The following is a 72,089-nucleotide window of genomic DNA, read 5'->3' as shown; positions in this document are numbered from 1 at the left end:
CGCATTTAATACAAAAGGCACAATGCCGACTTAAGTACAAGAGGACTGACACTCTCCCTTTCTACGATTTGAACATTTCCTGTGAGTCCTGTTTTAGATTCCAATGCTTCACTTCAGGTTTACTGTATCCCTTGGACCTTCTTATTGACGATGAAACACAGAAATTGCATAGGAATTAAGTTCAAAAGGCACAATGCCGACTTGAGTACAAGAGGACTGACACTCAACTTTCTAAGATTTGAACCTCTCCTGTGAGTCCAGTTACAGATTCCGATGCTTCACTTCAGGTTTACTGTCTCCCTTGGACCTTCTTATTGACGATGAAACACAGAGTTTGCATCCGAACTTAATACAAAAGGCACAATGACGACTTAAATACAAGAGGACTGACACTCTATTTTTCTATGATTTGAACCTCCCCTGTGAGTCCAGTTTTAGTTTCCGATGCTTCACTTCAAGTTTTCTGTATCCCTTGGACCATCTTATTGACGACGAAACACAGAAATTGCATAGGAATTTAATACAAAAGGCACAATGACGACTTAAGTAGAAGAGGACTGACACTATCTCTTTCTATGATTTGAACCTCTCCTGTGAGTCCAGTTTTTTATTCGGATGCTTCACTTCAGGTTTACTGTTATCCTTGCACCTTCTTATTGACGATGAAACACAGAAATTGCATCGGATTTAAATTCAAAATTCACAATGCCGACTTAAGTACAAGTGGACTGACACTCAAACTCTCCATGAGTAGAAACTCTCCTGTGAGTCCAGTTTTGGATTCCGATGCTTCACTTCAGGTTTACTGTATACCTTGCACCTTCTTATTGACGATGAAACACAGAAATTGCATCCGAATTAAATTCAAAAGACACAATGACGACTTAAGTACAAGAGGACTGACACTCAACTTTCTATGATTTGAACCTTTCCTGTGAGTCCAGTTTTGGATTCCGATGCTTCACTTCAGGTTTACTGTATACCTTGTACCTTTTTATTGACAATGCAACACAGAAGTTGCATCGGAAATTAATACAAAAGGCACAATGCTGGCTTAAGTACAAGAGGATTGTCACTCTCCCTTTCTATGATTTCAACCCCTCCTGTGAGTCCAGTTTTAAATTCCGATGCTTCACTACAGGTTTACTGTATCCCTCGACCTTCTTATTGACGATGAAACACAGAAATTGCATTCGAATTTAATACAAAAGGCACAATGCCGACTTAAGTAAAAGAGGACTGTCACTCTCTCTTTCTATGATATGAACCTCTCCTGTGAGTCCAGTTTTAGATTCCGATGCTTCACTTCAGGTTTACTGTATACCTTGCACCTTCTTATTGACGATAAAACACAGAAGTTGCATCGGAATTTAATACAAAAGGCACAATGCCGACTTAAGTACAAGAGGACTGACACTCTCACTTTCAATGATTTGAACCTCTCCTGTGAGTCCAGTTTTTGATTCCGATGGTTCACTTCAGGTTTACTGTATACCTTGCACCTTCTTATTGACGATGAAACACAGAAATTGCATCCGCATTTAATACAAAAGGCACATTGCCGACTTAAGTACAAGAGGACTGACACTCTCCCTTTCTACGATTTGAACATTTCCTGTGAGTCCTGTTTTAGATTCCGATGCTTCACTTCCGGTTTACTGTATACCTTGGACCTTCTTAATGACGATGAAAGACAGATATTGCATCCGAATTTTATACAAAAGGCACAATGCCGACTTAAGTAAAAGAATACGGACCCTCTCTCATTCTATGATTTGAACCTCTCCTGTGAGTCCAGTTTTAGATTCCGTTGCTTCACTTCAGGTTTACTGTATACCTTGCACCATCTTATTGACGATGAAATACAGAAATTGCATCCGAATTTAATACAAAAGGCACAATGCCGACTTAAGTACAAGAGGACTGACACTATCACTTTCTACGATTTGAACCTCTCCTGTGAGTCCAGTTTTAGATTCCAATTCTTCACTTCAGGTTTACCGTATCCCTTGGTCCTTCTTATTGACGATGAAATACAGAAATTGCATCCGAATTTAATACAAAAGGCACAATGCCGACTTAAGTACAAGAGGACTGACACTCCAACTTTCTAAGATTCGTACCTCTCCTGTGAGTCCAGTTTTACATTCCGATACTTCACTTCAGGTTTACTGTATACCTCGCACGTCCTTAATGACGATGAAACACAGAAATTGCATCGGAATTAAAATCAAAAGGCACAATGACGACTTATGTACAAGAGGACTGACACTCTAACTCTCTATGATTTGAACCTCTCCTGTGAGTCCAGTTTTGGATTCCGATGGTTCACTTCAGGTTTACTGTATACCTTGCACCTTCCTATTGACGATGAAACACAGAAATTGCATCGGAATAAAATTCAAAAGGCACAATGCCGACTTAAGTACAAGAGGACTGACACTCTAACTATCTATGATTTGAACCTCTCCTGTGAGTCCAGTTCTAGATTCCGATGCTTCACTTCTGGTTTACTGTATCCCTTGGACCATCTTATTGACGATGAAAATCAGAAATTGCATCCGAATTTAATACAAAAGGCACAATGCCGACTTAAGTACAAGAGGACTGACACTTTCTCTTTCTATGATTTGAACCACTCCTGTGAGTCCAGTTTTAGATTCCGATGCTTCACTTCAAGTTTACTGTATACCTTGCACCGTCTTATTGACGATGAAACACAGAAACTGCATCGAAATTAAATTCAAAAAGCACAATGCCGACTTAAGTACAAGAGGACTGACACTCAACTTTCTATGATTTGAACCTCTCCTGTGAGTCCAGTTTTGGATTCCAATGCTTCACTTCAGGTTTACTGTATCCCTAGGACCTTCTTATTGACGATGAAACACAGAGTTTGCATCGGAATTTAATACAAAAGGCACAATGCCGACTTAAGTAAACGAGGACTGACACATTCTCTTTCTATGATTTGAACCTCTCCTGTGAGTCCAGTTCTGGATTCCGATGCTTCATCTCATGTTTACTGTATACCTTGTACCTTCTTATTGACGATGAAACACAGAAATTGCATCGGAATTTAATACAAAAGGGAAAATACCGACTTAAGTACAAGAGGACTGACACTCTCACTTTCTACGATTTAAACCTCTCCTGTGAGTCCAGTTTCAGATTCCGATGCTTCACTTCAGGTTTACTGTATACCTTGCACCTTCTTATTGACGATGAAACACAGAAATGGCATCCGAATGTAATACAAAATGCACAATGCCTACTTAAGTGAAAGAGGACTGACACTCTCACTTTCTGTGATTTGAACCTCTCCTGTGAGTCCAGTTTTAGATTCCAAAGCTTCACTTCAGGTTTACTGTATACCTTGCACCTTCTTATTGACGATGAAACACAGAAATTGCATCGGAATTAAATTCAAAAGGCACAATGCAGACTTAAGTACAAGAATACTGACACTCCAACTTTCTAAGATTCGAACCTCTCCTGTGAGTCCAGTTTCAGATTCCGATGCTTCACTTCAGGTTTACTGTAAACCTCGCACCTTCTTAATGACGATGAAACACAGAAATTGCATCGGAATTAAAATCAAAAGGCACAATGCCGACTTATGCACAAGAGGACTGACATTCTAACTATCGATGATTTGAACCTCTCCTGTGAGTCCAGTTCTAGATTCCGATGCTTCACTCCTGGTTTACGGGATCCCTTGGACCTTCTTATTGACGATGAAATACAGAAATTGCAACCGAATTTAATACAAAAGGCACAATGACGACATAAGTACAAGATGACTGACACTCAAACTCTCTACGATTTGAAACTCTCCTCTGAGTCCAGTTTTAGATTCCGATGCTTCACTTGAAGTTTACTGTATACTTTGCACCATCTTATTGACGATGAAACACAGAAATTGCATCGGAATTAAATTCAAACAACACAATGCTGACTTAAGTATAAGAGTACTGTCACCCTAACTATCTATGATTTGAACCCCTCCTGTTTGTCCAGCTTTAGATTCCAATGCTTTACTTCAGGTTTACTGTATCCCTTGGACCTTCTTATTGACGATGAAACACAGAAATTGCATAGGAATTAAATTCAAAAGGCACAATGCCGACTTGAGTACAAGAGGACTGACACTCAACTTTCTAAGATTTGAACCTCTCCTGTGAGTCCAGTTATAGATTCCGATGCTTCACTTCAGGTTTACTGTCTCCCTTGGACCTTCTTATTGACGATGAAACACAGAGTTTGCATCCGAATTTAATACAAAAGGCACAATGACGACTTAAGTACAAGAGGACTGACACTCTATTTTTCTATGATTTGAACCTCCCCTGTGAGTCCAGTTTTAGTTTCCGATGCTTCACTTCAAGTTTTCTGTATCCCTTGGACCATCTTATTGACGATGAAACACAGAAATTGCATAGGAATTTAATACAAAAGGCACATTGACGACTTAAGTAAAAGAGGACTGACACTATCTCTTTCTATGACTTGAACCTCTCCTGTGAGTCCAGTTTTTTATTCGGATGCTTCACTTCAGGTTTACTGTTATCCTTGCACCTTCTTATTGACGATGAAACACAGAAATTGCATCGGATTTAAATTCAAAAGTCACAATGCCGACTTAAGTACAAGTGGACTGACACTCAAACTCTCTATGAGTAGAAACTCTCCTGTGAGTCCAGTTTTGGATTCCGATGCTTCACTTCAGGTTTACTGTATACCTTGCACCTTCTTATTGACGATGAAACACAGAAATTGCATCCGAATTAAATTCAAAAGACACAATGACGACTTAAGTACAAGAGGACTGACACTCAACTTTCTATGATTTGAACCTTTCCTGTGAGTCCAGTTTTGGATTCCGATGCTTCACTTCAGGTTTACTGTATACCTTGCACCTTCTTATTGACAATGAAACACAGAAATTGCATCCGAATTAAATTCAATAGACACAATGACGACTTATGCACAAGAGGACTGACACTCTCACTATCTATGATTTGAACCTCTCCTGTGAGTCCAGTTCTAGATTCCGATGCTTCACTCCTGGTTTACTGTATCCCTTGGATTTTCTTATTGACGATGAAATACAGAAATTGCATCCGAATTTAATACAAAAGGAACAATGACGACTTAAGTAAAAGAGGACTGACACTATCTCTTGCAATGATTTGAACCTCTCCTGTGAGTCCAGTTTTTTATTCGGATGCTTCACTTCAGGTTTACTGTTATGCTTGCACCTTCTTATTGACGATGGAACACAGAAATTGCATCGGATTTAAATTCAAAAGGCACAATGCCGACTTAAGTACAAGAGGACTGACACTCTATTTTTCTATGATTTGAACCTGCCCTGTGAGTCCAGTTTTAGTTTCCGATGCTTCACTTCAGGTTTACTGTATCCCTTGGACCATCTTATTGACGATGTTACACAGAAATTGCATAGGAATTAAATTCAAAAGGCACAAGGCCGACTTAAGTACAAGAGGACTGATACTCAACTTTCTATGATTTGAACCTTTCCTGTGAGTCCAGTTTTGGATTCCGATGCTTCACTTTAGGTTTACTGTATCCCTAGGACCTTCTTATTGACGATGAAACACAGAGTTTGCATCGGAATTTAATACAAAAGGCACAATGCCGACTTAAGTAAACGAGGACTGACACATTCTCTTTCTATGATTTGAACCTCTCCTGTGAGTCCAGTTCTGGATTCCGATGCTTCATCTCATGTTTACTGTATACCTTGTACCTTCTTATTGACGATGAACCACAGAAATTGCATCGGAATTTAATACAAAAGGGAAAATACCGACTTAAGTACAAGAGGACTGACACTCTCACTTTCTACGATTTAAACCTCTCCTGTTAGTCCAGTTTCAGATTCCGATGCTTCACTTCAGGTTTACTGTATACCTTGCACCTTCTTATTGACGATGAAACACAGAAATGGCATCCGAATGTAATACAAAATGCACAATGCCTACTTAAGTGAAAGAGGACTGACACTCTCACTTTCTGTGATTTGAACCTCTCCTGTGAGTCCAGTTTTAGATTCCAAAGCTTCACTTCAGGTTTACTGTATACCTTGCACCATCTTATTGACGATGAAACACAGAAATTGCATCGGAATTAAATTCAAACAACACAATGCTGACTTAAGTATAAGAGTACTGTCACCCTAACTATCTATGATTTGAACCCCTCCTGTTTGTCCAGCTTTAGATTCCAATGCTTTACTTCAGGTTTACTGTATCCCTTGGACCTTCTTATTGACGATGAAACACAGAAATTGCATAGGAATTAAATTCAAAAGGCACAATGCCGACTTGAGTACAAGAGGACTGACACTCAACTTTCTAAGATTTGAACCTCTCCTGTGAGTCCAGTTATAGATTCCGATGCTTCACTTCAGGTTTACTGTCTCCCTTGGACCTTCTTATTGACGATAAAACACAGAGTTTGCATCCGAATTTAATACAAAAGGCACAATGACGACTTAAGTACAAGAGGACTGACACTCTATTTTTCTATGATTTGAACCTCCCCTGTGAGTCCAGTTTTAGTTTCCGATGCTTCACTTCAAGTTTTCTGTATCCCTTGGACCATCTTATTGACGATGAAACACAGAAATTGCATAGGAATTTAGTACAAAAGGCACATTGACGACTTAAGTAAAAGAGGACTGACACTATCTCTTTCTATGATTTGAACCTCTCCTGTGAGTCCAGTTTTTTATTCGGATGCTTCACTTCAGGTTTACTGTTATCCTTGCACCTTCTTATTGACGATGAAACACAGAAATTGCATCGGATTTAAATTCAAAAGGCACAATGCCGACTTAAGTACAAGTGGACTGACACTCAAACTCTCTATGAGTAGAAACTCTCCTGTGAGTCCAGTTTTGGATTCCGATGCTTCACTTCAGGTTTACTGTATACCTTGCACCTTCTTATTGACGAAGAAACACAGAAATTGCATCCGAATTAAATTCAATAGACACAATGACGACTTATGCACAAGAGGACTGACACTCTAACTATCTATGATTTGAACCTCTCCTGTGAGTCCACTTCTAGATTCCGATGCTTCACTCCTGGTTTACTGTATCCCTTGGACCTTCTTAATGACGATGACATACAGAAATAGCATCCGAATTTAATACAAAAGGCACAATGACGACTTAAGTAAATGAGGACTGACACTATCTCTTTCTATGATTTGAAACTCTCCTGTGAGTCCAGTTTTTTATTCGGATGCTTCACTTCTGGTTTACTGTTATCCTTGCACCTTCTTATTGACGATGAAACACAGAAATTGCATCGGATTTAAATTCAAAAGGCACAATGCCGACTTAAGTACAAGAGGACTGACACTCAAAGTCTCTATGATTTGAAACTCTCCTGTGAGTCCAGTTTTAGATTCCGATGCTCCACTTCAAGTTTACTGTATATCTTGCACCATCTTATTGACGATGAAACACAGATATTGCATCGGAATTAAATCCAAACGACACAATGCTGACTTAAGTATAAGAGGAATGACACGCTACTATCTATGATTTGAACCCCTCCTGTTAGTCCAGATTTAGATTCCAATGCTTCACTTCATGTTTACTGTATCCCTTGGACCTTCTTATTGACGATGACACACAGATATTGCATCCGAATTTAATACAAAAGGCACAATGCCGACTTAAATAAAAGATGACTGTCACTCTCACTTTCTATGATATGAACCCCTCCTGTGAGTCCAGTTTTAGATTCCGATGCTTCACTTCAGGTTTACTGTATACCTTGTACCTTTTTATTGACAATGAAACACAGAAGTTGCATCGGAAATTAATACAAAAGGCACAATGCTGGCTTAAGTACAAGAGGATTGACACTCTCCCTTTCTATGATTTGAACCCCTCCTGTGAGTCCAGTTTTAAATTCCGATGATTAACTACGGGTTTACTGTATCCCTCGACCTTCTTATTGACGATGAAACACAGAAATTGCATTCGAATTTAATACAAAAGGCACAATGCCGACTTAAGTAAAAGAGGACTGTCACTCTCTCTTTCTATGATATGAACCTCTCCTGTGAGTCCAGTTTTAGATTCCGATGCTTCACTTCAGGTTTACTGTATACCTTGCACCTTCTTATTGACGATAAAACACAGAAGTTGCATCGGAATTTAATACAAAAGGCACAATGCCGACTTAAGTACAAGAGGACTGACACTCTCACTTTCAATGATTTGAACCTCTCCTGTGAGTCCAGTTTTTGATTCCGATGGTTCACTTCAGGTTTACTGTATACCTTGCACCTTCATATTGATGATGAAACACAGATATTGCATCCGAATTTAATACAAAAGGCAGAATGCCGACTTAAGTACAAGAGGACTGACACTCTCCCTTTCTACGATTTGAACATTTCCTGTGAGTCCTGTTTTAGATTCCGTTGCTTCACTTCCGGTTTACTGTATACCTTGGACCTTCTTAATGACGATGAAAGACAGATATTGCATCCGAATTTTATACAAAAGGCACAATGCCGACTTAAGTAAAAGAGGACGGACCCTCTCTCATTCTATGATTTGAACCTCTCCTGTGAGTCCAGTTTTAGATTCCGTTGCTTCACTTCAGGTTTACTGTATACCTTGCACCATCTTATTGACGATGAAATACAGAAATTGCATCCGAATTTAATACAAAAGGCACAATGCCGACTTAAGTACAAGAGGACTGACACTCTCACTTTCAATGATTTGAACCTCTCCTGTGAGTCCAGTTTTTGATTCCGATGGTTCACTTCAGGTTTACTGTATACCTTGCACCTTCTTATTGACGATGAAACACAGAAATTGCATCCGAATTTAATACAAAAGGCACAATGCCGACTTAAGTACAAGAGGACTGACACTCTCCCTTTCTACGATTTGAACATTTCCTGTGAGTCCTGTTTTAGATTCCGATGCTTCACTTCCGGTTTACTGTATACCTTGGACCTTCTTAATGACGATGAAAGACAGATATTGCATCCGAATTTTATACAAAAGGCACAATGCCGACTTAAGTAAAAGAGGACGGACCCTCTCTCATTCTATGATTTGAACCTCTCCTGTGAGTCCAGTTTTAGATTCCGTTGCTTCACTTCAGGTTTACTGTTTACCTTGCACCTTCTTATTGACGATGAAACACAGAAATTTCATCCGAATTAAATTCAAAAGACACAATGACGACTTATGTACAAGAGGACTGACACTCTAACTCTCTATGATTTGAACCTCTCCTGTGAGTCCAGTTTTGGATTCCGATGGTTCACTTCAGGTTTACTGTATACCTTGCACCTTCCTATTGACGATGAAACACAGAAATTGCATCGGAATAAAATTCAAAAGGCACAATGCCGACTTAAGTACAAGAGGACTGACACTCTAACTATCTATGATTTGAACCTCTCCTGTGAGTCCAGTTCTAGATTCCGATGCTTCACTTCTGGTTTACTGTATCCCTTGGACCATCTTATTGACGATGAAAAACAGAAATTGCATCCGAATTTAATACAAAAGGCACAATGCCGACTTAAGTACAAGAGGACTGACACTTTCTCTTTCTATGATTTGAACCTCTCCTGTGAGTCAAGTTTTGGATTCCAATGCTTCACTTCAGGTTTACTGTATCCCTTGGACCTTCTTATTGACGATGAAACACAGAGTTTGCATCGGAATTTAATACAAAAGGCACAATGACGACTTAAGTAAAAGAGGACTGACACTCTCACTTTCTGTGATATGAACCTCTCCTGTGAGTCCAGTTTTAGATTCCAAAGCTTCACTTCAGGTTTACTGTATACCTTGCACCTTCCTATTGACGATGAAACACAGAAATTGCATCGGAATTAAATTCAAAAGGCACAATGCAGACTTAAGTACAAGAGGACTGACACTCCAACTTTCTAAGATTCGAACCTCTCCTGTGAGTCCAGTTTTACATTCCGATACTTCACTTCAGGTTTACTGTATACCTCGCACGTCCTTAATGACGATGAAACACAGAAATTGCATCGGAATTAAAATCGAAAGGCACAATGCCGACTTAAGTACAAGAGGAATGACACTCTATTTTTCTATGATTTGAACCTGCCCTGTGAGTCCAGTTTTAGTTTCCGATGCTTTACTTCAGGTTTACTGTATCCCTTGGACCTTCTTATTGACGATGTTACACAGAAATTGCATAGGAATTAAATTCAAAAGGCACAAAGCCGACTTAAGTACAAGAGGACTGACACTCTAACTCTCTATGATTTGAACCTCTCCTGTGAGTCCAGTTTTGGATTCCGATGCTTCACTTCAGGTTTACTGTATACATTGCACCTTCTTATTGACGATGAAACACAGAAATTGCATCCGAATTAAATTCAATAGACACAATGACGACTTATGCATAAGAGGACTGACACTCTAACTATCTATGATTTGAACCTCTCCTGTGAGTCCAGTTCTAGATTCCGATGCTTCACTCCTGGTTTACTGTATCCCTTGGACCTTCTTATTGACGATGAAATACAGAAATTGCATTCGAATTTAATACAAAAGGCACAATGCCGACTTAAGTAAAAGAGGACTGACACTATCTCTTTCTATGATTTGAACCTCTCCTGTGAGTCCAGTTTTTTATTCGGATGCTTCACTTCAGGTTTACTGTTATCCTTGCACCTTCTTATTGACGATGAAACACAGAAATTGCATCGGATTTAAATTCAAAAGGCACAATGCCGACTTAAGTACAAGAGGACTGACACTCAAAGTCTCTATGATTTGAAACTCTCCTGTGAGTCCAGTTTTAGATTCCGATGCTCCACTTCAAGTTTACTGTATATCTTGCACCATCTTATTGACGATGAAACACAGAAATTGCATCGGAAATAAATTCAAACGACACAATGCTGACTTAAGTATAAGAGGACCGACACCCTAACTATCTATGATTTGAACCCCTCCTGTTAGACCAGTTTTAGATTCCAATGCTTCACTTCAGGTTTACTGTATACCTTGCACCTTTTTATTTATAATGAAACACAGAAGTTGCATCGGAAATTAATACAAAAGGCACAATGCCGGCTTAAGTACAAGAGGACTGGCACTTTCCCTTTCTATGATTTGGACCCCTCCTGTGAGTCCAGCTTTAGATTCCGACGCTTCACTACAGGTTTACTGTATCCCTCGACCTTCTTATTGACGATAAAACACAGAAATTGCATTCGAATTTAATACAAAAGGCACAATGCCGACTTAAGTAAAAGAGGACTGTCATTCTCTCTTTCTATGATATGAACCTCTCCTGTGAGTCCAATTTTAGATTCCGATGCTTCACTTCAGGTTTACTGTATACCTTGCACCTTCTTATTGACGATGAAACACAGAAGTTGCATCGGAATTTAATACAAAAGGCACAATGCCGACTTAAGTACAAGAGGACTGACACACGCAATTTCTATGATTTGAACCTCTCCTGTGAGTCCAGATTTAGATTCCGATGGTTCACTTCAGGTTTACTGTATACCTTGCACCTTCTTATTGATGATGAAACACAGAAATTGCATCCGAATTTAACACAAAAGGCACAATGCCGACTTAAGTACAAGAGGACTGACACTCTCCCTTTCTACGATTTGAACCTTTCCTGTGGGTCCTGTTTTAGATTCCGATGCTTCACTTCCGGTTTACTGTATCCCTTGGACCTTCTTAATGACGATGAAACAGAGAAATTGGATCCGAATTTTATGCAAAAGGCACAATGCCGACTTAAGTAAAAGAGGACGGACCCTCTCTCATTCTATGATTTGAACCTCTCCAGTGAGTCCAGTTTTAGATTCCGTTGCTTCACTTCAGGTTTACTGTATACCTTGCACCTTCTTATTGACGATTAAATACAGAAATTGCACCCGAATTTAATACAAAAGGCACAATGCCGTCTTAAGTACAAGAGGACTGACACTATCACTTTCTACGATTTGAACCTCTCCTGTGAGTCCAGTTATAGATTCCAATTCTACATATCAGGTTTACTGTATCCCTTGGTCCTTCTTATTGACGATGAAATACAGAAACTGCATCCGAATTTAATACAAAAGGCACAATGCCGACTTAAGTACAAGAGGACTGACACTCCCTCTTTCTATGATTTGAACCTCTCCTGTTAGTCCAGTTTAGATTCCGATGCTTCACGTCAGGTTTTTCTGTATCCCTTTTACCTTCTTATTGACGATGAAACACAGAAATTGCATCCGAATTTAATACAAAAGGCACAATGCCGACTTAAGTACAAGAGGACTGACACTCTAACTCTCTATGATTTGAACCTCTCCTGTGAGTCCGGTTTTGGATTCCGATGCTTCTCTTAAGGTTCACTGTTTACCTTGCACCTTCTTATTGACGATGAAACACAGAAATTTCATCCGAATTAAATTCAAAAGGCACAATGACGACTTATGTACAAGAGGACTGACACTCTAACTCTCTATGATTTGAACCTCTCCTGTGAGTCCAGTTCTAGATTCCGATGCTTCACTTCTGGTTTACTGTATCCCTTGGACCGTCATATTGACGATGAAATACAGAAATTGCATCCGAATTTAATACAAAAGGCACAATGCCGACTTAAGTACAAGAGGACTAACACTTTCTCTTTCTATGATTTGAACCTCTCCTGTGAGTCCAGTTTTGGATTCCGATGCTTCACTTCATGTTTACTGTATACCTTGTACCTTCTTATTGACGATGACACACACAAATTGCATCGGAATTTAATACAAAAGGCACAATGCCGACTTAAGTACAAGAGGACTGACACTCTAACTATCTAAGATTTGACCCTCTCCTGTGAGTCCAGTTCTAGATTCCGATGCTTCCCTCCTGGTTTACTGTATCCCTTGGACCTTCTTATTGCTGATGAAATACAGAAATTGCATCCGAATTTAATACAAAAGGCACACTGACGACTTAAGTACAAGAGGTCTGACACTCAAATTTCTATGACTTGAACCTCTCCTGTGAGTCCAGTTTTAGATTCCGATGCTTCACTTCAGGTTTACTGTATCCCTTGGACCTTCTTATTGACGATGAAACACAGAGTTTGCATCCGAATTTAATACAAAGGGCACAATGACGACTTAAGTACAAGAGGAATGACACTCTATTTTTCTATGATTTGAACCTCCCCTGTGAGTCCAGTTTTAGTTTCCGATGCTTCACTTCACCTTTACTGTATCCCTTGGACCATCTTATTGACGATGAAACACAGAAATTGCATAGGAATTTAATACAAAAGGCACAATGACGACTTAAGCAAAAGAGGACTGACACTATCTCTTGCTATGATTTGAACCTCTCCTGTGAGTCCAGTTTTTTATTCGGATGCTTCACTTCAGGTTTACTGTTATCCTTGCACCTTCTTATTGACGATGAAACACAGAAATTACATCGGATTTAAATTCAAAAGAAACAATGCCGACTTAAGTACAAGAGGACTGACACTCAAACTCTCTATGATTGGAAACTCTCCTGTGAGTCCAGTTTTGGATTCCGATGCGTCACTTCAGGTTTACTGTATACCTTGCACCATCTTATTGACGATGAAACACAGATATTGCATCCGAATTAAATTCAAGAGACACAATGACGACTTATGCACAAGAGGACTGACACTCTATTTTTCTATGATTTCAACCTCCCCTGTGAGTCCAGTTTTAGTTTCCGAAGCTTCACTTCAGGTTTACTGTATACCTTGGACCATCTTATTGACGACGAAACACAGAAATTGCATAGGAATTAAATTCAAAAGGCACAATGCCGACTTAAGTACAAAAGGACTTACACCCAACTTTCTATGATTTGAACCTCTCCTGTGAGTCCAGTTTTAGATTCCGATGCTTCACTTCAGGTTTACTGTATCCCTAGGACCTTCTTATTGACGATGAAACACAGAGTTTGCATCCGATTTCAATACAAAAAGCACAATGACGACTTAAGTACAAGAGGACTGACACTCTAACCTTCTATGATTTGATCCTCTCCTGTGAGCCCAGATTTAGATTCTGATGCTTCACTTCAGGTTTACCGTATCCCTTGGACCTTCTTATTCACGATGAAACACAGAAATTGCATCCGAATTTAATACAAAAGGCACAATGCCGACTTAAGTACAAGAGGACTGACACTTTCTCTTTCTATGATTTGAACCTCTCCTGCGAGTCCAGTTTTGGATTCCGATGCTTCACTTCATGTTTACTGTATACCTTGTACCTTCTTATTGACGATGAAACACAGAAATTGCATCGGAATTTAATACAAAAGACACAATGCCGACTTAAGTAAAAGAGGAGTGACACTCTCACTTTCTATGATTTGAACCTCTCCTGTGAGTCCAGTTTTGGATTCCAATGCTTCACTTCAGGTTTACTGTATCCCTTGGACCTTCTTATTGACGATGAAACCCAGTGTTTGCATCGGAATTTAATACAAAAGGCACAATGCCGACTTAAGTAAAAGAGGACTGACACTCTCACTTTCTGTGATTTGAACCTCTCCTGTGAGTCCAGTTTTAGAATCCAAAGCTTCGCTTCAGGTTTACTGTATACCTTGCACCTTCTTCTTGACGATGAAACACAGAAATTACATCGGAATTAGATTCAAAAGGCACAATGCAGACTTAAGTACAAGACGACTGACACTCCAACTCTCTAAGATTCGAACCTCTCCTGTGAGTACAGTTTCAGATTCCGATGCTTCACTTCAGGCTTACTGTATACCTCGCACCCTCTTAATGACGATGAAACACAGAAATTGCATCCAAATTAAATTCAAAAGACACAATGACGACTTATGCACAAGAGGACTGACACTCTAACTACCTATGATTTGAACCTCTCCTGTGAGTCCAGTTCTAGATTCCGATGCTTCACTCTTGGTTTACTGTATAAATTGTCCTTCTTATTGACGATGAAATACAGAAATTGCATCCGAATTTAATACAAAAGGCACAATGACGACTTAAGTAAAAGAGGACTGACACTATCTCTTTCTATGATTTGAACCCCTCCTGTGAGTCCAGTTTTTTATCCCGATGCTTCACTTCAGGTTTACTGTTATCCTTGCACCTTCTTATTGACGATTAAACACAGAAATTGCATCGGATTTAAATTTAAAAGGCACAATGCCGACTTAAGTACAAGAAGACTGACACTCAAACTCTCTATGATTTGAAACTCTCCTGTGAGTCCAGTTTTAGATTCCGATGCTTCACTTCAGGTTTACTGTATACCTCGCGCCTTCTTATTGACGATGATACACAGAAATTGCATCGGAATTAAATTCAAAAGGCACAATGCCGACTTAAGTACAAGAGGACTGACACTACAACTATCTATGATTTGAAACTCTCCTGTGAGTCCAGTTTTAGATTACGATGCTTCACTTCAAGTTTACTATATACCTTGCACCATCTTGTTGACGATGAAACACAGAAATTGCATCCGAATTAAATACAAAAGGCACAATGCCGACGTAAGTGCAAGAGGACTGACACTCTCGTTTTCTATGATTTGTAACTCTCCTGTAAGTGCAATATTAGATTCCGATGCTTCACTTCAGGTTTACTGTATACCTTGCACCTTCTTGTTGACGATGAAACACAGAAATTGCATCCGAATTTAATACAAAAGGCACAATGCCGACTCAAGTACAAGAGGACTGACTCTCTCCCTCTCTATGATTTGAACCTCTCCTGTGAGTCCAGTTTTAGATTCCGATGCTTCACTTCAGGTTTACTGTATCCCTTGACCTTCTTATTGACGATGAAACACAGAAATTGCATTCGAATTTAATACAAAAGGCACAATGCCGACTTAAGTAAAAGAGGACTGTCACTCTCATTTTCTATGATATGAACCTCTCCTGTGAGTCGAATTTTAGATTCCGATGCTTCACTTCAGGTTTACTGTATCCCTTGGACCCTCTTATTGACGATGAAACACAGAAATTGCATAGGAATTAAATTCAAAAGGCACAATGCTGACTTAAGTACAAGAGGAATGACACTCAACTTTCTATGATTTAAACCTCTCCTGTGAGTCCAGATTTAGATTCCGATGCTTCACTTCAGGTTTACTGTATCCCTTGGACCTTCTTATTGATGATGAAACACAGAATATGCATCCGAATTTAATACAAAAGGGCACAATGACGACTTAAGTACAAGAGGACTGACACTCTATTTTTCTATGATTTGAACCTCCCCTGTGAGTCCAGTTTTAGTTTCCGATGCTTCACTTCAGGTTTACTGTATCCCTTGGACCATCTTATTGACGATGAAACACAGATATTGCATAGGAATATAATACAAAACGCACAATGACGACTTAAGTAAAAGAGGACTGACACTATCTCTTGCTATGATTTGAACCTCTCCTGTGAGTCCAGTTTTTTATTCGGATGCTTCACTTCAGGTTTACTGCTATCCTTGCACCTTCTTATTGACGATGAAACACAGAAATAGCATCGGATTTAGATTCAATAGGCACAATGCCGACTTAAGTACAAGAGGACTGACACTCAAACTCTCTATGATTCGAAACTCTCCTGTGAGTCCAGTTTTGGATTCCGATGCTTCACTTCAGGTTTACTATATACCTTGCACCTTCATATTGACGATGAAAAACGGAAATAGCATCCGAATTAAATTAAAAAGGCACAATGACGACTTATGCACAAGAGGACTGACACACTATTTTTCTATGATTTGAGCCTCCCCTGTGAGTCCAGTTTTAGTTTCCGATGCTTCACTTCAGGTTTACTGTATCCCTTGGACCATCTTATTGACGATGAAACACAGAAATTGCATAGGAATTAAATTCAAAAGGCACAATGCCGACTTAAGTACAAGAGGACTGACACTCAACTTTCTATGATTTGAACCTCTCCTGTGAGTCCAGTTTTAGATTCCGATGCTTCACTTCAGGTTTACTGTATTCCTTGCACCTTCTTATTGACGATGAAACAGAGAAATGGCATCGGAATTAAATTCAAAAGGCACAATGCAGACTTAAGTACTATAGGACTGACACTCCTACTTTCTATGATTCGAACCTCTCCTGTGAGTCCAGTTTTAGATTCTGATGCTTCACTTCAGGTTTACTGTATACCTTGCACCTTCTTATTGACGATGAAACACAGAAATTGCATCGGAATTAAATTCAAAAGGCACAATGCCGACTTAGGTACAAGAGAACTGACACTGTAACTCTCTATGATTTGAAACTCTCCTGTGAGTCTAGTTTTGGATTCCGATGCTTCACTTAAGGTTTACTTTTTACCTTGCACCTTCATATTGACGATGAAACACAGAAATTGCATCCGCATTAAACTCAAAAGACACAATGACGACTTATGTACAAGAGGACTGACACTCAAACTATCTATGATTTGAACCTCTCCTGTGAGTCCAGTTCTAGATTCCAATGCTTCACTTCTGGTTTACTGTATCCCTTGGACCTTCTTATTGACGATGAAACACAGTGTTTGCATCGGAATTTAATACAAAAGGCACAATGCCGACGTAAGTGCAAGAGGACTGACACTCTCGTTTTCTATGATTTGAAACTCTCCTGTAAGTGCAATATTAGATTCCGATGCTTCACTTCAGGTTTACTGTATACCTTGCACCTTCTTGTTGACGATGAAACACAGAAATTGCATCCGAATTTAATACAAAAGGCACAATGCCGACGTAAGTGCAAGAGGACTGACACTCTCGTTTTCTATGATTTGAAACTCTCCTGTAAGTGCAATATTAGATTCCGATGCTTCACTTCAGGTTTACTGTATACCTTGCACCTTCTTGTTGACGATGAAACACAGAAATTGCATCCGAATTTAATACAAAAGGCACAATGCCGCCTCAAGTACAAGAGGACTGACACTCTCCCTCTCTATGATTTGAACCACTCCTGTGAGGCCAGTTTTAGATTCCGATGCTTCACTTCAGGTTTACTGTATCCCTTGACCTTCTTATTGACGATGAAACACAGAAAGTGCATTCGAATTTAATACAAAAGGCACAATGCCGACTTAAGTAAAAGAGGACTGTCACTCTCATTTTCTATGATATGAACCTCTCCTGTGAGTCCAGTTTTAGATTCCGATGCTTCACTTCAGGTTTACTGTATCCCTTGGACCCTCTTATTGACGATGAAACACAGAAATTGCATCCGAATTTAATACAAAAGGCACAATGCCGCCTCAAGTACAAGAGGACTGACACTCTCCCTCTCTATGATTTGAACCACTCCTGTGAGGCCAGTTTTAGATTCCGATGCTTCACTTCAGGTTTACTGTATCCCTTGACCTTCTTATTGACGATGAAACACAGAAATTGCATCCGAATTTAATACAAAAGGCACAATGCCGACTTAAGTACAAGAGGACTGACACTTTCTCTTTCTATGATTTGAACCTCTCCTGCGAGTCCAGTTTTGGATTCCGATGCTTCACTTCATGTTTACTGTATACCTTGTACCTTCTTATTGACGATGAAACACAGAAATTGCATCGGAATTTAATACAAAAGACACAATGCCGACTTAAGTAAAAGAGGAGTGACACTCTCACTTTCTATGATTTGAACCTCTCCTGTGAGTCCAGTTTTGGATTCCAATGCTTCACTTCAGGTTTACTGTATCCCTTGGACCTTCTTATTGACGATGAAACACAGTGTTTGCATCGGAATTTAATACAAAAGGCACAATGCCGACTTAAGTAAAAGAGGACTGACACTCTCACTTTCTGTGATTTGAACCTCTCCTGTGAGTCCAGTTTTAGAATCCAAAGCTTCGCTTCAGGTTTACTGTATACCTTGCACCTTCTTATTGACGATGAAACACAGAAATTACATCGGAATTAGATTCAAAAGGCACAATGCAGACTTAAGTACAAGACGACTGACACTCCAACTCTCTAAGATTCGAACCTCTCCTGTGAGTACAGTTTCAGATTCCGATGCTTCACTTCAGGCTTACTGTATACCTCGCACCCTCTTAATGACGATGAAACACAGAAATTGCATCCGAATTAAATTCAAAAGACACAATGACGACTTATGCACAAGAGGACTGACACTCTAACTACCTATGATTTGAACCTCTCCTGTGAGTCCAGTTCTAGATTCCGATGCTTCACTCTTGGTTTACTGTATAAATTGTCCTTCTTATTGACGATGAAATACAGAAATTGCATCCGAATTTAATACAAAAGGCACAATGACGACTTAAGTAAAAGAGGACTGACACTATCTCTTTCTATGATTTGAACCCCTCCTGTGAGTCCAGTTTTTTATCCCGATGCTTCACTTCAGGTTTACTGTTATCCTTGCACCTTCTTATTGACGATTAAACACAGAAATTGCATCGGATTTAAATTTAAAAGGCACAATGCCGACTTAAGTACAAGAAGACTGACACTCAAACTCTCTATGATTTGAAACTCTCCTGTGAGTCCAGTTTTAGATTCCGATGCTTCACTTCAGGTTTACTGTATACCTCGCGCCTTCTTATTGACGATGATACACAGAAATTGCATCGGAATTAAATTCAAAAGGCACAATGCCGACTTAAGTACAAGAGGACTGACACTACAACTATCTATGATTTGAAACTCTCCTGTGAGTCCAGTTTTAGATTACGATGCTTCACTTCAAGTTTACTATATACCTTGCACCATCTTGTTGACGATGAAACACAGAAATTGCATCCGAATTAAATACAAAAGGCACAATGCCGACGTAAGTGCAAGAGGACTGACACTCTCGTTTTCTATGATTTGTAACTCTCCTGTAAGTGCAATATTAGATTCCGATGCTTCACTTCAGGTTTACTGTATACCTTGCACCTTCTTGTTGACGATGAAACACAGAAATTGCATCCGAATTTAATACAAAAGGCACAATGCCGACTCAAGTACAAGAGGACTGACTCTCTCCCTCTCTATGATTTGAACCTCTCCTGTGAGTCCAGTTTTAGATTCCGATGCTTCACTTCAGGTTTACTGTATCCCTTGACCTTCTTATTGACGATGAAACACAGAAATTGCATTCGAATTTAATACAAAAGGCACAATGCCGACTTAAGTAAAAGAGGACTGTCACTCTCATTTTCTATGATATGAACCTCTCCTGTGAGTCGAGTTTTAGATTCCGATGCTTCACTTCAGGTTTACTGTATCCCTTGGACCCTCTTATTGACAATGAAACACAGAAATTGCATAGGAATTAAATTCAAAAGGCACAATGCTGACTTAAGTACAAGAGGAATGACACTCAACTTTCTATGATTTAAACCTCTCCTGTGAGTCCAGATTTAGATTCCGATGCTTCACTTCAGGTTTACTGTATCCCTTGGACCTTCTTATTGATGATGAAACACAGAATATGCATCCGAATTTAATACAAAAGGGCACAATGACGACTTAAGTACAAGAGGACTGACACTCTATTTTTCTATGATTTGAACCTCCCCTGTGAGTCCAGTTTTAGTTTCCGATGCTTCACTTCAGGTTTACTGTATCCCTTGGACCATCTTATTGACGATGAAACACAGATATTGCATAGGAATATAATACAAAACGCACAATGACGACTTAAGTAAAAGAGGACTGACACTATCTCTTGCTATGATTTGAACCTCTCCTGTGAGTCCAGTTTTTTATTCGGATGCTTCACTTCAGGTTTACTGCTATCCTTGCACCTTCTTATTGACGATGAAACACAGAAATAGCATCGGATTTAGATTCAATAGGCACAATGCCGACTTAAGTACAAGAGGACTGACACTCAAACTCTCTATGATTCGAAACTCTCCTGTGAGTCCAGTTTTGGATTCCGATGCTTCACTTCAGGTTTACTATATACCTTGCACCTTCATATTGACGATGAAAAACGGAAATAGCATCCGAATTAAATTAAAAAGGCACAATGACGACTTATGCACAAGAGGACTGACACACTATTTTTCTATGATTTGAACCTCCCCTGTGAGTCCAGTTTTAGTTTCCGATGCTTCACTTCAGGTTTACTGTATCCCTTGGACCATCTTATTGACGATGAAACACAGAAATTGCATAGGAATTAAATTCAAAAGGCACAATGCCGACTTAAGTACAAGAGGACTGACACTCAACTTTCTATGATTTGAACCTCTCCTGTGAGTCCAGTTTTAGATTCCGATGCTTCACTTCAGGTTTACTGTATTCCTTGCACCTTCTTATTGACGATGAAACAGAGAAATGGCATCGGAATTAAATTCAAAAGGCACAATGCAGACTTAAGTACTATAGGACTGACACTCCTACTTTCTATGATTCGAACCTCTCCTGTGAGTCCAGTTTTAGATTCTGATGCTTCACTTCAGGTTTACTGTATACCTTGCACCTTCTTATTGACGATGAAACACAGAAATTGCATCGGAATTAAATTCAAAAGGCACAATGCCGACTTAGGTACAAGAGAACTGACACTGTCACTCTCTATGATTTGAAACTCTCCTGTGAGTCTAGTTTTGGATTCCGATGCTTCACTTAAGGTTTACTTTTTACCTTGCATTTTAATATTGACGAAGAAACACTGAAATTGCATCCGCATTAAACTCAAAAGACACAATGACGACTTATGTACAAGAGGACTGACACTCTAACTATCTATGATTTGAACCTCTCCTGTGAGTCCAGTTCTAGATTCCAATGCTTCACTTCTGGTTTACTGTATCCCTTGGACCTTCTTATTGACGATGAAATACAGAAATTGCATTCGAATTTAATACAAAAGGCACAATGCCGACTTAAGTAAAAGAGGACTGACACTCTCTCTTTCTATGATTTGAACCTCTCCTTTGAGTCCAGTTTTAGATTCCGATGCTTCACTTCAGGTTTACTGTATACCTCGCGCCTTCTTATTGACGATGAAACACAGAAAGTGCATCGGAATTAAATTCAAAAGGCACAATGCCGACTTAAGTACAAGAGGACTGACACTACAACTCTCTATGATTTGAAACTCTCCTGTGAGTCCAGTTTTAGATTACGATGCTTCACTTCAAGTTTACAGTATACCTTGCACCATCTTGTTGACGATGAAACACAGAAATTGCATCCGAATTTAATACAAAAGGCACAATGCCGACGTAAGTGCAAGAGGACTGACACTCTCGTTTTCTATGATTTGTAACTCTCCTGTAAGTGCAATATTAGATTCCGATGCTTCACTTCAGGTTTACTGTATACCTTGCACCTTCTTGTTGACGATGAAACACAGAAATTGCATCCGAATTTAATACAAAAGGCACAATGCCGACTCAAGTACAAGAGGACTGACTCTCTCCCTCTCTATGATTTGAACCTCTCCTGTGAGTCCAGTTTTAGATTCCGATGCTTCACTTCAGGTTTACTGTATCCCTTGACCTTCTTATTGACGATGAAACACAGAAATTGCATTCGAATTTAATACAAAAGGCACAATGCCGACTTAAGTAAAAGAGGACTGTCACTCTCATTTTCTATGATATGAACCTCTCCTGTGAGTCGAGTTTTAGATTCCGATGCTTCACTTCAGGTTTACTGTATGCCTTGGACCCTCTTATTGACGATGAAACACAGAAATTGCATAGGAATTAAATTCAAAAGGCACAATGCTGACTTAAGTACAAGAGGAATGACACTCAACTTTCTATGATTTAAACCTCTCCTGTGAGTCCAGATTTAGATTCCGATGCTTCACTTCAGGTTTACCTTATCCCTTGGACCTTCTTATTGATGATGAAACACAGAATATGCATCCGAATTTAATACAAAAGATCACAATGACGACTTAAGTACAAGAGGACTGACACTCTATTTTTCTATGATTTGAACCTCCCCTGTGAGTCCAGTTTTAGTTTCCGATGCTTCACTTCAGGTTTACTGTATCCCTTGGACCATCTTATTGACGATGAAACACAGATATTGCATAGGAATATAATACAAAACGCACAATGACGACTTAAGTAAAAGAGGACTGACACTATCTCTCGCTATGATTTGAACCTCTCCTGTGAGTCCAGTTTTTTATTCGGATGCTTCACTTCAGGTTTACTGCTATCCTTGCACCTTCTTATTGACGATGAAACACAGAAATAGCATCGGATTTAGATTCAATAGGCACAATGCCGACTTAAGTACAAGAGGACTGACACTCAAACTCTCTATGATTTGAAACTCTCCTGTGAGTCCAGTTTTGGATTCCAATGCTTCACTTCAGGTTTACTATATACCTTGCACCTTCATATTGACGATGAAAAACGGAAATAGCATCCGAATTAAATTAAAAAGGCACAATGACGACTTATGCACAAGAGGACTGACACACTATTTTTCTATGATTTGAACCTCCCCTGTGAGTCCAGTTTTAGTTTCCGATGCTTCACTTCAGGTTTACTGTATCCCTTGGACCATCTTATTGACGATGAAACACAGAAATTGCATAGGAATTAAATTCAAAAGGCACAATGCCGACTTAAGTACAAGAGGACTGACACTCAACTTTCTATGATTTGAACCTCTCCTGTGAGTCCAGTTTTAGATTCCGATGCTTCACTTCAGGTTTACTGTATTCCTTGCACCTTCTTATTGACGATGAAACAGAGAAATGGCATCGGAATTAAATTCAAAAGGCACAATGCAGACTTAAGTACTATAGGACTGACATTCCTACTTTCTATGATTCGAACCTCTCCTGTGAGTCCAGTTCTAGATTCCAATGCTTCACTTCTGGTTTACTGTATCCCTTGGACCTTCTTATTGACGATGAAATACAGAAATTGCATTCGAATTTAATACAAAAGGCACAATGCCGACTTAAGTAAAAGAGGACTGACACTCTCTCTTTCTATGATTTGAACCTCTCCTTTGAGTCCAGTTTTAGATTCCGATGCTTCACTTCAGGTTTACTGTATACCTCGCGCCTTCTTATTGACGATGAAACACAGAAAGTGCATCGGAATTAAATTCAAAAGGCACAATGCCGACTTAAGTACAAGAGGAATGACACTCAACTTTCTATGATTTGAACCTCTCCTGTGAGTCCAGTTTTAGATTCCGATGCTTCACTTCAAGTTTACTGTATCCCTTGGACCTTCTTATTGACGATGAAACACAGAATTTGCATCCGAATTTAATACAAAGGGCACAATGACGACTTAAGTACAAGAGGACTGACATTCTATTTTTCTATGATTTGAACCTCCCCTGTGAGTCCAGTTTTAGTTTCCGATTCTTCACTTCAGGTTTACTGTATCCCTTGGACCATCTTATTGACGATGAAACACAGAAATTGCATAGGAACTAAATTCAAAAGGCACAATGCCGACATAGGTACAAGAGGACTGACACTCAACTTTCTATGATTTGAACCTCTCCTGTGAGTCCAGTTTTAGATTCCGATGCTTCACTTCAGGTTTACTGTATCCCTTGGACCTTCTTATTGACGATGAAACACAGAGTTTGCATCCGAATTTAATACAAAAGGCACAATGACGACTTAAGTACAAGAGGACAGACACTCTAACTCTCTATGATTTGAACCTCTTCTGTGAGCCCAGATTTAGATTCTGATGCTTCACTTCAGGTTTACTGTATCCCTTGGACCTTCTTATTGACGATGAAACACAGAAATTGCATCCGAATTTAATACAAAAGGCACAATGCCGACTTAAGTACAAGAGGACTGACACTTTCTCTTTCTATGATTTGAACCTCTCCTGCGAGTCCAGTTTTGGATTACAATGCTTCACTTCATGTTTACTGTATACCTTGTACCTTCTTATTGACGATGAAACACAGAAATTGCATCGGAATTTAATACAAAAGACACAATGCCGACTTAAGTAAAAGAGGACTGACACTCTCACTTTCTATGATTTGAACCTCTCCTTTGAGTCCAGTTTTAGATTCCAAAGCTTCACTTCAGGTTTACTGTATACCTTGCACCTTCTTATTGACGATGAAACACAGAAATTGCATCGGAATTAAATTCAAAAGGCACAATGCAGACTTAAGTACAAGAGGACTGACACTCCAACTTTCTAAGATTCGAACCTCTCCTGTGAGTCCAGTTTCAGATTCCGATGCTTCACTTCAGGTTTACTGTATACCTCGCACTTTCTTAATGACGATGAAACACAGAAATTGCATCGGAATTAAAACCAAAATGCACAATGCCGACTTAAGTACAAGAGGACTGACACTCTAACTCTCTATGATTTGAACCTCTCCTGTGAGTCCAGTTTTGGATTCCGATGCTTCACTTCTGGGTTACTGTATACCTTGCACCTTCTTACTGACGATGAAACACAGAAATTGCATCCGAATTAAATTCAAAAAACACAATGACGACTTATGCACAAGAGGACTTACACTCTAACTATCTATGATTTGAACCTATCCTGTGAGTCCAGTTCTAGATTCCGATGTTTCACTCCTGGTTTACTGTATACCTTGCACCTTCTTATTGACGATGAAACACAGACTTTGCATCGGATTTAAATTCAAAAGGCACAATGCCGACTTAAGTACAAGAGGACTGACACTCAAACTCTCTATGATTTCAAATTCTCCTGTGAGTCCAGTTTTAGATTCCGATGCTTCACTTCAGGTTTACTGTATCCCTTGTACCTTCTTGTTGACGATGAAACACAGAAATTGCATCCGAATGTAATACAAAAGGGACAATGCCGACTTAAGTAAAACAGAACTGACCCTCTCTCTTTCTATGATTTGAACCTCTCCTGTGAGTCCAGTTTTAGATTACGATGCTTCACTTCAGGTTTATTGTATCCCTTGGACCTCCTTATTGACGATAAAATACAGAAAATGCATCCGAATTTAATACAAAAAGCACAATGCCGACTTAAGTGAAAAAGGCCTCACACTCTCTCTTTCTATGATTTGAACCTCTCCTGTGAGTCCAGTTTTAGATTCCGATGCTTCACTTCAGGTTTACTGTATACCTTGCACATTCTTATTGACGACGAAAAACAGACTTTGCATCCGAATTTAATACAAAAGGCACAATGCCGACTTAAGTACAAGAGGACTGACACTCTAACTCTCTATGATTTGAACCTCTCCTGTGAGTCCAGTTTTGGATTCCGATGCTTCACTTCTGGGTTACTGTATACCTTGCACCTTCTTACTGACGATGAAACACAGAAATTGCATCCGAATTAAATTCAAAAAACACAATGACGACTTATGCACAAGAGGACTTACACTCTAACTATCTATGATTTGAACCTATCCTGTGAGTCCAGTTCTAGATTCCGATGTTTCACTCCTGGTTTACTGTATACCTTGCACATTCTTATTGACGATGAAACACAGACTTTGCATCGGATTTAAATTCAAAAGGCACAATGCCGACTTAAGTACAAGAGGACTGACACTCAAACTCTCTATGATTTCAAATTCTCCTGTGAGTCCAGTTTTAGATTCCGATGCTTCACTTCAGGTTTACTGTATCCCTTGGACCTTCTTATTGACAATGAATCACAGAAATTGCATCGGAATTTAATACAAAAGGCACAATGCCGTCTTAAGTAAATGAGGACTGACACTCTCACTTTCTATGATTTGAACCTCTCCTGTGAGTCCAGTTTTGGATTCCGATGCTTCACTTCAGATTTACTGTATCCCTTGGACCTTCTTACTGACGATGGAGCACAGAGTTTACATCGGAATTTAATACAAAAGGCACAATGCCGCCTTAAGTACAAGAGGACTGCCACTCTAACTCTCTATGATTTGAACCTCTCCTGTCAGTCCAGTTTTAGATTCCGATGCTTCCCTTCAGGTTTACTGTATCCCTTGGACCTTCTTATTGATAATGAATCATAGAAATTGCATCCGAATTTATTACAAAAGGCACAATGCCGACTTAAGTAAAAGAGGACTGACACTCTCACTTTCTGTGAATTGAAACTGTCCTGTGAGTCCAGTTTTAGATTCCAAAGCTTTACTTCAGGTTTACTGTATACCTTGCACCTTCTTATTGACGATGAAACACAGAAATTGCATCGGAATTAAATTCAAAAGGCACAATGCAGACTTAAGTACAATAGGACTGACACTCAGACTTTCTATGATTCGAACCTCTCCTGTGAGTCCAGTTTTAGATTCCGATGCTTCACTTCAGGTTTACTGTATACCTTGCACCTTCTTATTGACGATGAAACACAGAAATTGCATCCGAATGAAATTCAAAAGGCACAATGCCGACTTAGGTACAAGAGAACTGACACTCTAACTCTCTATGATTGAAACCTCTCCTGTGAGTCCAGTTTTGGATTCCGATGCTTCACTTAAGGTTTACTGTTTACCCTGCACCGTCATATTGGCGATGAAACACGGAAATTGCATCCGAATTAAATTCAAAAGACACAATGACGACTTATGTACAAGAGGACTGACAATTAACTATCTATGATTTCAACCTCTCCTGTGAGTCCAATTCTAGATTCCGATGCTTCACTTCTGTTTTACTGTATCCCTTGGACCTTCTTATTGACGATGAAATACAGAAATTGCATCCGAATTTAATACAAAAGGCACAATGCCGACTTAAGTAAAAGAGGACTGACACTCTCTCTTTCTATGATTTGAACCTCTCCTTTGAGTCCAGTTTTAGATTCCGATGCCTCACTTCAGGTTTACTGTATACCTCGCGCCTTCTTATTGTCGATGAAACACAGAAATTGCATCCGAATTAAATTCAAAAGGCACAATCCCGACGTAAGTACATGAGGACTGACACTACAACTCTCTATGATTTGAAACTCTCCTGTCAGTCCAGTTTTAGATTACGATGCTTCACTTCAAGTTTACTGTATACCTTGCACCATCTTGTTGACGATGAAACACAGAAATTGCATCGGAATTAAATTCAAAAGGCACAATGCCGACTTAGGTACAAGAGAACTGACACTCTAACTATCTATGATTTGAACCTCTCCTGTGAGTCCAGTTCTAGATTCCAATGCTTCACTTCTGGTTTACTGTATCCCTTGGACCTTCTTATTGACGATGAAATACAGAAATTGCATTCGAATTTAATACAAAAGGCACAATGCCGACTTAAGTAAAAGAGGACTGACACTCTCTCTTTCTATGATTTGAACCTCTCCTTTGAGTCCAGTTTTAGATTCCGATGCTTCACTTCAGGTTTACTGTATACCTCGCGCCTTCTTATTGACAATGAAACACAGAAATTGCATCGGAATTTAATTCAAAAGGCACAATGCCGACTTAAGTACAAGAGGACTGACACTACAACTCTCTATGATTTGAAACTCTCCTGTGAGTCCAGTTTTAGATTACGATGCTTCACTTCAAGTTTACTGTATACCTTGCACCATCTTGTTGACGATGAAACACAGAAATTGCATCCGAATTTAATACAAAAGGCACAATGCCGACGTAAGTGCAAGAGGACTGACACTCTCGTTTTCTATGATTTGAAACTCTCCTGTAAGTGCAATATTAGATTCCGATGCTTCACTTCAGGTTTACTGTATCCCTTGACCTTCTTATTAACGATGAATGACAGAAATTGCATTCGAATTTAATACAAAAGGCACAATGCCGACTTAAGTAAAAGAGGACTGTCACTCTCATTTTCTATTATATGAACCTCTCCTGTGAGTCCAGTTTTAGATTCCGATGCTTCACTTCAGGTTTACTGTATCCCTTGGACCCTCTTATTGACGATGAAACACAGAAATTGCATAGGAATTAAATTCAAAAGGCATAATGCCGACTTAAGTACAAGAGGAATGACACTCAACTTTCTATGATTTGAACCTCTCCTGTGAGTCCAGTTTTAAATTCCGATCCTTCACTTCAGGTTTACTGTATCCCTTGGACCTTCTTATTGACGATGAAACACAGAATTTGCATCCGAATTTAATACAAAGGGCACAATGACGACTTAAGTACAAGAGGACTGACATTCTATTTTTCTTGATTTGATCCTCCCCTATTAGTCCAGTTTTAGTTTCCGATGCTTCACTTCAGGTTTACTGTATCCCTTGGACCATCTTATTGACGATGAAACACAGATATTGCATAGGAAAATAATACAAAAGGCACAATGACGACTTAAGTAAAAGAGGACTGACACTATCTCTTGCTATGATTTGAACCTCTCCTGTGAGTCCAGTTTTTTATTCAGATGCTTCACTTCAGGTTTACTGCTATCCTTGCACCTTCTTATTGACGATGAAACACAGAAATTGCATTGTATTTAAATTCAAAAGGCACAATGCCGATTTAAGTACAAGAGGACAGACACTCAAACTCTCTATGATTAGAAACTCTCCTGTGAGTCCAGTTTTGGATTCCGATGCTTCACTTCAGGTTTACTATATACCTTGCACCTTCTTATTGACGATGAAACACAGAAATTGCATCCGAATTAAATTCAAAAGACACAATGATGACTTATGCACAAGAGGACTGACACTCTATTTTTCTATGTTTGAACCTCCCCTGTGAGTCCAGTTATAGTTTCCGATGCTTCACTTCAGGTTTACTGTATCCCTTGGACCATCTTATTGACGATGAAACACAGAAATTGCATAGGAATTAAATTCAAAAGGCACAATGCCGACTTAAGTACAAGAGGACTGACACTCAACTTTCTATGATTTGAACCTCTCCTGTGAGTCCAGTTTTAGATTCCGATGCTTCACTTCAGGTTTACTGTATCCCTTGGACCTTCTTATCGACGATGAAACACAGAGTTTGCATCCGAATTTAATACAAAAGGCACAATGACGACTTAAGTACAAGAGGACAGACACTCTAACTTTCTTTGATTTGAACCTCTTCTGTGAGCCCAGATTTAGATTCTGATGCTTCACTTCAGGTTTACTGTATCCCTTGGACCTTCTTATTGACGATGAAACACAGAAATTGCATCCGAATTTAATACAAAAGGCACAATGCCTACTTAAGTACAAGAGGACTGACACTTTCTCTTTCTATGATTTAAACCTCTCCTGCGAGTCCAGTTTTGGATTACAATGCTTCACTTCATGTTTACTGTATACCTTGTACCTTCTTATTGACGATGAAACACAGAAATTGCATCGGAATTTAATACAAAAGACACAATGCCGACTTAAGTAAAAGAGGACTGACACTCTCACTTTCTATGATTTGAACCTCTCCTGTGAGTCCAGTTTTAGATTCCAAAGCTTCACTTCAGGTTTACTGTATACCTTGCACCTTCTTATTGACGATGAAACACAGAAATTGCATCGGAATTAAATTCAAAAGGCACAATGCAGACTTAAGTACAAGAGGACTGACACTCCAACTTTCTAAGATTCGAACCTCTCCTGTGAGTCCAGTTTCAGATTCCGATGCTTCACTTCAGGTTTACTGTATACCTCGCACTTTCTTAATGACGATGAAACACAGAAATTGCATCGGAATTAAAGCCAAAATGCACAATGCCGACTTAAGTACAAGAGGACTGACACTCTAACTCTCTATGATTTGAACCTCTCCTGTGAGTCCAGTTTTGGATTCCGATGCTTCACTTCTGGTTTACTGTATACCTTGCACCTTCTTATTGACGATGAAACACAGAAATTGCATCCGAATTAAATTCAAAAAACACAATGACGACTTATGCACAAGAGGACTGACACTCTAACTATCTATGATTTGAACCTATCCTGTGAGTCCAGTTCTAGATTCCGATGCTTCACTCCTGGTTTTACTGTATACCTTGCACATTCTTATTGACGATGAAACACAGACTTTGCATCGGATTTAAATTCAAAAGGCACAATGCCGACTTAAGTACAAGAGGACTGACACTCAAACTCTCTATGATTTCAAATTCTCCTGTGAGTCCAGTTTTAGATTCCGATGCTTCACTTCAGGTTTACTGTATCCCTTGGACCTTCTTGTTGACGATGAAACACAGAAATTGCATCCGAATTTAATACAAAAGGCACAATGCCGACTTAAGTAAAACAGAACTGATCCTCTCTCTTTCTATGATTTGAACCTCTCCTGTGAGTCCAGTTTTAGATTACGATGCTTCACTTCAGGTTTATTGTATCCCTTGGACCTCCTTATTGACGATAAAATACAGAGAATGCATCCGAATTTAGTACAAAATGTACAATGCCGACTTAAGTAAAAAAGGCCTCACACTCTCTCTTTCTATGATTTGAACCTCTCCTGTGAGTCCAGTTTTAGATTCCGATGCTTCACTTCAGGTTTACTGTATACCTTGCACATTCTTATTGACGATGAAACACAGACTTTGCATCCGAATTTAATACAAAAGGCACAATGCCGACTTAAGTACAAGAGGACTGACACTCTCCCTTTCTATGATTTGAACCTCTCCTGTGAGTCCAGTTTTAGATTCCGATGCTTCACTTCAGGTTTACTGTATCCCTTGGACCTTCTTATTGACAATGAATCACAGAAATTGCTTCGGAATTTAATACAAAAGGCACAATGCCGTCTTAAGTAAATGAGGACTGACACTCTCACTTTCTATGATTTGAACCTCTCCTGTGAGTCCAGTTTTGGATTCCGATGCTTCACTTCAGATTTACTGTATCACTTGGACCTTCATACCGACGATGAAGCACAGAGTTTACATCGGAATTTAATACAAAAGGCACAATGCCGCCTTAAGTACGAGAGGACTGCCACTCTAACTCTCTATGATTTGAACCTCTCCTGTCAGTCCAGTTTTAGATTCCGATGCTTCACTTCAGGTTTACTGTATCCCTTGGACCTTCTTATTGACAATGAATCATAGAAATTGCATCCGAATTTATTACAAAAGGCACAATGCCGACTTAAGTAAAAGAGGACTGACACTCTCACTTTCTGTGATTTGAAACTGTCCTGTGAGTCCAGTTTTAGATTCCAAAGCTTTACTTCAGGTTTACTGTATACCTTGCACCTTCTTATTGACGATGAAACAGAGACATTGCATCGGAATTAAATTCAAAAGGCACAATGCAGACTTAAGTACAATAGGACTGACACTCCTACTTTCTATGATTCCAACCTCTCCTGTGAGTCCAGTTTTAGATGCCGATGCTTCACTTCAGGTTTACTGTATACCTTGCACCTTCTTATTGACGATGAAACACAGAAATTGCATCGGAATTAAATTCAAAAGGCACAATGCCGACTTAGGTACAAGACAACTGACACTCTAACTCCCTATGATTGAAACCTCTCCTGTGAGTCCAATTTTGGATTCCGATGCTTCACTTAAATTTTACTGTTTACCTTGCACCGTCATATTGACGATGAAACACGGAAATTGCATCCGAATTATATTCAAAAGACACAATGACGACTTATGTCCAAGAGGACTGACACTCTAACTATCTATGATTTCAACCTCTCCTGTGAGTCCAGTTCTAGATTCAGATGCTTCACTTCTGTTTTACTGTATCCCTTGGACTTTCTTATTGACGATGAAATACAGAAATTGCATCCGAATTTAATACAAAAGGCACAATGGCGACTTAAGTAAAAGAGGACTGACACTCTCTCTTTCTATGATTTGAACCTCTCCTTTGAGTCCAGTTTTAGATTCCGATGCCTCACTTCAGGTTTACTGTATACCTCGCGCCTTCTTATTGACGATGAAACACAGAAATTGCATCGGAATTAAATTCAAAAGGCACAATGCAGACTTAAGTACAAGAGGACTGACACTCCAACTTTCTAAGATTCGAACCTCTCCTGTGAGTCCAGTTTCAGATTCCGATGCTTCACTTCTGGTTTACTGTATACCTCGCACTTTCTTATTGACGATGAAACACAGAAATTGCATCCGAATTAAATTCAAAAAACACAATGACGACTTATGCACAAGAGAACTGACACTCTAACTATCTATGATTTGAACCTTTCCTGTGAGTCCAGTTCTAGATTCCGATGCTTCACTCCTGGTTTACTGTATACCTTGCACATTCTTATTGACGACGAAACACAGACTTTGCATCGGATTTAAATTCAAAAGGCACAATGCCGACTTAAGTACAAGAGGACTGACACTCAAACTCTCTATGATTTCAAATTCTCCTGTGAGTCCAGTTTTAGATTCCGATGCTTCACTTCAGGTTTACTGTATCCCTTGACCTTCTTGTTGACGATGAATCACAGAAATTGCATCCGAATTTAATACAAAAGGCACAATGCCGACTTAAGTAAAACAGAACTGACCCTCTCTCTTTCTATGTTTTGAACCTCTCCTGTGAGTCCAGTTTTAGATTACGATGCTTCACTTCAGGTTTATTGTATCCCTTGGACCTCCTTATTGACGATAAAATACAGAAAATGCATCCGAATTTAATACAAAAAGCACAATGCCGACTTAAGTAAAAAAGGCCTGACACTCTCTCTTTCTATGATTTGAACCTCTCCTGTGAGTCCAGTTTTAGATTCCGATGCTTCACTTCAGGTTTACTGTATACCTTGCACATTCTTATTGACGATGAAACACAGACTTTGCATCCGCATGTAATTCAAAAGGCACAATGCCGTCTTAAGTACAAGAGGACTGACACTCTCCCTTTCTATGATTTGAACCTCTCCTGTGAGTCCAGTTTTAGATTCCGATGCTTCACTTCAGGTTTACTGTATACCTTGCACCTTCTTATTGACGATGAAACACAGAAATAGCATCGGAATTAAATTCAAAAGGCACAATGCCGACTTAGGTACAAGAGAACTGACACTCTAACTCCCTATGATTGAAACCTCTCCTGTGAGTCCAGTTTTGGATTCCGATGCTTCACTTAAGGTTTACTGTTTACCTTGCACCGTCGTATTGACGATGAAACACGGAAATTGCATCCGAATTAAATGCAAAAGACACAATGACGACTTATGTCCAAGAGGACTGACACTCTAACTATCTATGATATCAACCTCTCCTGTGAGTCCAGTTCTAGATTCAGATGCTTCACTTCTGTTTTACTGTATCCCTTGGACCTTCTTATTGACGATGAAATACAGAAATTGCATCCGAATTTAATACAAAAGGCACAATGCCGACTTAAGTAAAAGAGGACTGACACTCTCTCTTTCTATGATTTGAACCTCTCCTTTGAGTCCAGTTTTAGATTCCGATGCCTCACTTCAGGTTTACTGTATACCTCGCGCCTTCTTATTGACGATGAAACACAGAAATTGCATCCGAATTAAATTAAAAAGGCACAATGCCGACGTAAGTACAAGAGGACTGACACTACAACTCTCTATGATTTGAAACTCTCCTGTGAGTCCAGTTTTAGATTACGATGCTTCACTTCAAGTTTAGTGTATACCTTGCACCATCTTGTTGACGATGAACCACAGAAATTGCATCGGAATTAAATTCAAACGACACAATGCTGACTTAAGTATATGAGGACAGACACCCTAACTATCTATGATTTGAACCCCACTTGTTACTCCAGTTTTAGATTCCATTGCTTCACTTCAGGTTTACTGGATCCCTTGCACTTTCTTATTGACGATGAAACACAGAAATTGCATCCGAATTTAATACAAAATGCACAATGCCGACGTAAGTGCAAGAGGACTGACACTCTCGTTTTCTATGATTTGAACCTCTCCTGTAAGTGCAATTTTAGATTCCGATGCTTCACTTCAGGTTTACTGTATACCTTGCACCTTCTTGTTGACGATGAAACACAGAAATTGCATCCGAATTTAATACAAAAGGCACAATGCCGACTCAAGTACAAGAGGACTGACACTCTCTCTTTCTATGATTTGAACCTCTCCTGTGAGTCCAGTCTTAGATTCCGATGCTTCACTTCAGGTTTACTGTATCCCTTGACCTTCTTATTGACGATGAAACACAGAAATTGCATTCGAATTTAATACAAAAGGCACAATGAGGACTTAAGTAAAAGAGGACTGTCACTCTCATTTTCTATGATTTGAACCTCTCCTGTGAGTCCAGTTTTAGATTCCGATGCTTCACTTCAGGTTTACTGTATACCTTGCACCTTCTTATTGACGATGAAACACAGAAGTTGCATCGGAATTTAATACAAAAGGCACAATGCCGACTTAAGTACAAGACGACTGACACTCTCACTTTCTATGATTTGAACCTCTCCTGTGAGACCCCTTTTAGATTCCGATGCTTCACTTCAGGTTTACTGTATCCCTTGGACCTTCTTATTGACGATGAAACAAAGAAATTGCATCCCAATTTAATACAAAAGGCACAATGCCGGCTTAGGTACTAGAGGACTGACACTCTCACTTTCTATTATTTGTACCACTCCTGTGAGTCCAGTTTTAGATTCCGATGCTTCACTTCAAGTATACTGTATACCTTGCACCGACTTATTGACGATGAAACACAGAAATTGCATCTGAAATAAATTCAAAAGGCACAATGAAGACTTAAGTACAGGAGGACTGACACTCTATTATTCTATGATTTGAACCTCCCCTGTGAGTCCAGTTTTAGTTTCTGAAGCTTCACTTCAGGTTTACTCTATCCGTTGGACCATCTTATTGACGATGAAACACAGAAATTGCATCGGAATTACATTCAAAAGGCAGAATGCCAACTTAAGTACAAGAGGACTGACACTCAACTTTCTATGATTTGAACCTCTCCTGTGAGTCCAGTTTTATATTCCGTTGCTTCACTTCAGGTTTACTGTATCCCTTGGACCTTCTTATTGACGATGAAACACAGAGATTGCATCCGAATTTAATACAAAAGGCACAATGCCGACTTAAGTAAAAGAGGACTGACACTCTCACTTTCTGTGATTTGAACCTCTCCTTTGAGTCCAGTTTCAGATTCCGATGCTTCACTTCAGGTTTACTGTATACCTTGTACCTTCTTATTGACGATGAGACCCAGAATTTGCATCCGAATTAAATACAAAAGGCACAATGCCGACTTAAGTTCAAGAGGACTGACACTCTAACTGTCTATCTTTTGAACCTCTCCTGTGAGTCCACTTTTGGATTCCGATGCTTCACTTCAGGTTTACTGTATCCCTTGGACCTTCTTATTGACGATGAAACACAGAGTTTGCATCCGAATTTAATAAAAAAGGCACAATGACGACTTCAGTACAAGAGGACTGACACTCTAACATTCTATGATTTGAACGTCTCCTGTGAGTCCAGATTTAGATTCCGATGCTTCACTTCAGGTTTACTGTATCTCTTGGACCTTCTTATTGACGATGAAACACAGAAATTGCATCCGAATTTATTACAAAAGGCACAATGCCGACTTAAGTAAAAGAGGACTGACACTCTCACTTTCTGTGATTTGAACCTCTCCTGTCAGTCCAGTTTTAGATTCCGATGCTTCACTTCAGGTTTACTGTCAACCTTGGACATTGTTATTGACGATGAAACACAGAAATTGCACCGGAATGAAATTCAAAAGGCACAATGCCGACTTAAGAACAAGAGGACTGACACTCTAATTTTCTAAGATTTGAACCTCTCCTGTGAGTCCAGTTTTCGATTCCGATGCTTCACTTCAGGTCTACTGTATACCTTGCACCTTCTTATTGACGATGAAACACAGAAGTTGCATCGGATTTTAATACAATAGGCACAATGCCGACTTAAGTACAAGACGACTGACACTCTCACTTTCTATGATTTGAACCTCTCCTGTGAGACCCCTTTTAGATTCCGATGCTTCACTTCAGGTTTACTGTATACCTTGGACCTTCTTATTGACGATGAGACACAGAATTTGCATCCGAATTAAATACAAAAGGCACAATGCCGACTTAAGTTCAAAAGGACTGACACTCTAACTGTCTATCTTTTGAACCTCTCCTGTGAGTCCACTTTTGGATTCTGATGCTTCACTTCAGGTTTACTGTATCCCTTGGACCTTCTTATTGACGATGAAACACAGAAATTGCATCCGAATTTATTACAAAAGGCACAATGCCGACTTAAGTAAAAGAGGACTGACACTCTGACTTTCTGTGATTTGAACCTCTCCTGTCAGTCCAGTTTTAGATTCCAATGCTTCACTTCAGGTTTACTGTCCACCTTGGACCTTGTTATTGACGATGAAACACAGAAATTGCACCGGAATGAAATTCAAAAGGCACAATGCCGACTTAAGAACAAGAGGACTGACACTCTAATTTTCTAAGATTTGAACCTCTCCTGTGAGTCCAGTTTTAGATTCCGATGCTTCACTTCAGGTTTACTGTATACCTTGCACCTTCTTATTGACGATGAAACACAGAAGTTGCATCGGAATTTAATACAAAAGGCACAATGCCGACTTAAGTACAAGACGACTGACACTCTCACTTTCTATGATTTTAACCTCTCCTGTGAGACCCCTTTTAGATTCCGATGCTTCACATCAGGTTTACTGAATCCCTTGGACCTTCTTATTGACGATGAAACAAAGAAATTGCATCCGAATTTAATACAAAAGGCACAATGCCGGCTTAGGTATTAGAGGACTGACACTCTCACTTTCTATTATTTGTACCACTCCTGTGAGTCCAGTTTTCGATTCCGATGCTTCACTTCAAGTATACTGTATACCTTGCACCGACTTATTGACGATGAAACACAGTAATTGCATCCGAAATAAATTCAAAAGGCACAATGCCGACTTAAGTACAGGAGGACTGACACTCTATTATTCTATGATTTGAACCTCCCCTGTGAGTCCAGTTTTAGTTTCCGAAGCTTCACTTCAGGTTTACTCTATCCGTTGGACCATCTTATGGACGATGAAACACAGAAATTGCATCGGAATTACATTCAAAAGGCAGAATGCCAACTTAAGTACAAGAGGACTGACACTCAACTTTCTATGATTTGAACCTCTCCTGTGAGTCCAGTTTCAGATTCCGATGCTTCACTTCAGGTTTACTGTATACCTTGGACCTTCTTATTGACGATGAGACACAGGATTTGCATCCGAATTAAATACAAAAGGCACAATGCCGACTTAAGTTAAAGAGGACTGACTTTCTAACTGTCTATCTTTTGAACCGCTCCTGTGAGTCCACTTTTGGATTCCGATGCTTCACTTCAGGTTTACTGTATCCCTTGGACCTTCTTATTGACGATGAAACACAGAGTTTGCATCCGAAATTAATAAAAAAGGCACAATGACGACTTCAGTACAAGAGGACTAACACTCTAACATTCTATGATTTGAACCTCTCCTGTGAGTCCAGATTTAGATTCCGATGCTTCACTTCAGGTTTACTGTATCCCTTGGACCTTCTTATTGACGATGAAACACAGAAATTGCATCCGAATTTATTACAAAAGGCACAATGCCGACTTAAGTAAAAGAGGACTGACACTCTCACTTTCTGTGATTTGAACCTCTCCTGTCAGTCCAGTTTTAGAGTCCGATGCTTCACTTCAGGTTTACTGTCCACCTTGGACCTTGTTATTGACGATGAAACACAGAAATTGCACCGGAATGAAATTCAAAAGGCACAATGCCGACTTAAGAACAAGAGGACTGACACTCTAATTTTCTAAGATTTGAACCTCTCCTGTGTGTCCAGTTTTCGATTCCGATGCTTCACTTCAGGTTTACTGTATACCTTAGACTTTCTTATTGTCGATGAAACACAGAAATTGCATCGGAATTAAATTCAAAAGGCACAATGCCGACTTAAGTACAAGAGGACTAACACTCTAACTATATATGATTTAAACCTCTCCTGTGAGTCCAGTTTTAGATTCCGATGCTTCACTTCTGGTTTACTGTATCCCTTGGACCTTCTAATTGATGATGAAACACAGAAATTGCATCGGAATTTAATACAAAAGGCACAATGCCGACTTCAGTACAAGAGGACTGACACTATCACTTCTACGATTTGAACCTCTCCTGTGAGTCCAGTTTTAGATTCCAATGCTTCACTTCAGGTTTATTGTATCCCTTGGACCTCCTTATTGACGATGAAATACAGAAATTGCATCCGAATTTAATACAAAAGGCACAATGCCGATTTAAGTACAAGAGGACTGACACTCTCTCTTTCTATGATTTGAACCTCTCCTGTGACTCCAGTTTAGATTCCGATGCTTCACTTCTGGTTTACTGTATACCTTGCACCTTCTTATTGACGATGAAACACAGAAATTGCATCGGAATTTAATACAAAAGGCACAATGAGGACATAAGTAAAAGAAGACTGTCACTCTCATTTTCTATGATTTGAACCTCTCCTGTGAGTCCAGTTTTAGATTCCGATGCTTCACTTCAGGTTTACTGTATACCTTGCACCTTCTTATTGACGATGAAACACAGAAGTTGCATCGGAATTTAATACAAAAGGCACAATGCCGACTTAAGTATAAGACGACTGACACTCTCACTTTCTATGATTTGAACCTCTCCAGTGAGACCCCTTTTAGGTTCCGATGCTTCACTTCAGGTTTACTGTATCCCTTGGACCTTCTTATTGACAATGAAACAAAGAAATTGCATGCGAATTTAATACAAAAGGCACAATGCCGGCTTAGGTACTAGAGCACTGACACTCTCACTTTCTATTATTTGTACCACTCCTGTGAGTCCAGTTTTAGATTCCGATGCTTCACTTCAAGTATACTGTATACCTTGCACCGACTTATTGACGACGAAACACAGAAATTGCATCCGAAATAAATTCAAAAGGCACAATGCCGACTTAAGTACAGGAGGACTGACACTCTATTATTCTATGATTTGAACCTCCCCTGTGAGTCCAGTTTTAGTTTCCGAAGCTTCACTTCAGGTTTACTCTATCCGTTAGACCATCTTATTGACGATGAAACACAGAAATTGCATCGGAATTACATTCAAAAGGCAGAATGCCAACTTAAGTACAAGAGGACTGACACTCAACTTTCTATGATTTGAACCTCTCCTGTGAGTCCAGTTTTAGATTCCGATGCTTCACTTCAGGTTTACTGTTTCCCTTGGACCTTCTTATTGTCGATGAAACACAGAAATTGCATCCGAATTTAATACAAAAGGCACAATGCCGACTTAAGTAAAAGAGGACTGACACTCTCACTTTCTGTGATTTGAACCTCTCCTTTGAGTCCAGAGTCAGATTCCGATGCTTCACTTCAGGTTTACTGTATACCTTGGACCTTCTTATTGACGATGAGACACAGAATTTGCATCCAAATTAAATACAAAAGGCACAATGCCGACTTAAGTTCAAGAGGACTGACACTCTAACTGTCTATCTTTTGAACCTCTCCTGTGAGTCCACTTTTGGATTCCGATGCTTCACTTCAGGTTTACTGTATCCCTTGGACCTTCTTATTGACGATGAAACACAGAGTTTGCATCCGAATTTAATAAAAAAGGCACAATGACGACTTCAGTACAAGAGGACTGACACTCTAACATTCTATGATTTGAACCTCTCCTGTGGGTCCAGATTTAGATTCCGATGCTTCACTTCAGGTTTACTGTATCCCTTGGACCTTCATATTGACGATGAAACACCGAAATTGCATCCGAATTTATTACAAAAGGCACAATGCCGACTTAAGTAAAAGAGGACTGACACTCTCACTTTCTGTGATTTGAACCTCTCCTGTCAGTCCAGTTTTAGATTCCAATGCTTTACTTCAGGTTTACTGTCCACCTTGGACCTTGTTATTGACGCTGAAACACAGAAATTGCACCGGAATGAAATTCAAAAGGCACAATGCCGACTTAAGAACAAGAGGACTGACACTCTAATTTTCTAAGATTTGAACCTCTCCTGTGAGTCCAGTTTTAGATTCCGATGCTTCACTTCAGGTTTACTGTATACCTTGCACCTTCTTATTGACGATGAAACACAGAAGTTGCAACGGAATTTAATACAAAAGGCACAATGCCGACTTAAGTACAAGACGACTGACACTCTCACTTTCTATGATTTGAACCTCTCCTGTGAGACCCCTTTTAGATTCCGATGCTTCACTTCAGGTTTACTGTATCCCTTGGACCTTTTTATTGACGATGAAACAAAGAAATTGCATCCGGATTTAATACAAAAGGCACAATGCCGGCTTAGGCACTAGAGGACTGACACTCTCACCTTCTATTATTTGTACCACTCCTGTGAGTCCAGTTTTAGATTCCGATGCTTCATTTCAGGTTTACTGTATACCTTGGACCTTCTTATTGACGATGAGACACAGAAATTGCATCCGAATTTAATACAAAAGGCACAATGCCGACTTAAGTACAAGAGTACTGACACTCTCCATTTCTATGATTTTAACCTCTACTGTGAGTCCAGTTTAAGACTCTGATGCTTCACTTCAGGTTTACTGTATACCTTGGACCTTCGTATTGACGATGAAACACAGAAATTGTATCCGGATTTGATACAAAAGGCACAATGCCGACTTAAGTAAAAGAGGACTGACACTCTCTCTTTCTATGAGTTGAACCTCTCCTGTGAGTCCAGTTTTAGAATCCGATGCTTCACTTCAGGTTTACTGTCCACCTTGGACCTTGTTATTGACGATGAAACACAGAAATTGCACCGGAATGAAATTCAAAAGGCACAATGCCGACTTAAGAACAAGAGGACTGACACATTAATTTTCTAAGATTTGAACCTCTCCTGTGAGTCCAGTTTTCGATTCCGATGCTTCACTTCAGGTTTACGGTATACCTTAGACTTTCTTATTGACGATGAAACACAGAAATTGCATCGGAATTAAATTCAAAAGGCACAATGCCGACTTAAGTAAAAGCGGACTGACACTCTCACTATCTGTGATTTGAACCTCTCCTGTGAGTCCAGTTTTAGATTCCAAAGCTTCACTTCAGGTTTACTGTATCCCTTGCACCTTCTTGTTGACGATGAAACACATAAATTGCATCGGAATTAAATACAAAAGGCACAATGCCGACCTAAGTACAAGAGGGCTGACACTCCAAATTTCTATGATTCGAACCTCTCCTGTGAGTCAAGTTTTAGAATCCGATGCTTCACTTCAGATTTACTGTATACCTTGCACCTTATTATTGACGAAGAAACACAGAAATTGCATCGGAATTAAATTCAAAAGGCACAATGCCGACTTAAGTACAAGATGACTGACACCCTAACTTTCTATGATTTGAACCTCTCCTGTGAGTCCAGTTTTAGATTCCGATGCTTCACTTCAGGTTTACTGTATCCCTTGGACCTTCATATTGACGATGAATCACAGAGTTTGCATCCGAATTTAATACAAAAGGCACAATGACGAGTTAAGTACAAGAGGACTGACACTCTAACTATCTATAATTTGAACCTCTCGGGTGAGTCCAGTTCTAGATTCTGATGATTCACTCCCGGTTTACTGTAACCCTTGGACCTTCTTATTGACGATGAAATACAGAAATTGCATCCGAATTTAATACAAAAGGCATAATGCCGACTTAAGTAAAAGAGGACTGACACTCTCTCTTTCTATGATTTGAACCTCTCCTGTGAGTCCAGTTTTAGATTAGAATGCTTCACTTCAGGTTTACTGTATACCTTGCACCTTCTTATTGACGATGAAACACAGAAATTGCATCGGATTTAAATTCAAAAGGCACAATGCCGACATAAGTACAAGAGGACTGACACTCAAACTCTCTATGTTTTGAAACACTCGGGTGAGTCCAGTTCTAGATTTCGATGCTTCACTCCTGGTTTATTGTATCCCTTGGACCTTCTTATTGACGATGAAATACAGAAATTGAATCCGATTTTAATACAAAAGGCACAATGCCAACTTAAGTAAAAGAGGACTGACACTCTCCCTTTCTATGATTTGACCTCTCCTGTGAGTCCAGTTTTAGATTCCGATCCTTCACTTCAGGTTTACTGTATCCCTTGACCTTCTTATTGCCGATGAAACACAGAAATTGCATCGGAATTAAATTCAAAAGGCACAATGCCGACTTCAGTACAAGAGTACTGACACTCTAACTTTCTATGATTTGAACCTCTCCTGTGAGTCCAGTTTTAGATTCCGATGCTTCACTTCAGGTTTACTGTATCCCTTGGACCTTCTTATTGACGATGAAACACAGAAATTGCATCCGAATTTAATACAAAAGGCACAATGCCGACTTAAATATAAGAGGACTGACACTCTCACTTTCTGTGATTTGAACCTCTCCTGTGAGTCCAGTTTTAGATTCCGATGCTTCATTTCAGGTTTACTGTATACCTTGGACCTTCTTATTGACGATGAGACACAGAAATTGCATCCGAATTTAATACAAAAGGCACAATGCCGACTTAAGTACAAGAGTACTGACACTCTCCATTTCTATGATTTTAACCTCTACTGTGAGTCCAGTTTAAGACTCTGATGCTTCACTTCAGGTTTACTGTATACCTTGGACCTTCGTATTGACGATGAAACACAGAAATTGTATCCGGATTTGATACAAAAGGCACAATGCCGACTTAAGTAAAAGAGGACTGACACTCTCTCTTTCTATGAGTTGAACCTCTCCTGTGAGTCCAGTTTTAGAATCCGATGCTTCACTTCAGATTTACCGTATTCCTTGCACCTTCTTATTGACGATAAAACACAGAAATTGCATGGAAATTAAATTCAAAAGGCCCAATGCCGACTGAAGTACAAGGGGACTGACACTCTAACTCTCTATGATTTGAACCTTTCCTTTGAGTCCAGTTTTGCATTCCGATGCTTCACGTTAGGTTTACTGTATACCTAGCACCTTCTTATTGACAATGAAACACAGAAATTGCATCGGAATTAAATTCAAAAGGCACAATGCCGACTTAAGTACAAGAGGACTGACACTCTCTCTTTCTATGATATGAACCTCTCCTGTGAGTCCAGTTTTAGATTCCGATGCTTCACTTCAAGTTTACTTAATACCTTGCACCGTCTTATTGACGATGTAACACAGAAATTGCATCGGAATTAAATTCAAAAGGCACAATGCCGACTTAAGTACAATATGACTGACACTATTTTTCTATGATTTGAACCTCCCCTGTGAGTCCAGTTTTAGATTCCGATGCTTCACTTCAGGTATACTGTATCCCTTGGACCATCTTATTGACGATGAAACACAGAAATTGCATCGGAATTAAATTCAAAAGGCACAATGCCGACTTAAGTACAAGAGTACTGACACTCTAACTTTCTATGATTTGAACCTCTCCTGTGAGTCCAGTTTTAGATTCCGATGCTTCACTTCAGGTTTACTGTATCCCTTGGACCTTCTTATTGACGATGAAACACAGAAATTGCATCCGAATTTAATACAAAAGGCACAATGCCGACCTAAGTAAAAGAGGACAGACACTCTCACTTTCTGTGATTTGAACCACTCCTGTTAGTCCAGTTTTAGATTCCGATGCTTCACTTCAGGTTTGCTGTATACCTTGGACCTTCCTATTGACGATGAGACACAGAAATTGCATCCGAATTTAATACAAAAGGCACAATGCCGACTTAAGTACAAGAGTACTGACACTCTAATTGTCTATGTTTTGAACCTCTCCTGTGAGTCCAGTTTTAGATTCCGATGCTTCACTTCAGGTTTACTGTAACCCTTGGACCTTCGTATTGACGATGAAACACAGAAATTGCATCCTAATTTAATACAAAAGGCACAATGACGACTTAAGTACAAGAGGACTGACACTCTAACTTTCTTTGACGTGAACCGCTCCTGTGAGTCCAGTTTTCGATTCCGATGCTTCACTTCAGGTTTACTGTATTCCTCGGACTTTCTTATTGACGATGAAATTTGGAAATTGCATCGGAATTAAATTCAAAATGCACAATGCCGATTTAAGTACAAGAGGACTGACACTCTCACTTTCTATGATTTAAACCTCTCCTGTGAGTCCAGTTTTAGATTCCGATGCTTCACTTCAGGTTTACTGTATACCTTGCACCTTCTTATTGATGATGAAAAACAGAAATTGCATCGGAACTAAATTCAAAAGGCACAATGCCGACTGAAGTACAAGAGGACTGACACTCTAACTTTCTATGATTTGAACCTCTCCTCTGAGTCTAGTTTTAGATTCCGATGCTTCACTTCATGTTTACTGTATCCCTTGGACCTTCTAATTGAAGATGAAACACAGAAATTGCATTCGAAGTTAATACAAAAGGCACAATGCCGACTTAAGTACAAGAGGACTGACACTCTCACTTTCTATGATTTGAACCTCTCCTGTGAGTCCAGTTTTAGATTCCGATGCTTCACTTCAGGTTTACTGTATACCTTGCACCTTCTCATTGACGATGGAACACAGAAATTGCATCCGAATTTAATACAAAAGGCACAATGCCGACGTACGTAAAAGAGGACTGACACTCTCTTTTTCTATGATTTGAACCTCTCCTGTGAGTTCAGTTTTAGATTCCGTTGCTTCACTACAGGTTAACTGTATACCTTGCACCTTCTTATTGATGATGAAACACAGAAAATGCATCCGAAATTAATACAAAAGGCACAATGCCGACTTAAGTAAAAGAGGACTGACACTTTCTCTTTCTAGTATTTGGACCTCTCCTGTGAGTCCAGTTTTAGATTCCGTTGCTTCACTTCATGTTTACTGTATCCCTTGGACCCTCTTATTGACGATGAAACACAGAAATTGCATCAGTATTAATACAAAAGGCACAATGCCGACTTAAGTAAAAGAGGACCGACACTCTTTCTTTCTATGATTTGAACCTCCCCTGTGAGTCCAGTTTTAGATTCCGATGCTTCACTTCAGGTTTACAGTATACCTTGCACCTTCTTATTGACGATGAAATACAGAAATTGCATCGGAATGTAATACAAAAGGCACAATGCTGACTTAAGTACAATAGGACTGACAGTCTCACTTTCTATGATTTGAACCTCTCCTGTAAGACCTGTTTTAGATTCCGATGCTTCACTTCAGGTTTACTGTATACCTTGGACCTTCTTATTGACGATGAAATACAAAAAATTGCATCCGAATTTAATACAAAAGGCACAATGACGACTTAAGTACAATCGGACTGACACTCTCTCTTTCTATGATTTGAACCTCTCCTTTGAGTCCAGTTTTAGATTCCGATGCTTCACTTCACGTTTACTGTATACCTTGCACCTTCTTATTGACGATGAAATACAAAAAATTGCATCCGAATTTAATACAAAAGGCACAATGACGACTTAAGTACAATCGGACTGGCACTCTCTCTTTCTATGATTTGAACCTCTCCTGTGAGTCCAGTTTTAGAATCCGATGCTTCACTTCACGTTTACTGTGTACCTTGCACCTTCTTATTGACGATGAAACACAGATATTGCATCCGAATTTAATACAAAAGGCACAATGCGGTCTTAAGTAAAAGAGGACTGACACTCACACTTTCTGTGTTTTGAACCTCTCCTGTAAGTCCAGTCTTAGATTCCGATGCTTCACTTCAGGTTTACTGTATACCTTGGACCTTCTTATTGACGATGAAATACAAAAAATTGCATCCGAATTTAATACAAAAGGCACAATGACGACTTAAGTACAAGAGGACTGACACTCTAACTTTTTTTGACGTGAACCGCTCCTGTGAGTCCAGTTTTCGATTCCGATGCTTCACTTCAGGTTTACTGTATACCTTGGACTTTCTTATTGACGATGAAACACGGAAATTGCATCGGAATTAAATTCAAAATGCACAAAGCCGATTTAAGTACAAGAGGACTGACACTCTAACTATCTATGATTTAAACCTCTCCTGTGAGTCCAGTTTTAGATTCTGATGCTTCACTTCAGGTTGACTGTATCCCTTGGACCTTCTAATTGACGATGAAACACAGAAATTGCATCCGAATTTAGTACAAAAGGCACAATGCCGACTTAAGTAAAAGAGGAGTGACACTGTCACTTTCTATGATTTGAACCTCTCCTGTGAGTCCAGTTTTAGATTCCGATGCTTCACTTCAGGTTTACTGTATACCTTGCACCATGTTATTGACGATGAAACACAGAAATTGCATCCGAATTTAATACAAATGCACAATGCCGACTTAGGTAAAAGAGGACTGACACTCTCACTTTCTATGATTTGAACCTGTCCTGTGAGTCCAGTTTTAGATTCCGATGCTTCACTTCAGGTTTACTGTAAACCTTGCACCTTCTTATTGACGATGAAAAACAGAAATTGCATCGGAATTAAATTCAAAAGGCACAATGCCGACTTAAGTACAAGAGGACTGACACTCTAACTTTCTATGATTTGAACCTCTCCTCTGAGTCTAGTTTTAGATTCCGATGCTTCACTTCAGGTTTACTGTATCCCTTGGACCTTCTAATTGAAGATGAAACACAGAAATTGCATTCGAATTTAATTCAAAAGGCACAATGCCGACTTAAGTACAAGAGGACTGACACTCTCACTTTCTATGATTTGAACCTCTCCTGTGAGTCCAGTTTTAGATTCCGATGCTTCACTTCAGGTTTACAGTATACCTTGAACCTTCTCATTGACGATGGAACACAGAAATTGCATCCGAATTTAATACAAAAGGCACAATGCCGACTTACGTAAAAGAGGACTGACACTCTCTTTTTCTATGAATTGAACCTCTCCTGTGAGTCCAGTTTTAGATTCCGTTGCTTCACTACAGGTTTACTGTATACCTTGCACCTTCTTGTTGATGATGAAACACAGAAATTGCATCCGAATTTAATACAAAAGGCACAATGCCGACTTAAGTAAAAGAGGACTGACACTTTCTCTTTCTAGTATTTGGACCTCTCCTGTGAGTCCAGTTTTAGATTCCGTTGCTTCACTTCATGTTTACTGTATCCCTTGGACCCTCTTATTGACGATGAAACACAGAAATTGCATCAGTATTAATACAAAAGGCACAATGCCGACTTAAGTAAAAGAGGACCGACACTCTCTCTTTCTATGATTTGAACCTCCCCTGTGAGTCCAGTTTTAGATTCCGATGCTTCAGTTCAGGTTTACAGTATACCTTGCACCTTCTTATTGACGATGAAATACAGAAATTGCATCGGAATGTAATACAAAAGGCACAATGCCGACTTAAGTACAATAGGACTGACACTCTCACTTTCTATGATTTGAACCTCTCCTGTAAGACCTGTTTTAGATTCCGATGCTTCACTTCAGGTTTACTGTATACCTTGGACCTTCTTATTGACGATGAAATACAAAAAATTGCATCCGAATTTAATACAAAAGGCACAATGACGACTTAAGTACAATCGGACTGACACTCTCTCTTTCTATGATTTGAACCTCTCCTGTGAGTCCAGTTTTAGATTCCGATGCTTCACTTCACGTTTACTGTATACCTTGCACCTTCTTATTGACGATGAAATACAAAAAATTGCATCCGAATTTAATACAAAAGGCACAATGATGACTTAAGTACAATCGGACTGACACTCTCTCTTTCTATGATTTGAACCTCTCCTGTGAGTCCAGTTTTAGATTCCGATGCTTCACTTCACGTTTACTGTATACCTTGCACCTTCTTATTGACGATGAAACACAGATATTGCATCCGAATTTAATACAAAAGGCACAATGCGGTCTTAAGCAAAAGAGGACTGACACTCACACTTTCTGTGTTTTGAACCTCTCCTGTAAGTCCAGTCTTAGATTCCGATGCTTCACTTCAGGTTTACTGTATACCTTGGACCTTCTTATTGACGATGAAATACAAAAAATTGCATCCGAATTTAATACAAAAGGCACAATGACGTCTTAAATACAATCGGACTGACACTCTCTCTTTCTATGATTTGAACCTCTCCTGTGAGTCCAGTTTTAGATTCCGATGCTTCACTTCACGTTTCCTGTATACCTTGCACCTTCTTATTGACGATGAAAAACAGATATTGCATCCGAATTTAATACAAAAGGCACAATGCCGACTTAAGTACAAGAGTACTGCCACTCTCCATTTCTATGATTTTAACCTCTACTGTGAGTCCAGTTTAAGACTCTGATGCTTCACTTCAGGTTTACTGTATCCCTTGGACCTTCGTATTGACGATGAAACACAGAAATTGCATCCGGATTTGATACAAAAGGCACAATGCCGACTTAAGTAAAAGAGGACTGACACTCTCTCTTTCTATGATTTGAAAATCTCCTGTTAGTCCAGTTTTAGAATCCGATGCTTCACTTCAGATTTACCGTATACCTTGCACCTTCTTATTGACGATAAAACACAGAAATTGCATCGAAATGAAATTCAAAAGGCACAATGCCGACTGAAGTACAAGGGGACTGACACTCTAACTCTCTATGATTTGAACCTCTCCTTTGAGTCTAGTTTTGCATTCCGATGCTTCACATTATGTTTACTGTATACCTTGCACCTTCTTATTGACAATGTAACACAGAAATTGCATCGGAATTAAATTCAAATGGCACAATGCTGACTTAAGTACAATATGACTGACACTATTTTTCTACGATTTGAACCTCCCCTGTGAGTCCAGTTTTAGATTCCGATGCTTCACTTCAGGTCTACTGTATCCCTTGGACCATCTTATTGACGATGAAACACAGAAATTGCATCGGAATTAATTTCAAAAGGCACAATGCCGACTTAAGTACAAGAGTACTGACACTCTAACTTTCTATGATTTGAACCTCTCCTGTGAGTCCAGTTTTAGATTCCGATGCTTCACTTCAGGTTTACTGTAACCCTTGGACCTTCTTATTGACGATGAAACACAGAAATTGCATCCTAATTTAATACAAAAGGCACAATGCCGACTTAAGTAAAAGAGGACAGACACTCTCACTTTCTGTGATGTGAACCTCTGCTGTTAGTCCAGTTTTATATTCCGATGCTTCACTTCAGGTTTACTGTATACCTTGGACCTTCTTATTGACGATGAGACACAGAAATTGCATCCGAATTTAATACAAAAGGCACAATGCCGACTTAAGTACAAGAGTACTGTCACTCTAACTGTCTATGTTTTGAACCTCTCCTGTGAGTCCAGTTTTAGATTCCGATGCTTCACTTCAGGATTACTGTATCCCTTGGACCTTCTTATTGACGATGAAACACAGAGTTTGCATCCGAATTTAATACAAAAGGCACAATGCCGACTTCAGTAAAAGAGGACAGACACTCTCACTTTCTGTGATTTGAACCTCTCCTGTTAGTCCAGTTTTAGATTCCGATGCTTCACTTCAGGTTTACTGTATACCTTGCACCTTCTTATTGACGATGAAACACAGAAATTGCATCCGAATTTAATACAAATGGCACAATGCCGACTTAGGTAAAAGAGGACCGACACTCTCACTTTCTATGATTTGAACCTCTCCTGTGAGTCCAGTTTTAGATTCCGATGCTTCACTTCAGGTTTACTCTATACCTTGACCCTTCTTATTGACGATGATAAAACAGAAATTGCATCGGAATTAAATTCAAAGGGCACAATGCCGACTTAAGTACAAGAGGACTGACACTCTAACTTTCGATGATTTGAACCTCTCCTCTGAGTCTAGTTTTAGATTCCGATGCTTCACTTCAGGTTTACTGTATCCCTTGGACCTTCTAATTGAAGATGAAACACAGAAATTGCATTCGAAGTTAATACAAAAGGCACAATGCCGACTTAAGTACAAGAGGACTGACACTCTCACTTTCTATGATTTGAACCTCTCCTGTGAGTCCAGCTTTAGATTCCGATCCTTCACTTCAGGTTCACTGTATACCTTGCACCTTCTCATTGACGATGGAACACAGAAATTGCATCCGAATTTAATACAAAAGGCACAATGCCGACTTACGTAAAAGAGGACTGACACTCTCTTTTTCTATGATTTGAACCTCTCCTGTGAGTCCAGTTTTAGATTCCGTTGCTTCACTACAGGTTTACTGTATACCTTGCACCTTCTTATTGATGATGAAACACAGAAATTGCATCCGAATTTAATACAAAAGGCACAATGCCGACTTAAGTAAAAGAGGACTGACACTTTCTCTTTCTAGTATTTGAACCTCTCCTGTGAGTCCAGTTTTAGATTCCGATGCTTCACTTCAGGTTTACTGTATCCCTTGGACCCTCTTATTGACGTTGAAACACAGAAATTGCATCAGTATTAATACAAAAGGCACAATGCCGACGTAAGTAAAAGAGGACCGACACTCTCTCTTTCTATGATTTGAACCTCCCCTGTGAGTCCAGTTTTAGATTCCGATGCTTCACTTCAGGTTTACTGTATACCTTGCACCTTCTTATTGACGATGAAGTACAGAAATTGCATCGGAATGTAATACAAAAGGCACAATGCCGACTTAAGTACAATAGGACTGACACTCTCACTTTCTATGATTTGAACCTCTCCTGTAAGACCTGTTTTAGATTCCGATGCTTCACTTCAGGTTTACTGTATACCTTGGACCTTCTTATTGACAATGAAATACAAAAAATTGCATCCGAATTTAATACAAAAGGCACAATGACGACTTTAGTACAATCGGACTGACACTCTCTCTTTCTATGATTTGAACCTCTCCTGTGAGTCCAGTTTTAGATTCCGATGCTTCACTTCACGTTTACTGTATACCTTGCACCTTCTTATTGACGATGAAATACCAAAAATTGCATCCGAATTTAATACAAAAGGCACAATGACGACTTAAGTACAATCGGACTGACACTCTCCCTTTCTATGATTTGAACCTCCCCTGTGAGTCCAGTTTTAGATTCCGATGCTTCACTTCACGTTTACAGTATACCTTGCACCTTCTTATTGACGATGAAACACAGATATTGCATCCGAATTTAATACAAAAGGCACAATGCGGTCTTAAGTAAAAGAGGACTGACACTCACACTTTCTGTGTTTTGAACCTCTCCTGTAAGTCCAGTCTTAGATTCCGATGCTTCACTTCAGGTTTACTGTATACCTTGGACCTTCTTATTGACGATGAAATACAAAAAATTGCATCCGAATTTAATACAAAAGGCACAATGACGACTTAAGTACAATCGGACTGACACTCTCTCTTTCTATGATTTGAACCTCTCCTGTGAGTCCAGTATTAGATTCCGATGCTTCACTTCACGTTTACTGTATACCTTGCACCTTCTTATTGACGATGAAACACAGATATTGCATCCGAATTTAATACAAAAGGCACAATGCCGACTTAAGTACAAGTGGACTGACACTCTCATTTGCTATGATTTGAACCTCTCCTCTGAGTCCAGTTTTAGATTCCGATGCTTCACTTCAGGTTTACTGTACCCCTTGGATCTTCTTATTGACGATGAGACACAGAAATTGCAACCGAATATAATACAAAATGCACAATGCCGACTTAAGTTCAAGAGGACTGACACTCTCACTTTCTATGATTTGAACCTCTCCTGTGAGTAATGTTTTAGATTCCGATGCTTCACTTCAGGTTTACTGAATACCTTGGACCTTCTTATTGACGATGAAACACAGAAATTGCATCCGGACTTAATACAAAAGGCACAATGCCGACTTACGTAAAAGATGACTGACACTCTCCCTTTCTATGATTTGAACCTCTCCAGTGAGTCCAGTTTTAGATTCCGATGCTTGACTTCAGGTTTTCTGTATACCTTGCACCTTCTTATTGATAATGAAACACAGAAATTGCATCCGAATTCAATCCAAAAGGCACAATGCCGACTTAAGTACAAGAGGAGTGACATTCTCACTTTCTATGATTTGAACCTCTCCTGTGAGTCCAGTTTTAGATTCCAATGTTTCACTTCAGGTTTACTGTATCCCTTGGACCTTCTTATTGACGATGAAATACAGAAATTGCATCCGAATTTAATACAAAAGGCACAATGCCGACTTAAGTACAAGCGGACTGACACTCTCTCTTTCTATCATTTGAACCTCTCCTGTGAGTCCAGTTTTAGATTCCGATGCTTCACTACAGGTTTACTGTATCCCTTGACCTTCTTATTGACGATGAAACACAGATATTGCATCCGAATTTAATACAAAAGCACAATGCCGACTTAAGTAAAAGAGGACTGACACTCTCACTTTCTATGATTTGATCCTCTCCTGTGAGTCCAGTTTTAGGTTCCGATGCTTCACTTCAGGTTTACTGAATACCTTGCACATTCTTATTGACGATGAAACACAGAAATTGCATCGGAATTAAATTCAAAAGGCACAATGCCGACTTAAGTACAAGAGGACTGACACTCTAACTATTTATGATTTGAACCCCTCCTGTTAGTCCAGTTTTAGATTCCGATGCTTGACTTCAGGTTTACTGTTTCCCTTGGACCTTCTAATTGACGATTAAACACAGAAATTGCATCCGGATTTAATACAAAAGGCACAATGCCAACTTAATTGAAAGAGGATGGCACTCTGACTTTCTATGATTTCAACCACTCCTGTGAGTCCAGTTTTAGATTCCGATGCTTCACCTCAGGTTTACTGTATCCCTTGCACCTTCTTAGTGATGATGAAACACAGAAATTGCATCCGAATTTAATACAAAAGGCACAATGCCAACTTAATTGAAAGAGGATGGCACTCTGACTTTCTATGATTTCAACCTCTCCTGTGAGTCCAGTTTTAGATTCCGATGCTTCACTTCAGGTTTACTGTATCCCTTGTGTGGTGTCACCGCCAGACACCACACTTGCTAGGTGGTAGTTTAAATCGGCCGCGGTCCATGTAGTACATGTCGGACCCGCGTGTCGCCACTGTGATCGCAGACCTAGCGCCACCACCAAGGCAGGTCTCGTGATACGAGAGTGGACTCGACCCCAGTTGTACGAGAACCAAGCTACCGCCCAGTTGTACGCGAACCTAGCTATCGCCCAGTTGTACGAACCTTTCTCTCTCATTAGCCGAGAGACAGAATAGCCATCAGAAGTTAATGGCTACGAACTAGCAAGGAGCCATTTGTATCAGTGCCTATAGCTTCGAGTATTCAAGAGAGATGTATTCCAAGGAATCAATAAAAGTTAAGTAAAAAGCATCTACATACTTTTCTTCTTATTCATTCATAAGTTCTCATGTTCCAGACTTCACGCCCGTCTGCATTAGTCTAGCGTGCCTTTCTTTTGGCTACTACCGTGTGGCGTAACAGTCTTGTTACGTCACTACAGATTGGCGACGAGTAAAAACTTCTTTCTGATTGCTTACATTTAATTGTGTCATGGCTTCGCCACATTCTCCAGATGTACTGTCCGAATTTTATCGCTTGCAGAATCAGCAGACGCAGGCGTTACTGGATGCCATTGGACAGCTCGTCCAGGGTCAACGTGCGCTGCACACCGATGCGGCCGCAGCCGCTTCACCGCTACCGCAGCCACAACCTGCTGTTGCACCGCCTTTTAGGCACTACGACCCGAACCACGAGACCTGGCAAGAGTGGTCTCGCCAGTTCGCCTTTCACCTCGCTGCCTACAGAATTCAAGGTAATGAGCGGCAGCCGTTTTTGCTTTCTTGTGTCGGTGTGTCCACATACCGTGTGATAGTGAAATTGTTTCCCCGACGCGACGTAGCAACTTTGTCATACGAGGAAATTTTGTCTGCTTTAGATGCTTATTTCAAAGAAACAGTTAATGTGGTTGCGAAAAGGTATACGTTTTTTCGTACAAAACGTACGGCCGGTCAAACTAATAGGGAGTGGGTAGCAACATTGCAAGGACTTACTAGGGACTGTGCCTTTGAATGTGACTGTGGTCTTTCTTATTCAGATACAATGGTGCGTGATGCAATTGCACAGAACGTTTCTGATGTTCGCATACGGGAGCAAATTTTGAAACTAGTTAATCCCTCCCTTCAACAAGTGATAGACATATTGGATAGACAGGACACACTGGACTGTGCTCAGGAATCTTTTGAAACTTCGCCAGCCGTGTGTAACATTAACCGGCCCGCTGGACGCGCTGCGCGGCCCGGTACCCGGGCCTCGCGCACGGCGGCACAGCGACAGCCGCGTGCTAAGCCAGGTGTGCCGCGCCAGCCCACAAATGCAGTGAAATCATGCCCGCGGTGTGCTACTAGACATTCGCGTGAACATTGCCCGTCACGCCAAGCTATTTGCTTTTTCTGCAATAAGAAAGGACATGTTCAAAGTGTTTGCCAGAAAAAGCTCAGATCAGACAATCACAATCATTCCAGGCCCTTTGCTTCGCGCCGGAATCGAACCAAGGACACTCAGGCTCGTGGACCTTCGCCTATGGACATTCATGTCGTTCATTCCGCTTCGTCCAGTGACACTTTCTCTAACAGTGACTGTGATCGTCCCACAAAAACTGTGCGTCGACGTCGCCGGAAATCACGTCAATTAGCAAGTGATTCTGTACCAGTGTCTGTTCAAATTGCACAAAACAGTCGCTCTTGTCGTCAGCAGGACAATAAACTTTTTGTGGACTTAGACTTTGAAGGCCAAGTGATACCATTCCAGCTCGATACCGGAGCTGCAGTTTCATTGCTCAATCACGACACATACAAACAACTGGGCGCACCTCCGTTGCGTGCCGCAAATGTTAAGCTAACTACATATTCCGGACAGAAAATTCCTGTGTTAGGACAGTGCAGCCTTCTTGCAACATTCAAGGGACAAACAAAACTTGTGTCATTTTACGTTCTTCGTTCTTCTTCTGCAGTGAACTTATTTGGTCTAGATTTATTTAAGTTGTTTAACATGTCTATTGTAAATCAGGTCCTCTCAGTGAATCAGACTGTGCCTACAGACAGTGTTTCTCGGCTGTGTGACGAATTTGCAGATATTTTTGCACCGGGCTTAGGTTGCGCTAAAAACTATGGAGCACATTTAGAACTGAAGGTCAACGCGCAACCGAAATTTTTCAGAGCGCGCAATGTTCCCCACGCATTGCGTCAGGGGGTCGCAAGAACATTGAACAATGTAGAATCACAAGGTGTGAGTGAATGCGCGCACTGCCTCTTTCATTTCAGCTCCGCTTCATCGCTTATGCCGTACAGGTGTTCCGTTCGTCTGGACGACGGAATGCGAAGGCGCCTTTCGCCAGTTGAAATCGGCGTTGCTTTCTAATACTTGCCTTACGCCTTTCGATCCCCAGAAACCCCTTTTGTTGATGGTAGATGCATCGGATTTCGGGATCGGTGCTGTGCTTGCGCACAAAGTTGGCTCCCATGATCGCCCTATTGCCTTTGCGTCCAAATTGCTCTCGTCTGCGCAAAGAAATTATTCACAGATAGAGAAAGAAGCTTTGGCTCTCGTGTTTGGTGTTACTAAGTTCCATGATTTCTTGTATGGTCGTCACTTTACCATCATCACAGACCACAAACCTTTGACGTCGCTTTTTCATCCGAACAAGCCTGTACCTCCACGTACAGCGCAGAAATTCATTCGCTGGTCTATTTTCCTCTCGCAGTACCGCTACGATATCTTGTATCGGTCCACTGCTAAGCACGGAAACGCCGATGCGTTGTCCCGTTTGCCTGTTGCTGAGGATAAAGCATTCGATTCTTCCGAACTTGCTTGCATGTTCATTGATTCGGAAACCGATGAAGTGGTCGAATCGTTTCCGATTGATTTTCGTCGTGTCGCTACAGCCACAGCTGCTGACCCTGTCCTTGCTACTGTTTTACGTTTTGTTGCTACGCAATGGCCTTTGTCAAAGTCTCGGATCGAGGATCCGTTGGTTCGCCGATTTTTTGCTCACAAGGAGAGACTTTTTGTTCGACGTGGTGTTTTGTTGTTGCGTTCTGATAATGATCAGTCCAGAGTCGTGGTCCCACGTTCGTTACAGTCCTCTGTTTTACGGCTTCTTCCCCAAGGACATTGGGGTATAGTGCGAACGAAACAACTTGCTCGTCAGCACTGTACTTGGTTCGGAATCGATGCTGCGATTACGAATATGTGTTCTTCGTGCCCGGCGTGTGCCGAACAACAGTCCGCACCGCCGCGGAAAGTCTTTGCGTGGCCAAAAGCCACTTCCCCTTGGCAACGCTTGCACATTGATTTTGCTGGTCCATTCTGGAATGCTCGATGGTTGGTTCTGGTCGACGCCTTCAGTAATTTTCCTTTTGTTGTCCGGATGTCTTCCACGACGTCCTCCGCCACCATCCAAGCGTTGTCTGCTATCTTTTGCATTGAAGGTCTTCCGCAGACTATTGTTTCCGACAATGGCCCACAATTCATGTCCGCAGAATTCCAGTCTTTCTGCCAGGCCAATGGTATTCAACATCTGACATCCGCGCCGTTTTCGCCTCAGTCCAACGGTGCCGCTGAACGATTGGTCCGGACTTTCAAGTCACAGATGTTGAAATTGAAAGGGTCGCATTCTCGGGAGGACGCATTGTTGCTCTTTTTGTCTTCGTATCGCTCTCAGCCCCGAGATGGTCGCTCGCCGGCTGAGTTGCTCCACGGTCGTCCTCATCGCACCTTGATGTCTTTGCTGCATCCGCCGCATCAGGTTCCTGTGCAGCGGCAGACTCCTGCTTTTGCTCCAGGCGACGTTGTATATTATCGCAACTATCGCGGTTCACGGCGTTGGCTCGCAGGGCGCATTCTTCGCTGCCTCGGCCGCGCGATGTATTTGGTTTTGGGGGCCTCTGGTGAGGTGCGTCGGCATCTCAATCAGCTGCGCCTCTGTCGTCGCTCGGGTTCTGCCGCTCCCCGTCTGCTTTCAGCGACGGTGCCGTCCGGTCAGCGCCCTGGGGACCCATCTACTGGCTCGCCTCATCCCCAGGTGTTACCGACGATGCCTTCCATTTTGCCCGATGGCGACGCGCCGCCGCCGCCGCCGCAGCAGCAGCAGCAGCAGCCGCCGCCGCCGCCGACCGCATTCGACGCTTCGTTGCAGCCGCCAAGCGCCTCCCAGGGTCACGCGCCGCCGATCGCTTCCCGTGACCAGCTGTCCTCCGCCATGGAACGCCCGCCCGCTCCGGACCACGTGACGTCATCGCGCGTCGGCTACCCCGACGCAATGGAGGTCGACACTTCGGCCCCTCATGTTTCTTTACGGGCGCCTACACCGCATGTTGACGTGCACCCTGGAGTAGTTTTGCAGGCGTTTCCTAGCTCCCCTCGGACCGGATGGCCGGGTGCGGGTGGCACAGCCTCGCCTGTTGTTAGGCTCCCCACCTCATCGTATACGTCAACATGTGGTCCTCCCCACGGCGGGCGGAAGCCTTATTACACGACCGTTCGCCGATTTGCGGGGGAGGAATGTGGTGTCACCGCCAGACACCACACTTGCTAGGTGGTAGTTTAAATCGGCCGCGGTCCATGTAGTACATGTCGGACCCGCGTGTCGCCACTGTGATCGCAGACCTAGCGCCACCACCAAGGCAGGTCTCGTGATACGAGAGTGGACTCGACCCCAGTTGTACGAGAACCAAGCTACCGCCCAGTTGTACGCGAACCTAGCTATCGCCCAGTTGTACGAACCTTTCTCTCTCATTAGCCGAGAGACAGAATAGCCATCAGAAGTTAATGGCTACGAACTAGCAAGGAGCCATTTGTATCAGTGCCTATAGCTTCGAGTATTCAAGAGAGATGTATTCCAAGGAATCAATAAAAGTTAAGTAAAAAGCATCTACATACTTTTCTTCTTATTCATTCATAAGTTCTCATGTTCCAGACTTCACGCCCGTCTGCATTAGTCTAGCGTGCCTTTCTTTTGGCTACTACCGTGTGGCGTAACAGTCTTGTTACGTCACTACACCTTGGACCTTCTAATTGACGATGAAATACAGAAATTGCATCCGAATTTAATACAAAACGCACAATGCCGACTTAAGTACAAGCGGACTGACACTCTCTCTCTCTATGATTTGAACCTCTCCTGTGAGTCCAGATTTAGATTCCGAAGCTTCACTTCAGGTTTACTGTATCCCTTGGACCTTCTTATTGACGATAAAACACAGAAATTGCATCGGAATTAAATTCAAAAGGCACAATGCCAACTTAAGTACATGAGGACTGACACTCTAACTTTCTAATTTTTGAACCTCTCCTTTGAGTCCAATTTTAGATTCCGATGCTTCACTTCAGGTTTACTGTATACCTTGCACCTTCTTATTGACGATGAAACACAGAAATTGCATCCGAATTAAATACAAAAGGCACAATGCCGACTTAAGTACAAGAGGACTGACACTCTCCCTTTCCATGATTTGAACCTCTCCTGTGAGGCCAGTTTAAGATTCCGATGCTTCACTTCAGGTTTACTGTATCCCTTGGACCTCCTTATTGACGATGAAACACTGAAATTGCATCCGGATTTAATACAAATGGCACAATGCCGACTTAATTACAAGAGGACTGACACTCCCACTTTGTATGATTTGAACCTCTCCTGTGAGTCCAGTTTTAGATTCCGTTGCGTCACTTGGGGTTTACTATATACCTTGCACCTTCTTATTGATGATGACATACAGAAATTGCATCCGAATATAATATAAAAGGCATAATGCCGACTTAAGTACAAGCGAACTGAAACTTTCTCTTTCTATGATTTGAACCTCTCCTGTGAGTCCAGTTTTAGATTCCGATGCTTCACTTCAGGTTTACTGTATCCCTTGGACCTCCTTATTGACGATGAAACACAGAAATTGCATCCGGATTTAATACAAAAGGCACAATGCCGACTTAAGTAGAAGAGGTCTGACACTCTCTCTTTCTATGATTTGAACCTCTCCTGTGAATCCAGTTTTTGATTCCGATGCTTCACTTCAGGTTTACTGTATACCTTGCACCTTCTTATTGATGATGACATACAGAAATTGCATCCGAATATAATATAAAAGGCATAATGCCGACTTAAGTACAAGCGGACTGAAACTTTCTCTTTCTATGATTTGAACCTGTCCTGTGAGTCCAGTTTTAGATTCCGATGCTTCACTTCAGGTTTACTGTATTCCCTGGACCTTCTTAATGACGATGAAACACAGAAATTGCATCCGTATTTAATACAAGAGGCACAATGCCGACTTAAGTAAAATATAACTGACACACTCTTTTTCTATGATTTGTACCTCTCCTATAAGTGCAGTTTTAGATTTCGATGCTTCACTTCAGGTTTACTGTACACCTTGCACCTTCTCAATGACGATAAAACACAGAAATTACATCCGAATTTAATACAAAAGGCACAATGCCGACGTAAGTAAGAGTGGACTGTCACTCTCTCTTTCTATGATTTGAACCTCTCCTGTGAGACCAGGTTTAGATTCCGATGCTTCACTTCAGGTTTACTGTATCCCTAGGACCTTCTTATTGACCATGAAACACAGAAATTGCATCCGAATTGAATACAAAAGGCACAATGCCGACTTAAGTACATGAGGACTGACACTCTAACTTTCTAAGATTTGAACCTCTCCTTTGAGTCCAGTTTTAGATTCCGATGCTTCACTTCAGGTTTACTGTATACCTTGCACCTTCTTATTGACGGTGAAACACAGAAATTGCATCCAAATTTAATACAAAAGGCACAATGCCGACTTAAGTACAAGAGGACTTACACTCTCACTATCTATGATTTGAACCTCTCCTGTGAGTGCAGTTTTAGATTCCGATGCTTCACTTCAGGTTTACTGTATCCCTTGGACCTCCTTATTGACGATGAAACACAGAAATTGCATCTGGATTTAATACAAAAGGCACAATGCCGACTTAAGTAGAAGAGGACTGACACTCTCTCTTTCTTTCATTTGAAATACTCCTGTTAATCCAGTTTTTTATTCCGATGCTTCACTTCAGGTTTACTGTATACCTTGCACCTTCTTATTGATGATGACATACAGAAATTACATCCAAATATAATATACAAGGCATAATGCCGACTTAAGTACAAGTGGACTGAAACTTTCTCTTTCCATGATTTGAACGTCTCCTGTGAGTCCAGTTTTAGATTCCGATGCTTCACTTCAGGTTTACTGTATCTCCTGGACCTTCTTAATGACGATGAAACACAGAATATGCATCAGTATTTAATACAAACGGCACAATGCCGACTTAAGTAAAATATTACTGACACACTCTCTTTCTATGATTTGAACCTCTCCTGTGAGTCCAGTTTTAGATTCAGATGCTTCACTTCAGGTTTACTGTACACCTTGCACCTTCTTATTGACGATAAAACACAGAAATTACATCCGAATTTAATACAAAAGGCACAATGCCGACGTAAGTAAAAGAGGACTGTCACTCTCTCTTTCTATGATTTGAACCTCTCCTGTGAGACCAGGTTTAGATTCCGATGCTTCACTTCAGGTTTACAGTATACCCTGCACCTTCTTATTGACGATGAAATACTGTAATTGCATCATAATTTAATACAAAAGGCACAATGCCGACTTAAATACAAGGGGACTGACACTCTAGCTCTCTATGATTTGAACCTCTCCTATGACTCCAGTTTTAGATTCCAATGCTTCACTTCAGGTTTACTGTATACCTTGCACCTTCTTACTGACTATGAAACACAGAAATTGCTTCTGAATTTAATACAAAAGGAACAATGCCGACGTAAGTACAAGAGGACTGACACTCTCCCTTTCTATGATTTGAACCTGTCCTGTGAGTCCAGTTTTAGATTCCGAAGCTTCACTTCAGGTTTACTGGATACCTTGCACCTTCTTATTGATGATGAAATACAGTAATTGCATCGGAATTTAATTCAAAAGGCACAATGCCGACTTAAGTACAAGAGTCTGACATTCTAACTCTCTACGATATGAACCTCTCCTGTGAGTCCAGTTTTAGATTCCGATGCTTCACTACAGGTTTACTGTATACCTTGCACCTTCTTATTGACGAAAAAACACAGAAATTGCATCGGATTTAAATTCAAAAGGCAGAATGCCGACTTAAGTACAAGAGGACTGACACTCTCTCTTTCTGTGATTTGAACCTCTCCTGTGAGTCCAGATTTAGATTCCGATGCTTCACTTCAGGTTTACTGTATACCCTTCACCTTCTTATTGACGATGAAATACAGAAATTGCATCGAAATTTAATAAAAAAGGCACAATGCCGACTTAAGTACAAGAGGACTGACACTCTAACTCTCTATGATTATAATCTCTCCTGTGAATCCAGTTTTAGATTCCGATGCTTCACTTCAGGTTTACTGTATCCCTTGGACCATCTTATTGACGATGAAACATAGAAATTGCATCCGGATTTAATACAAAAGGCACAATGCCGACTTAAGTAAAAGAGGACTGTCACTCTCTCTTTCTATGAATTGAACCTCTCCTGTGAGTTCAGTTTTAGATTCCGATGTTTCACTTCAGGTTTACTGTATACCTTGCACCTTCTTATTGATGATGAAACACAGAAATTGCATCGGAATTTAATACAAAAGGCACAAGGCCGACATAAGTAAAAGAGGATTGACAATCTGACTTTCTATGAATTGAACCTCTCCTGTGGGTCCAATTTTAGATTCCGTTGCTTCACTTCAGGTTTACTGTATCCCTTGGATCTCCTAATTGACGATGAAATACAGAAGTAGCATCCGAATTTAATACAAAAGGCACAATTCCGACTTAAGTACAAGCGGACTGACACTCTCTCTTTCTATGATTTGAACCTCTCCTGTGAGTCCAGTTTTAGATTCCGATGCCTCACTTCAGGTTTACCGTATCCCTTGGACTTTCTTATTGACGATGAAACACAGAAATTGCATCGGAAATTAATACAAAAGGCACAATGTCGACTTAAGTACAAGAGGACTGACCCTCTCACTTTCTATGATATGAACCTCTCCTGTGAGTCCAGTTTTAGATCCCGATGCTTCACTTTTGGTGTGCTGTATACTAGCACCTTGTTATTGACGATGAAACACAGGAAATGCATCGGAATTAAATTCAAAACGTACAATGCCGTCTTAAGTACATGAGGACTGACACTCTAACTTTCTAAGATTTGAACCTGTCCTTTGGGTCCAGTTTTAGATTCCGATGCTTCACTTCAGGTTTACTGTATACCTGGCACCTTCTTATTGACGATGAAACACAGAAATTGTATCCGAATTTATTACAAAAGGCACAATGCCGATTTAAGTAGAAGAGGACAGACTCTCTCAATTTCTATGATTTGAACCTCTCCTTTGAGTCCAGTTGTAGATTCCGATGCTTCACTTCAGGTTTACTGCATACCTTGCACCTTCTTATTGACGATGAAACACAGAAATTGCATCCGAATTTAATACAAAAGGCACAATGCCGACTTAAGTACAAGAGGACTTACACTCTCACTTTATATGATTTGAACCTCTCCTGTGACTCCAGTTTTAGATTCCGATGCTTCACTTCAGGTTTACTGTATACCTTGCACCTACTTATTGACGATGAAACACAGAAATTGCATCGGAATTGAATTCAAAAGGCACAATGCCAACTTAAGTACAAGAGGACTGACACTCTAACTATCTATGATTTGAACCTCTCCTGTGAGTCCAGTTTTAGATTCCGATGCTTATCTTCAGGTTTACTGTATCCCTTGGACCTTCTAATTGACGATGAAGCACAGAAATTGCATCCGAATTTAATACAAAAGGCACAATGCCGACTTAAGTACAAGAGATCTGACACTCTCACTTTCTATGACTTGAACATCTCCTGTGAGTCCAGTTTCAGATTCTGATGCTTCACTTCAGGTTTACTGTATACCTTGCACCTTCTTATTGACGATGAAACACAGAAATTGCATCCGAATTTAATACAAAAGGCACAATGCCGACATAAGTACAAGAGGACTTACACTCTCACTTTCTGTGATTTGAACCACTCCTGTGAGTCCAGTTTTAGATTCCGATGCTTGACTTCAGCTTTACTGTATCCCTTGGACCTTCTAATTGACGATGAAGCACAGAAATTGCATCCGAATTTAATACAAAAGGCACAATGCCGACTTAATTACAAGAGGACTGACACTCCCACTTTGTATGATTTGAACCTCTCCTGTGAGTCCAGTTTTAGATTCCGATGCTTCACTTGAGGTTTACTGTATACCTTGCACCTTCTTATTGACGATGAAACACAGAAATTGCATCCAAATTAAATACAAGAGGCACATTGCCGACTTAAATACAAGAGGACAGACACTCTCCCTTTCTATGATTTGAACCTCTCCTGTGAGTCCAGTTTTAGATTCCGATGCTTCACTTCAGGTTTACTGTATCCCTTGGACCTCCTTATTGACGATGAAACACAGAAATTGCATCCGGATTTAATTCAAAAGGCACAATGCCGTCTTAAGTAAAAGAGGACTGACACCCTCTCTTTCTATCATTTGAACCTCTCCGGTGAATCCAGTTTTTGATTCCGATGCTTCACATCAGGTTTACTGTATACCTTGCACCTTCTTATTGATGATGAATTAAAGAAATTGCATCCGAATTTAATATAAAAAGCATAATGCCGACTTAAGTACAAGCGGGCTGAAACTTTGTTTTTCTATGATTTGAACCTCTCCTGTGAGTCCAGTTTTAGATTCCGATGCTTCACTTCAGGTTTACTGTATCCCCTGGACCTTCTTAATGACGATGAAACACAGAGATTGCTTCCGAATTTAATACAAAAGGCACAATGCCGACTTAAGTAAAATAGGACTGACGCACTCTCTTTCTATGATTTGAACCTCTCCTGTGAGTCCAGTTTTAGATTACGATGCTTCACTTCAGGTTTACTGTACACCTTGCACCTTCTTATAGACGATAAAACACAGAAATTACATCCGAATTTAATACAAAAGGCACAATGCCGACTTAAGTAAAAGAAGACTGTCACTCTCTCTTTCTATGATTTGAACCTCTCCTGTGAGACCAGGTTTAGATTCCGATGCTTCACTTCAGGTTTACTGTATACCCTGCACCTTCTTATTGACGACGAAATACAGGAATTGCATCGGAATTTAATACAAAAGGCAAATGCCGACTTAAGTACAAGTGGACTGACACTCTAATTCTCTATGATTTGAACCTCTCCTGTGACTCCAGTTTTAGATTCCGATGCTTCACTTCAGGTTTACTGTATACCTTGCACGTTCTTATTGACGATAAAACACAGAAATTGCATCCGAAATTAATACAAAAGGCACAATGCCGACTTAAGTACTAGAGCACTGACTCTCTCCCTTTCTATGATTTGAACCTCTCCTGTGAGTCCAGATTTAGATTCTGATGCTTCACTTCAGGTTTACTGTATACCCTTCACCTTCTTATTGACGATGAAAGACAGAAATTGCATCGAAATTTAATACAAGAGGCACAATGCCGACTCAAGTGCAAGAGGACTGACACTCTCCCTTTCTATGATTTAACCTCTCCTGTGAGTCCAGTTTTCGATTCCAATGCTTCACTTCAGGTTTACTGTATACCTTGCACCTTCTTATAGACGATGAAATACAGAAATTGCATCGGAATTTAATACAAAAGGCACAATGCCGACTTAAGTACAAGAGGACTGACACTCTAACTCTCTATGATTTGAACCACTGCTGTGACTCCTGTTTTAGATTCCGATGCTTCACTTCAGGTTTACTGTATACCTTGAACCTACTTATTGACGACAAAACACAGAAATTGCATCCGAATTTAATACAAAAGACACAATGTCGACTTAAGTAAAAGAGGACTGTCACTCTCGCTTTCTATGATTTGAACCTCTCCTGTGAGTCCAGTTTTAGATTCCGATGTTTCACTTCAGGTTTACTGCATACCTTGCACCTTCTTATTGATGATGAAACACAGAAATTGCATCCGAATTTAATACAAAAGGCACAATGCCGACTTAAGTAAAAGAGGGTTGACACTCTGACTTTCTATGATTTGAACCTCTCCTGTGGGTCCAGTTTTAGATTCCGATGCTTCACTTCAGGTTTACTGTATCCCTTGGACCTTCTAATTGACGATGAAATACAGAAGTAGCATCCGAATTTAATACAAAAGGCACAATGCCGACTTGAGTACAAGAGGTCTGACACTCTCTGTTTCTATGATTTGAACCTCTCCTGTGAGTCCAGTTATAGATTCCGATGCTTCACTTCAGGTTTACTGTATACCTTGCACCTTCTTATTGACGATGAAACACAGAAATTGCATCCGAATTTAATACAAAAGGCACAATGCCGACTTAAGTACAAGAGGACTTACACTCTCACTTTCTATGATTTGAACCTGTCCTGTGACTCCAGTTTTAGATTCCGATGCTTCACTTCAGGTTTACTGTATACCTTGCACCTTCTTATTGACGATGAAACACAGAAATTGCATCGGAATTGAATTCAAAAGGCACAATGCCAACTTAAGTACAAGAGGACTGACACTCTAACTATCTATGATTTGAACCTCTCCTGTGAGTCCAGTTTTAGATTCCGATGCTTATCTTCAGGTTTACTGTATACCTTGGACCTTCTAATTGACGATGAAGCACAGAAATTGCATCCGAATTTAATACAAAAGGCACAATGCCGACTTAACTACAAGAGGTCTGACACTCTCACTTTCTATGACTTGAACATCTCCTGTGAGTCCAGTTTCAGATTCCGATGCTTCACTTCAGGTTTACTGTATACCTTGCACCTTCTTAGTGACGATGAAACACAGAAATTGCATCCGAATTTAATGCAAAAGGCACAATGCCGACATAAGTACAAGAGGACTTACACTCTCACTTTCTGTGATTTGAACCACTCCTTTGAGTCCAGTTTTAGATTCCGATGCTTGACTTCAGCTTTACTGTATCCCTTGGACCTTCTAATTGACGATGAAACACAGAAATTGCATCCGAATTTAATACAAAAGGCACAATGCCGACTTAATTACAAGAGGACTGACACTCCCACTTTGTATGATTTGAACCTCTCCTGTGAGTCCAGTTTTAGATTCCGATGCGTCACTTGGGGTTTACTGTATACCTTGCACCTTCTTATTGACGATGAAACACAGAAATTGCATCCAAATTAAATACAAGAGGCACATTGCCGACTTAAATACAAGAGGACAGACACTCTCCCTTTCTATGATTTGAACCTCTCCTGTGAGTCCAGTTTTAGATTCCGATGCTTCACTTCAGGTTTACTGTATCCCCTGGACCTTCTTAATGACGATGAAACACAGAAATTGCTTCCGAATTTAATACAAAAGGCACAATGCCGACTTAAGTAAAATAGGACTGACGCACTCTCTCCCTATGATTTGAACCTCTCCTGTGAGTCCAGTTTTAGATTCCGATGCTTCACTTCAGGTTTACTGTATACCTTGCACCTTCTTATAGACGATAAAACACAGAAATTACATCCGAATTTAATACAAAGGGCACAATGCCGACTTAAGTAAAAGAAGACTGTCACTCTCTCTTTCTATGATTTGAACCTCTCCTGTGAGACCAGGTTTAGATTCCGATGCTTCACTTCAGGTTTACCGTATACCCTGCACCTTCTTATTGACGATGAAATACAGGAATTGCATCGGAATTTAATACAAAAGGCAAATGCCGACTTAAGTACAAGTGGACTGACACTCTAACTCTCTATGATTTGAACCTCTCCTGTGACTCCAGTTTTAGATTCCGATGCTTCACTTCAGGTTTACTGTATACCTTGCACGTTCTTATTGACGATAAAACACAGAAATTGCATCCGAAATTAATACAAAAGGCACAATGCCGACTTAAGTACTAGAGCACTGACTCTCTCTCTTTCTATGATTTGAACCTCTCCTGTGAGTCCAGATTTAGACTCTGATGCTTCACTTCAGGTTTACTCTATACCCTTCACCTTCTTATTGACGATGAAATACAGAAATTGCATTGGAATTTAAAACAAAAGGCACAATGCCGACATAAGTACAAGAGGACTGAAACTCTAAATCTCTATGATTTGAACCTCTCCTTTGAGTCCAGTTTTATATTCCGATTCTTCACTTCAGGTTTACTCTATACCTTGCACCTTCTTATTGTCGATGAAACACACAAATTGCATCCGAATTTAATACAACAGGAACATTGCCGACTTAAGTACAAGAATACTGACGCTCTCCCTTTCTATGATTGGAACCTCTCCTGTAACTCCAGTTTAAGATTCCGATGCTTCACTTCAGGTTTACTGTAACCCTTGGACCTTCTTATTGACGATGAAACACAGATATTGCATCCGGATTTAATACAAAAGGCACTATGCCGACTTAAGTAAAAGAGGACTGTCACTCTCCCTTTCTATGAATTGAACCTCTCCTGTGAGTCCAGTTTTAGATTCCGATGTTTCACTTCAGGTTTACTGCATACCTTGCACCTTCTTATTGATGATGAAACACAGAAATTGCATCCGAATTTAATACAAAAGGCACAATGCCGACTTAAGTAAAAGAGGGTTGACACTCTGACTTTCTATGATTTGAACCTCTCCTGTGAGTCCAGTTTTAGATTCCGATGCTTCACTTCAGGTTTACTGTATCCCTTGGACCTTCTAATTGACGATGAAATTCAGATATAGCATCCGAATTTAATACAAAACGCACAATGCCGACTTAAGTACAAGCGGACTGACACTCTCTCTTTTTATGATTTGAACCTCTCCTGTGAGTCCAGTTTTAGATTCCGATGCTTCACTTCAGGTTTACTGTATCCCTTGGACGATCTTATTGACGATGAAACACAGAAATTGCATCCGAATTTAATACAAAAGCCACAATGCCGACTTAAGTAAAAGAGGACTGACACTCTCTCTTTCTATGATTTGAACCTCTCCTGTGAGTCCAGTCTTACATTCCGATGCCTCACTTCAGGTTTACTGTATCCCTTGGACCATCATATTGACGATGAAACACAGGAATAGCATTCGAATTTAATACAAACGGCACAATGCCGACTTAAGAAAGAGAGGACTGACACTCTCACTTTCTGTGATTTGAAACTCTCCTGTGAGTCCAGTTTTAGATTCCCATGCTTCACTTCTGGTTTACTGTGTACCTTGCACCTTCTTATTGACGAGGAAACACAGAAATTGCATCGGAATTGAATTCAAAAGGCACAATGCCGACTTAAGTACAAGAGGACTGACACTCTAACCATCTATGATTTGAACTTCTCCTGTGAGTCCAGTTTTAGATTCCGATGCTTATCTTCAGGTTTACTGTATCTTCTGGACCTTCTAATTGACTATGAAGCACACAAATTGCATCCGAATTTAATACAAAAGGCACAATGCCGACTTAAGTACAAGAGCACTGACACTCTCACTTTCTATGACTTAAACCTCTCCTGTGAGTCCAGTTTTAGATTTCGATGCTTCACTTCAGGTTTACTGTATACCTTGCACCTTCTTATTGACGATGAAACACAGAAATTGCATCCGAATATAATACAAAGGGCACAATGCCGACTTAAGTAAAAGAGGACTGATATACTCTCTTTCTATGATTTGAACCTCTCCTGTGAGTCCAGTTTTAGATAACGATGCTTCACTTCGGGTTTACTGTATCCCCTGGACCTTCTTAATGACGATGAAATACAGAAATTGCATCCGAATTTAATACAAAAGGCACAATGCCGACTTAAGTAAAAGAGGACTGATATACTCTCTTTCTATGAATTGAACCTCTCCTGTGAGTCCAGTTTTAGATAACGATGCTTCACTTCAGGTTTACTGTATACCTTGCACCTTTTTATTGACGATGAAACACAGAAATTGCATCCGAATTGAATACAAAAGGCACAATGCCGGCTTTAGTAAAAGAGGACTGACACTCTCTGTTTCTATGATTAGAACCTCTCCAGTGAGTCCAGTTTTAGATTCCGATATTCACTTCAGGTTGACTGTATACCTTGTACATTCTTATTGACGATGAAACGCAGAAATTGCATCGGAATTAAATTCAAAGGGCACAATGCCGACTTAAGTACAGGAGGTCTGACACTCTCACTTTCTATGACTTTAACATCTCCTGTGAGTCCAGTTTCAGATTCCGATGCTTCACTTCAGGTTTACTGTATACCTTGCACCTTCTTATTGACGATGAAACACAGAAATTGCATCCGAATTTAATACAAAAGGCACAATGCCGACATAAGTACAAGAGGACTCACATTCTCACTTTCTGTGATTTGAACCACTCCTGTGAGTCCAGTTTTAGATTCCGATGCTTGACTTCACCTTTACTGTATCCCTTGGACCTTCTAATTGACGATGAAACACAGAAATTGCATCCGAATTTAATACAAAAGGCACAATGCCGACTTAATTACAAGAGGACTGACACTCCCACTTTGTATGATTTGAAACTCTCCTGTGAGTCCAGTTTTAGATTCCGATGCGTCACTTGGGGTTTACTGTATACCTTGCACCTTCTTATTGACGATGAAACACAGAAATGGCATCCAAATTAAATACAAGAGGCACATTGCCGACTTAAATACAAGAGGACAGACACTCTCCCTTTCTATGATTTGGACCTCTCCTGTGAGTCCAGTTTAAGATTCCGATGCTTCACTTCAGGTTTACTGTATCCCTTGGACCTCCTTATTGACGATGAAACACAGAAATTGCATCCGGATTTAATACAAAAGGCACAATGCCGACATAAGTAAAAGAGGACTGACACCCTCTCTTTCTATGATTTGAACCTCTCCGGTGAATCCAGGTTTTCATTCCGATGCTTCACTTCAGGTTTACTGTATACCTTGCACCCTCTTATTGATGATGAATTAAAGAAATTGCATCCGAATTTAATATAAAAAGCATAATGTCGACTTAAGTACAAGCGGGCTGAAACTTTGTTTTTCTATGATTTGAACCTCTCCTGTGAGTCCAGTTTTAGATCCCGATGCTTCACTTCAGGTTTACTGTATACCTTGCACGTTCTTATTGACGATAAAACACAGAAATTGCATCCGAAATTAATACAAAAGGCACAATGCCGACTTAAGTACTAGAGCTCTGACTCTCTCTCTTTCTATGATTTGAACCTCTCCTGTGACTCCAGTTTAAGAATCCGATGCTTCACTTCAGGTTTACTGTAACCCTTGGACCTTCTTATTGACGATGAAACACAGATATTGCATCCGGATTTAATACAAAAGGCACTGTGCCGACTTAAGTAAAAGAGGACTGTCACTCTCTCTTTCTATGAATTGAACCTCTCCTGTGAGTCCAGTTTTAGATTCTGATGTTTCACTTCAGGTTTACTGCATACCTTGCACCTTCTTATTGATGATGAAACACAGAAATTGCATCCGAATTTAATACAAAAGGCACAATGCCGACTTAAGTAAAAGAGGGTTGACACTCTGACTTTCTATGATTTGAACCTCTCCTGTGAGTCCAGTTTTAGATTCCGATGCTTCTCTTCAGGTTTACTGTATCCCTTGGACCTTCTAATTGACGATGAAATTCAGAAATAGCATCCGAATTTAATACAAAACGCACAATGCCGACTTAAGTACAAGCGGACTGACACTCTCTCTTTTTATGATTTGAACCTCTCCTGTGAGTCCAGTTTTAGATTCCGATGCTTCACTTCAGGTTTACTGTATCCCTTGGACGATCTTATTGACGATGAAACACAGAAATTGCATCCGAATTTAATACAAAAGCCACAATGCCGACTTAAGTAAAAGAGGACTGACACTCTCACTTTCTGTGATTTGAAACTCTCCTGTGAGTCCAGTTTTAGATTCCCATGCTTCACTTCTGGTTTGCTGTATACTAGCACCTTTTTATTGACGATGAAACACATAAATTGCATCGGATTGAAATTCAAAAGGCAGAATGCCGACTTAAGTACAAGAGCACTGACACTCTCACTTTCTATGACTTGAACCTCTCCTGTGAATCCAGTTTTAGATTTCGATGCTTCACTTCAGGTTTACTGTATACCTTGCACCTTCTTATTGACGATGAAACACAGAAATTGCATCCGAATTTAATACAAAAGGCACAATGCCGATTTAAGTACAAGAGGAC

The sequence above is a fragment of the Schistocerca piceifrons genome, chromosome X (genome assembly GCF_021461385.2).
Source record: "Schistocerca piceifrons isolate TAMUIC-IGC-003096 chromosome X, iqSchPice1.1, whole genome shotgun sequence".
NCBI classification, from domain to species: Eukaryota; Metazoa; Arthropoda; class Insecta; order Orthoptera; family Acrididae; genus Schistocerca; species Schistocerca piceifrons.
The sequence above is the reverse complement of the archived record's forward strand: the minus strand, read 5'-3'. Positions refer to the sequence as shown.